The sequence below is a fragment of the Podarcis erhardii genome (assembly GCF_964252035.2).
Source record: "Podarcis erhardii genome assembly, chromosome: 14".
Taxonomy (NCBI): domain Eukaryota; kingdom Metazoa; phylum Chordata; class Lepidosauria; order Squamata; family Lacertidae; genus Podarcis; species Podarcis erhardii.
Genome location: NC_138503.1, coordinates 10,170,389 through 10,230,887, shown reverse-complemented (window position 1 = coordinate 10,230,887; position 60,499 = coordinate 10,170,389). Strand labels below are relative to the sequence as shown.

The 60,499-nt window shown below is 43.1% G+C and overlaps 1 protein-coding gene and 1 long non-coding RNA gene across 17 annotated transcripts; one reads left to right on the top strand and one right to left on the bottom strand.

Moving 5' to 3' along the window:
• The first annotated feature begins 889 nt into the window (after window positions 1–889).
• On the top strand, window positions 890–58,615 carry CSNK1G1 (casein kinase 1 gamma 1). 10 transcript variants are annotated; one of them, XM_081839115.1, is made up of 13 exons: window positions 890–1,019; window positions 16,612–17,003; window positions 20,004–20,044; window positions 20,707–20,776; window positions 23,326–23,477; window positions 25,970–26,204; window positions 27,818–27,903; window positions 29,855–29,939; window positions 32,246–32,394; window positions 33,367–33,468; window positions 34,196–34,303; window positions 36,169–36,275; window positions 53,046–58,615. In XM_081839115.1, the coding sequence occupies exons 2-13, from the start codon at window positions 16,826–16,828 to the stop codon at window positions 53,098–53,100; spliced, it is 1,368 nt and encodes a 455-aa protein (XP_081695241.1). In that variant the 5' UTR covers window positions 890–1,019; window positions 16,612–16,825; the 3' UTR covers window positions 53,101–58,615. The 10 variants fall into 10 exon arrangements, with proteins under 10 accessions (XP_081695241.1, XP_081695239.1, XP_081695237.1 ...); XM_081839113.1 differs by having other exon boundaries at window positions 1,005–1,090; XM_081839111.1 differs by lacking the exon at window positions 890–1,019 and adding an exon at window positions 12,679–12,802.
• On the bottom strand, window positions 2,971–12,657 carry LOC309328939. 7 transcript variants are annotated; one of them, XR_014150919.1, is made up of 5 exons: window positions 12,541–12,657; window positions 10,414–10,975; window positions 10,056–10,137; window positions 4,701–4,782; window positions 2,971–3,156 (listed from the first exon to the last, which is right to left on the bottom strand). It is a non-coding gene; the product is annotated as an uncharacterized lncRNA (long non-coding RNA). The 7 variants fall into 7 exon arrangements; XR_014150924.1 differs by lacking the exon at window positions 12,541–12,657 and adding an exon at window positions 9,688–9,851 and having other exon boundaries at window positions 10,414–11,024; XR_014150920.1 differs by lacking the exon at window positions 10,414–10,975 and having other exon boundaries at window positions 10,046–10,137; window positions 12,541–12,643.
• Window positions 58,616–60,499: the final 1,884 nt, after the last annotated feature.

The following is a 60,499-nucleotide window of genomic DNA, read 5'->3' as shown; positions in this document are numbered from 1 at the left end:
GGTCCCGCTGGAGTACAGGGTCAGATTTAAGGTGCTGGTTTTGATCTTTAAAGCCCTTCACGGCCTAGGACCCTCACGGGACGCCTCTCCCGGTATGCCCCACAGAGAGCCTCAAGGTCCATAAATAGCAACATCCTAGAGGTCCTGGGCCGTAAGGAAGTTAGATTAGCCTCAACCAGAGCCAGGGCCTTTTCAACACTGGCTCCGGCCTGGTGGAACGCTCTGTCTCATGAGACCAGGGCCCTGCAGGATCTGATTTCTTTCTGCAGGGCCTGTAAGACAGAGTTGTTCCATGGTCTTTGGCTTGGAGTCAATTTGATTCCCTCCCCCTCTTTCTTTTTTCTCCTCCTGTGATGAGGCTGCATTTTAATGTTTTAATGTGTTTTAATCTTGTTTTTAAGTTGTATTCATTCAACCTGTTTTTATTATTGCTTGTTAGCCCCCCTGAGCCTGGCCTTGGCTGGGGAGGGTGGCGTATAAATAAATTATTATTATTATTATTATTATTGGCTGCAAGCCTACTTTCCCAAGAGCAGGCCAGGGAACTGAACTGAATGGGGGCTTGTACTAGAGTAGACATAGCAGTTCCCTCTCCCCACCCAACCCTTTTGTTGGAAACATTAACTCGGCTACTTCTCTGGAACGAATGCGTCGCTTTCACCCCTCCGGTTCCTTTTAATCCACGTGTTTCCACATCCTCACAATCAGCGGCTGCTCCGCGGGGGGGGGGGGCAGGGCGGCGGCAACTCCTCCCCCCCTCTGAGTCACGTGACCCCCCCCTCTCGCCATAAAATCCCCTCCAGCTTCCGCTTGGTAACCGAACGCGGTTGCTAAGGCGCGTCCGCGGAGCCCGCGACCCGGAAGCAGTTTTTGTGACGGCGCCTCGGGCCGGCTGGCTTCCCTCCGATAGGGCGCCGGCTGGGCGTAGGGCGTGAGCCCGCAGCAAGAGCTTCCGGGGTGTCCCGCTCTCCCCCCCCCTCCTGAGAGTGCTTCAACGAAGGAGGGGGCAGTGGCTCGGGGTACGCGCCCCCTCCCGCGCCCCCCCTACCCCCACCCCCCACCCCGGGAGAAGCGGCCTTTCCTCAGGACGGTAGGAGGTCAGGGCGGGTACCGCTCGTTTGCGGCGTTGACTTTTCCCTCAGCGCAGAGGCGCCTCAGGCTGCTGCTTTTACCTCCGAGGAGGGCGGCGCGGGGGGCGTCTCTCTGTGCCATTAACGGCGGTCGACGGGGCCTGCCGTTGCGAGGCAGGGCGAGAGGAAGGGGGGATTTGGGGAGGGGGGGCGCTCCCTCGGCTCAGGCCTGTTCTGACTTGCCCAGGCCTCGCCTCCCTGATAACACTTGGCGCGCCTGGCTTGCGAAGCGCATACGCTGAGGTTGCCCAACGTGGAGGCTGCGTGTGCCCCGCTTTTTGGGGGGGTGTGGGGGTGGGGGGTGGGATGCCTGGAGCCGAGTTTCGCCTTTCTCCCTCCATGCTGAAGAACGGAGCCTTTTCAGCCATGCAGGAGCTTTTGCGCAGGTGTTTCCAGGGTTCTTTGTGTGTGTGTGTGTTGCTTTTCCGCTGCAACCTGTTTCCAGAATAATAATAATAATGGTGATGATTGTATTTGCCCTAACTCGATGTACTCTAGCAAAATGCTGAGCTGCTGCTCACCACGAAGGACTGGCTCCTAAGGGGTATTTGATCAAAAAGTTCGCGCGTGTTTGAGAGAAAGCCTCCCAGTTTCGTAGCTTCCAGGTTTTGCCCTCCCACCAGCTCTGCCTTTGGAGAAGACAATAGTGCTGCTGCTATGATGCTTCCTACCGTCAAAGGAGACCAAATTGCTATTAGGGGTTCAGGCCAGTGGTCTGTCTAGGTCAGCCTTTTGTCTACAAGATTTGGTCATATTAGGGCGGTATATTGGTAAATTAAGGAGCACTATACAAAATAATGCTGCCAAAGATGAGGAAATCGTATGTTTGGTTGTCAGTCTTTTTTAAAAGGATACTTCTGATACAGGGTTGTGACGCACAAATCCCGTGAAACACACTTCCACTGGCTAGCTGCACATGGTGTGGAAAACATGGTTTGTCTTTTTTTCTTTAAACCTGTTGGGGGTCACACATAGTGTTTATGAGTAAAGTTTCTGGCCATTTTGAAATGCTCTGTAGCTGTTGAATACTTCATATCCTTCATATCCGGAGCATGCAGCCTTTTGCTCCTCTTTGTAGGAAGCCAAGCTAAACAATTTAGGAAGAGTAAGGATGTGACTCCATTAAAGGAACTTGGAAGTTTTTCTGCTTTCTTTCTGCTATGGGCCTGTTGAGCATATTGTTTTTCTTCTCTAAGCCCTGATGATTCCATAGACAAAATGCAGCAGTTTATTGTTATTAGCCTTTATGTAGAGATCTAAACTAATGCTGATCTGTTGCTGTGCTTCTTAATATGCCTTGTTTCTGCATTTTACTAGTTGTGGGGCTGAAAGAGGTTTGTTCGTATGAAGAAAAATCATTTGCTGTTAGGCTTGTATTAGTTTGTAATTTTTTAAAAAATAGTTTATTTGGTGTTTGTCCAGATGATACTACCATGTGTGCAAGATTCATATGGTGTGCAAGGATGCCGAGATGTGTGCTAAAATTATACTAGTGTATCTCTGTGTTTGTTAAAAATATGCAGCTGAAAACCAGAGGTAATCTTAAACATAGTTACTTGAAACTAGGTCTTGTTAAATCAATCTTTCAAGTCATGCTTAAAGTTTGGCTGTCTTATTGTAGTGCAGATGGAATGCCTGCATATGCTTCTGCACTACATTATTTATTAAATACAACTTGTTTATTTCGGGGGGGGGAGCAGCAAGTTTGTTTAATTCTTTGTTAGGACCTGAGTGAATCTTATAGGTGGTATATGAAGTATATTACCAGAAGATGTTTCGATCTCCAAAACTGTGGGTGACCTGTCACTGCACCTACAGGAAACTCCCAATTTATGCAGGGTTTCGTTCCAAGGCACCACACATTGTGTATATTTGAAACACCATTGAAAAAGCCTGCAAATGCCCCAACCTGTTCCACCTCTTTTTGTAATGTTTTTGGGTCACTTCCGGGTTTGATGCAATGCGCGTGTGAGCAGCTACAAACATTGGGCGCTCCTAAAATGGTCACTGTCTGTATTGTATGTTGCTTCTTCCTGTTAGAAAGCTGTAGAATAGATTTTAAAAAAAAATGTTACTAAAACTGAAGGCTGCATGATTCAGAAATAGAGCAAATTTCACAGACACAAGCAAAAATAAAATTTTAGCAATTTTTATTCTGGTAGCCTGACATTTAAGTACACATCTAGGAGTAAGCATCATTGATATTATTTTTAAATATCTTGGTATCACTTTCCAAGCCACATCTAGCTGGCTTGCCCACTTCAAGACTGTAGCACTTCTAACACGTAGGACAACTGGTGCTCTGCTCAGTTTCTTTTATTCGAGGGGAGGGCAACTGGTGATCCCGGCACTAAAAATTTTTGTTGGAAAAGTGATTCCACAGATGTTATACGGAGTAGAACTCTGGGGTTGGAATCAGAAGCTGTTAGAACGGCTTGAAATCTTCCAAAATTTTTATCTCAGAAGAATTCTAGGCCTCCCTCAGAGTACTCCGGCAGCTCTCCTAAGAGTGGAAGTAGGATTACCTTCTGTGTCTGCCAGGGCCCACTTAAGATTCCTGCGCTTTTTCACCAACCTCATAGATGCCCCGAACACCTTATTGGCTAAACAAGCCTTTATATCATTACAAAATAATACCACTTGGCATAAAAGCCTACTAGACATTCTATCCAGATACAACCTACCTGAGTTTAATACTCTCAAATTGTGGAGCCCTGATAAAGTTCGGGAATGGATCTTTGAAAAAGATGCCTTTTTGGGCTCCACCAAGATAAAAAACTCAGGGTTTTCCTACTGGTTCCCCCGAGTAAAAGCAGTCAAAATCTGTGCCAACTACTTGGTGGATATCACCGATCCCATCCTTCGGAGAGCTTTCACTATGGCACGGTTTCAAACATTGCCAACTGCCTACCTGACCGGTAGATACACAAAACCCCCAGTAGAACATCGTTTATGTCCTTGCCATATGAAAATTAAAGAGGATCTTACACATTACTTCCTCTATTGCCCCATTTACTCGGGCTTTAGAGACGCATTGCTGCAAATTATACCCAACTCTATAACCAGTCCTGAAGATAGAGTAAAATTTTTGTTAGTTGATGCAAACCCACGCATTACCCATGTGGTAGCGGTCTTTGTGATGAAGGCCATGAAAGCCAGGGAAAGATTTATAGACGACAATGTAAAGACCCCTTCATCGTCTGTTTAACTCGCTGCTTGTTTTCCCTCCTTTTCTATCTTGTGGGAAGAAGGTTTTGTTGGCATAGTATGTAATGAATTTTAATATTTTTAACTACTGTAGTGTTGATTTTTGTGCACAGGCATGGTCCTCACAATAAACGGATTTGATTTGATTTGATATTACAGTGGTACCTTGGTTTACAACCATAATCCGTTCTGGAGGTCTGGTTGTAAACCAAAATAGGTTGTAACCCAATGCGCGTTTTCAGCAATGGGGCCTCCCCCCCAAAAATTGGTTGTAATCTAAAAAAAAGGGACACACACTTCTGTTAGGCTCAGAAATTACTGGAGCCCTGGCTAATTTATGGGATTGGTGTCGCTTAGACTTACCTGCTCTACTAGTGCAATAAGGGTGTTCTTCCCATGTGATTTGCAAACTTCCAAACTTCTGCCTGCAGTATACACCTGGTAGCTGAAAATGACAGATTTTTACACTTAAATTAGCAGTCAGTTTCCTGCAAGAGAGAGGTAGCAGAGTTATATCTTTAGGCACTAGGGAGTTGTCTTTAATAGAATCCAGCACATTTCAGAAAGGTGATTTTGTTGTTCATTATCTATATGGAGGCACTGGGGATTTAGAATTCAGTAACTCACTTAAGTTCAATTTGTCATTTTTAAAGTACAAGTTAGAATAGTGGTGCCAGTTCTGAACTAATGCCTGGTAGCTATTTTTGAGGGGATAGTGAAAACGAATCCAGCAGTGACAGAGGTGTTGGGGTGTGGGTGCAGAATATGTGCCACGTAGAGGTTTCTTTGTACTGAATCTTGAATCTTTCTTATCTTTGTAACACTATGTGTGCAATAGTCTTTATTCATTGTGCAATTTATAGGATTGACTGCTACATTGTTGTTAACGTAGAGTTACTATTGAAAATGGTTTGGAACAGGCATAGGCAAACTCGGCCCTCCAGATGTTTTGGGATCCCCATCATCCCTGACCACTAGTCCTGTTAGCTAGGGATAATGGGAGTTGTAGTCCCAAAACATCTGGAGGGCTGAGTTTGCCTGTGCGTGGTTTGGAACATCTGGTGCAAAATGCTGCATCCTGCCCTACCTAACTGATACTGGGAAGAGGAAATTGGTCCTACCAGTGTTGCAGCATTACATTAGTTCCATATTAACTTCTGGGACTAGTTCAAAGTGACTGTGTTTGTTTTTATAAAGCTGTTTATGGCACAGACCTTGCAAATGTAAACTCAACTGTACCTTGAACAGCTACCAACCTACATGCAGATCGAGAAAATGTTAGGGAACTGCAGTGGGAGCCTCCTTTCAAGGTGGTCATCTGCTCATAATAATAAATTATTGTTATTATTATGTAAAGGGAAGCTTTTAAAAGTTTTATTATGTTTTGGTATACTTTGGAAGCCTCCCAGAGTGTCTGGAGCAACCCAGTCAGATGGACGGGGTACAAATATATTATTATTATTATTATTATTATTATTATTCATTGGAATGGATAGGGCAGTGTTTCCCAACCTTTTTTGGGCAAAGGCACACTTGTTTCATGAAAAAAATCTCGAGGCACACCACCATTAGAAAATGTTTAAAAAATTAACTCTGTGCCTATATTGACTATATATAAAGTAACTCTCTTTAATAGGCATCAAATAAACACAAAGAAAGTACTGTATTTTTCGCCCCATAGGACGCACTTTTTCCCCTCCAAAAATAAAGGGGAAATGTGTGTGCGTCCTATGGGGCGAATGCAGGCTTTCGCTGAAGCCTGGAGAGCAAGAGGCATCGGTGCGCACTGACCCCTCTTGCTCTCCAGGCTTCAGGAAGCTGTCCGCAAGCCTTGCGCGCCCGGCAGGAGCTCCCGCCCAGCGGCAAGGCTTGGGGCGGCAGCCTGTTGCCCGAAGCACAGGGAGCCCTCCGGAGGGCTCCCCGTGCTTCGGGCGAGTGTCTGCAAGGCTTGCGCGCCCGGCGGGAGCTCCCGCCAGGCGCGCAAGGCTTGGGGCGGCAGCCTGTTGCCCGAAGCACAGGGAGCCCTCCGGAGGGCTCCCCGTGCTTCGGGCGAGTGTCTGCAAGCCTTGCGCGCCCGGCACGAGCTCCCGCCAGGCGCGCAAGGCTTGGGGCGGCAGCCTGTTGCCCGAAGCACAGGGAGCCCTCCGGAGGGCTCCCCGTGCTTCGGGCGAGTGTCTGCAAGGCTTGCGCGCCCGGCAGGAGCTCCCGCTGGGCGCGCGAGGCTTGGGGCGGCAGCCTGTTGCCCGAAGCACGCGGAGCCCTCCGGAGGGCTCCCCGTGCTTCGGGCGAGTGTTTGCAAGCCTTGCGCGCCCGGCAGGAGCTCCCGCTGGGCGCGCAAGGCTTGAGGCGGCAGCCTGTTGCCCGAAGCACAGGGAGCCCTCCGGAGGGCTCCCCGTGCTTCGGGCGAGTGTCTGCAAGCCTTGTGCGCCCGGCAGGAGCTCCCGCTGGGCGCGCGAGGCTTGGGGCGGCAGCCTGTTGCCCGAAGCACGCGGAGCCCTCCGGAGGGCTCCCCGTGCTTCGGGCGAGTGTCTGCAAGCCTTGCGCGCCCGGCAGGAGCTCCCGCCAGGCGCGCAAGGCTTGGGGCGGCAGCCTGTTGCCCGAAGCACGCGGAGCCCTCCGGAGGGTGCCCCGTGCTTCGGCGAGTGTCTGCAAGCCTTGCGCGCCCGGCAGGAGCTCCCGCCAGGCGCGCAAGGCTTGGGGCGGCAGCCTGTTGCCCGAAGCACAGGGAGCCCTCCGGAGGGCTCCCCGTGCTTCGGGTGAGTGTCTGCAAGCCTTGCGCGCCCGGCAGGAGCTCCCGCTGGGCGCGCGAGGCTTGGGGCGGCAGCCTGTTGCCCGAAGCACGCGGAGCCCTCCGGAGGGCTGCCCGTGCTTCGGGCGAGTGTCTGCAAGCCTTGCGCGCCCGGCAGGAGCTCCCGCCAGGCGCGCAAGGCTTGGGGCGGCAGCCTGTTGCCCGAAGCACGCGGAGCCCTCCGGAGGGCTCCCCGTGCTTCGGGCGAGTGTCTGCAAGCCTTGCGCGCCCGGCGGGAGCTCCCGCCGGGCGCGCAAGGCTTGGGGCGGCAGCCTGTTGCCCGAAGCACAGGGAGCCCTCCGGAGGGCTCCCCGTGCTTCGGGCGAGTGTCTGCAAGCCTTGCGCGCCCGGCGGGAGCTCCCGCTGGGCGCGTGAGGCTTGGGGCGGCAGCCTGTTGCCCGAAGCACAGGGAGCCCTCCGGAGGGCTCCCCGTGCTTCGGGCGAGTGTCTGCAAGCCTTGCGCGCCCGGCAGGAGCTCCCGCTGGGCGCGCAAGGCTTGGGGCGGCGGCACGGGGCGGCCGGCCGAAGTGAGCGGCGATGGGATTTGGGAGAGAGCTCGCTCTCCGCCCCGCGTGTGCTCGCCGCCTCCGCCGCCCCGCCTCTCGCCGCCGGACTCGCCCGCCTCCCTCCCACGGCACACCAGGCAACGTCTTGCGGCACACTAGTGTGCCGCGGAACACCGGTTGGGAAACACTGGGATAGGGAACCCAGGGAAATGCTTTGAACTCAATCTAGAGGCTGTGTAACATTTCTGTTAGGCACGCTTTTAGATATGTTAGTAGCCTTGGTTTGGATTACAGTACAGATGAGTATGTATTAGGTTTCCATATACTGTATGTGGGGTCTAAGACCAGTTAAAATAGTTGAAGCTTTTGTTTCATGTTAAAAAACAGAAAGCTTCATTTGGTGCTGTCTTCTGAACACTTTTATGATAAATAGGTGGGCAAGGCCTTGGTTACCATTTTACCTAGTTATTATATACAGCTTATTGTAGGTGCTTTATAAACACAAAATGACTGAGCAATGATGCCTGCCATGGTAGAACGTCTGTGTGGCATTTGCTATTACGCTGCTTTTCATTACTGGGAAACTTATGTAACCTGGAGAGAGCATAAATATTAAGATAATTTATTCTAACCTATGATTTATGGGTGCAGTGGAACTTATTGCTGCAGAAAAAATCCAGCCTCTTTGCGCTATCAGGGTTCAGATATCCTGTAGCCACCTACTTGTTCAGTTTCTCAGCACTGATGCGTGGGTACAACTGTGAACTGCATCCATGGTAACCACTTTTAGCTGTTGACTGAACTACAAATAAGTGGCTAAACTATGCAGATTTATTCAAAATGTTTATAGACATTGATATACAGTGGTACCTCGGGTTACAGATGCTTCAGGTTACAGACGCTTCAGGTTACTGACTCCTCTAACCCAGAAATAGTACCTCAGGTTAAGAACTTTGCTTCAGGATGAGAACAGAGATTGGGCGTCGGTGGTGTGGCAGCAGTGGGAGGCCCCATTAGCTAAAGTGGTACCTCAGGTTAAGAACAGTTTCAGGTTAAGAACGGACCTTCAGAACGAATTAAGTTCTTAACCTGAGGTACCACTGTATATGGTGGGTTGGTAAATTTAGATCATGGCATTTGCTTGCCTGTCCAGAGAAGTGGAACTCATCTTGGCTTGTTCATTTTCAGAGCAAGACTCCAAACCCCAGTCAAATTCTAAACTCTGCTTCTGCTTTGTTCTTCTGGTTTAGAGTGTTGGGGATGACGGTGAGTTTGCACAAGTGGAGCATTGCTCTCCCAATAATTCCAGAACTCTTAAAGCCAGAAGAACGAAGTCTCTGTTATTCTCCCTGCAACACACACTCATTAATCCATCTCTCAAGGGGGATTTCACTTTAGATTATGATGATTGCCCCCATCAGAGCTCCACTCTTTGCCCCCACCCGGCCTTCACCAAATTACTCTCTCAATCTCTCTGGACTCCATTCTCAGTCTTCCTCTGAAGGCCAGGCAGCTACAAGCCTCAGCATGCATGCATCCATTGTGTTGCTAGGTCTCACCCCTGTTTGCTGTGGTGGGGACAATTCCCCCCATATCAGCTCTTTCCTTCATACACAGAAAAACACAGAAAGGGTGGTCCCAATCAATGCCTCCAACCAATCCAGTTTGCAGCATTTCCCAATCTTTATCTTTTATTCATTCAGAGAGCAGAGGAGCTACATTAAGAGTGTGAGTGTGGCAGGCTATAGCTTGCCTTTATAATATTTTTATTGCTTTGCCTGAAAGGTTTGTGAGTTGAGAGAGAGGGGTAGGCTTGGTGGACTTGAAGATGAAGTGCTGCCAAACATCAGAAAGATCATGTAAGTGAGTGTGTTTATCAAATTAATTTTTGAAAACTGAGCAGAGGACAACATGGAAGGGGAAGGTTGGTTACCATCACCAGCTTGTCCCCCAAATAATATATTTTGTTGCCCCCTTGTTCTGTTGTCAGAAATAGCAGCTGGTGAGGACATTTGGAAGAAAGAGGGGAGATTATGCAAGCTTCTGTTCCTCCCACCTCCATTGCCTACTTTCCTTCTTTAAGAATTTGGGCTTGACTCTCCTTTCATTATAGAAGTTGTAATGTTTCTTCTTTCCCTCAGGATTAGTAAAATAAGACTTCAGTCCTTGAGAGTAAGTCCTCTAGAGCCCAGAGAGGATTACTTCTGAGGAGACAGAGGCCTGTTATAAATGTTGGAAGACTGTTAATATTAGTATTACCCCAAAATTTATCAGGTGCTTATTGTAAACAGTGAAATCAGAGGGAAATGAAATGTGGAAAATCTGGATTTAGTTTTTCCATTTAATCTCACTGTTTACACTCCACCTACCTAACATGTGTATATGTCTGTATACAAATATACCATGCCACGCACATTTACTTACGACCTGGGATAAAAACTTCATGCATCTGGATTGAACAGTGGTCCATGAAAGCTCCTGCCATGATACATTTGTTATTTGTTTTCTGAAAAAGAAAGACTTATGATAATTATTGTTTTATATTTTGAGTGTACCAGTGCCACTTAGCCCCCTAACTTTAGCACTATACAGTGCTGCTTACTGAAATCAGAGTTCATTCAGTATGGATACAGAGAGGAAAAGGTGGAAGTATTTCATCGTACTCCATACCACAGGACTCAGCTCCCAATTATTTTACCTCCCCAGTATAGATAAATTTACAATGCAATCCTATACATGCCTACTCAAGCTAATCCCATTGAATTCATTGAAGCTTATTTACAGATAAGTGGACTGAGGATGGCAGTCTTAGTTGATTTTAAAATATATGTGTGAAGTTTTCCATAGGGTTGCTGCCTAAATTCTAAAGAAAGAATGTTGCCATCTGTTGTTGAGTCAAGCTTGCACATGCTAGGGTTTTGCCCCAGTAGGAATCATGGAACTTTGCTGAAAATTACCACAGCAACAAAAACAACAACTATAATAATAGTAACATATGTGTTAGAGTTCTAATCTGAGCAGTGCAAGCTGGTAGACAATTGAGCTGGATGTTGATCATGTACACCAGAGGTTTTCAACCTTTCTGAGTCCACTGCTCCCTTGACCAACCATTCTTTCTGCAGCTCCCCTGTTGCCTGCAGGCAGCCCCTCACCTCTTTTTGAACACCCTCCCTTGTGAAGTGTTCCCTCGGCCTCCTCTTCTCTCCTCTCTCCTTGGGAGTCCACTGGACAACAGCCACCACCGCCCCGGTCTCTGAGCTTACATGCCACAAGAAATGTGGCATCCCAAGTACCCAAAACCTTTTAGGTAACAAGATTCTGAAGACTCAGCTGTACAGGCAGTCCTGCAAAACACGTTATCTTGCGAATGGAGTATTCATAAACATGCTATTATAGAGGTACTGCTGAAAAATAATGAATTAGGTTGTGATCCCAATCCCATTTGCCTGAGAGCAGGCTCTTTTGAATTCAGTAGCATCTATTTCTGTGTTGAAATGTTTAGGATTCTGCGGTTAGGCCTGTTCTTCCAAGAATTCTGATATAACAAACATATTTAACTGTGACTGCAGTACTTGATGAACCTGCGACTTAATATATTTGGTTAAGAGTATCTATGTACATACCCGTATTTATAAATATTAATTGTTCAAATGACTTATGATTGTCCACTACTGCTGAGGCTAACCCCCATTAATGTTTCTGGTGGTCCGTTAATAATTGCCATGAAAAATGTGATATTAAAAATGAGTCATTGATGTGAATTGTATATTAGTTCACTTGTTTTGAATTTTTTTTTACCGTAATTGTTAAAATGTGTGACTGAATTGTAAAATATATTAACATTGACAATATACACAATCTCCCCCCCCCTTCCCGGTGGTGACTAGACATTCTGTTGTTGCGCCCATAGTCTAGGTTTAAGGAGCCATTTAGTGAATAGCTTACATATCTGAGTTTCTAACACGGTATTGAGTACCTCTGGTGAAGACTTGCTTGTCATTGCTGAAACTTTTGGAATATTGCTCTGGTCCCAGCTTTTTATGCAGCTATAGATAAAGCATGGCTCCAAATACCTCTCCAGCCCCAGTAGACATACTTCTCATTCATTCTTGACACCAAGTGATTAAACTGTTTTATTCTGGGCTAAACATTAATAGTTTTGTGTTCTGTCTTTTCATGCTTGAATATGAGCAGAAAGATATCTGTTTCTACAGACCAGAAAGAGGAGCTGTTGGTTGGTTGGTCATATACACAAAGTAGACATATGAAATATTAGGGTTATTCTTCCTTCACAGAGCTCTTTTAAGTGCTAAAGAACTTGCAGAAAGAGAATAATTCCAGTATGTATTGATTTATAAATCTTGTTGGACAGAGTCAGTGCTGTGCATAATAGAATTGTACAGTGGTGCCTCGCAAGACGAAATTAATCCCTTCCGTGAGGCTCTTCGTATAGCGGTTTTTTCGTCTTGCGAAGCAAGCCCATTGACAGCTTAGCAGATTAGTGCTATTAGCAGTTTAGCGGCTTTTAGCGGATCAGCTGATAAGCGGCTTAGCGGCTTAGGAAAAGGGGGGGGGGGAACCGCAGGAACTTGCAAGACATTTCGTCTTGCGAAGCAAGCCCATAGGGAAATTCGTTTTGTGAAGCGCCTCCAAAACGGAAAACCCTTTCGTCTAGCGGGTTTTCCGTCTTGCGAGGCGTTCGTCTTGCGGGACACCCTGTATCCAATTTTAGTCATGCTCACTACTAAAATTAATGGATGTGACTAATATAGAGATCTTAATTTCAGTGTGTCTACTCAGGGTAGAACTTAGCTGGATACAACCCATAGTTTTTAAAGTGCTCAGTAAATTCTAAGTGTAATACACACGACTTCAAAATAATACACGTGACTTTTCGATTATTACTTACTATTTTTAAACGGCAAAATATTATTCAAAGTGAGGACTCCTTGCCTTCCTAACGGTTGTGATTATACTCGCTGAATAACACTTGAACAGCATTATGTTATCACAGCCACCTAAGTTCTATGAGTCTCTCACATTCTAGGGTGATGCAGCTTCTCAACATCAACCGGCCAATTGGGTTTTACAGAAGACATGTAACTTGGAACATAAAGATATTTCTTGGGTTAAACGACAAAATGCTATTGTACCTATCCTTTCTGAGCCAGGTATGTCAAAATAATTAGGTTAATGGGGAGTCTAAGAGGATAGTAGTTAGAAAAATAGCCTATTATAGCAGCCATTAAAAATATACGGAAAATTAGATATTGCCTTAAATTTTCACAAAATCAGATCATACAGTTTTTCAAACATATCTGCATTACAGTACTACATCTGACATTACCTTTTTCCTAGACAGAAATGAAGCAAATTGGAATTCTGTTTCTTTTGTATTTTCTACTTGGGCTTTTTATCTTTTGCTTTTGCAGCCGGGTATACATAATTTACATAGGAAGCCGCCTTATACCAGGTCAGACAGTTGATCCATCTTGTGAAGTATTGTCTACTCTGACTGGCAGTGGCCTCTCAGTTCCATCCAAATGAGATCACAAAGCCACCTTACACTTCGTATGGTGCAATACCCACATATGGACTGGACAGTAAAATGCCAACTGATTGGTGAGCTTGAATGGCCATTAACCAATATTTTAAGCTAGTTTGTCTTGCATATTTTGAACTTGTGGAGGCATCTTAAGTTATCTGAGCTGCTGTCACTACCACTGCCTTGCCCAGCAACAACTACTATCTTTTAGTGGGTGAGCGTGAGGAGATTCTCATGTGCAGTGACATATCTAGTGGCTGTGTACAAAAATCTATTAATTGGAATGAATGTATATGGAAGTTTGTTCTAGCAAAAGTGCTGTTCCCTCAACAGATGTGGAATTTTCTTGTGGGGAAAACAGTAGGCTTTCTCATCGTAACAGAAATAGCTTTGAGTTGTACATGTCTGCAGTGTACAGAGTCAGAGGCTGGCTTTGGTCATATGGTGCCCTAAGCAAGGGTTAAACCACAGAGCCTAGGACTTGCCGATCAGAAGTTCAGCGGTCCGAATCCCCGTGATGGGGTGAGCTCCCGTTGCTCGGTCCCTGCTCCTGCCAACCTAGCAGTTCGAAAGCACGTCAAAGTGCAAGTAGATAAATAGATACTGCTCCGGCGGGAAGTTAAACGGCGTTTCCGTGTGCTGCTCTGGTTCGCCAGAAGCTGCTTAGTCCTGCTGGCCATATGACCCGGAAGCTGTACGCCGGCTCCCTCGGCCAATAAAGCGAGATGGGCACCGCAACCCCAGAGTCTGTCACAACTGGACCTAATGGTCAGGGTTCCCTTTACCTTTAAGCAAGGACAAAATGTGATGCCCTCCTTAAGTTTGAGTAGGTACTCGTGTAAATATAGGTGGTGGTTGTTGTTGTTGTTATTATGCACCCCTTCGGCTTGGCACCTTTTTGGGGGGAACTGTCTAAACTTCCCTAAATCTGATGCTGAGAATGGTAATTGCCTAATACTGTTAGAGTGTTACAAAGGTATTACATTATTTTTGATTGAATAAAGTACTGTTAAAACGATACTTTAAAACTCTTTATTAAAAAGCATTTCACAAATTATTTATTCTAAAAGAGAAAATGGTTCATATGGGTTCTCCCCCAGTTCTTCTCCCCCCCCCCCCCGTCCCGCTGTTGGAAGGCTAAATGCTTTGCATGAATCAGTATCAGTTCAGTATCAGTTTTTAGCTTTGGGGTAGTAGAGCTGGGGAAAACTGTTGGTCAGAGCAGACAAGGCTAGGCAAGATGGACCAATATTTGGACTTGGTATATGACAGCTTCTTTTGTTCATATAACATAGTTTATCCTTTAGTGAAAATGTCGGGTACCAGACTTAAAACGCCCCATCTCTACCTGTTTTTAAGCAAGTTAAAGAGTGACTGAACTAAGTAAAGGTTTCAGGAGCTCTGAAAATACATTCTAGGGTTGTCAAACAGCAGAATATGGCAAGTAAAAAGTTAGGATAACAGAATACAATATTAGTAACTATTTCTATTTCATTTTTTAAATATGCATTTGGATATGGCTATTGTTTGAGATTGTTTTAGAGCAGAACTGTTCCCATGCGGTAATGTTAGTTTAGTACATGGACACTAGGTTGTCTTGTCTTTATTATGCAGCCTCAGTTTATTTGTATCTTAAAAGTTTCTGACAATCTTCAGGACTGTATTACAGAAGAGGCGCTGTGATGAGCAGAAAAGTACATATAATTAGGAATACAAGTTAATGCAATCAGAGTAATTTGAGTCAAACTGAATGTACAGCTTTAATACACAAGAAGGATTAGGGAATTTTATAATAGGGAAGCAATCCAAACTCATGGTAATAGGCTGTTATCAGGCCCCTAGGAAGATAAAACCTTGTCATTTCTAATGTTTTGTTTTATAAATTGACTTATATGAAATAAGCTGCACAACTTCAATGAAGTCTGATTCCTATGGTGTATTCAAATTAAGTCAACAAGGCTCTGTCTTTCTTTGAATGTGCATATTAATGTCAAAGTGCAAGTATAATTGGTCAGTCTAAAGATAAAAGTATCCCAGCCTGTTAAGGAACTTTAATTATTTTTTTTTACTTTTTCTGTTATAAATCTTCCTCAAAGGAAGTATTTTATATCAAGCAGACAACAATTCTTAAATGTTAGGCAATAGTGATACAGAGAACTTGATAGGTGGCTGAAAAATTTAAAAGTACATGGATATGAACTATTTCTTAGTGAGATACATTTACCGAGAATGTTTACAACTATCTCTAGAGCTGGCAGTAATAGACATTATGTTTTGGGTCTGTGATGTCTCCAGAATCTGAGGACTTAGTTTTTGTGTTCTTGGCTGGGGATTGGGCAAGTAACCATCGGTAATGACAGACTTTAAATTTGTTTCATGATTAGTGGGGCTAAGTGTGAAGGGTACACTGTTAGGCAAAGAAGTATTGCCTCTCTTATGCCAGTTTGATGAATAAGGCATTTAAAAGTGTTGGAGTGTGTGTGTGAGTAAAATTGACTTTCCTTCTAACATTTAAAAACTGAAGCTGTGACAATGCTTAATATAATCAGCATTAGGTTGAAGAATTTTATCATGTCTGCTTTTGAAACCAACTTTATGTTAAACATTTCATACCCCATCTTCAGTTTGAAAACTTCTAGGGCTGCTTATAATATAGAATTTAAAGTCTTTTAAATCTGTTTTAATGCAGAAGCAATTGCTGCTATGTTTTGTAGCATTTTAAATTATATCTATACGTACTTTGTTTTAAATACTATTTAAAATGCTACAAAACATAGCAGCAACCACTTCTGCATTAAGACAGATTTAACAAACTTTAAGAGAACTCTGGGGTTTGACTGAGATTGCCTTGTAGAATTCTACATAGCACATATAATGTTTAAAATTCGTAATCTTAATTTTGTAAAATATAATGTTGAAATTGTATTCATAATGCAGAAATGCAAAAGCCTTCCATATAACAAACCTAAAAATTAAACTCTGGCTACCCTTACTTTACCCAAAGCATTAGCTGACAGTGTGATTTGTATGATGTACGAATGCATTTGTGTTCTTGGGCGTTATTTCTGTCAAGCGTTATTTGTCCCTTTGTACATCTAGACTCATGAACATTGTTCATAAGTGTAGCCAGATCCACTTCTTTGTTACCTGATATAAAGCTAAGATATTCTTCTAATATCTTAGATTGAAAAGTGTGAGACTTTTGGAATGGAGGAAAACTGCCGTTTCCATAGCTGGGAATGGCTATGGGTAGTGTCCATCTCTATTCAAGTTTATATTTTCCACAGTGAGAAACAACAAATGGTTACACTGACACTGGCAACCTGATGAAAATGCTGATTCCAAAATAGCTATCATTGAATTCTATTTTAGTGAACAGCTTGTTCTTTTATAAATAGGGTTTTGATCTTACAATTGCCCTTTTTTCTGTTGTAGGTTATATAAGATTCTCCCCTACCTTGCGGAGGACTCTGGAGTTGCCCATCGAATGTTCGGTGGAAGAACACAAATAACCTGGATATGGTGCCAAAAGATCTCCAAATGATTTTATAGTTTGACCCAATGATTCTTCTGGATATATATTTCTCTCTTCAAGAATAAGTGCAAAGTCCAAATCCTGCTCACTGGAAGATATTTTTATTTTAAGATCATGGACCATCTTACTAGGGAGAAAGATGAAAGGCGAACCGGAAAAGGAAATCCAGCAAGAAGTTCACACAGTTCCCGAGCATCGAGTTCCACTTCAGCCTCTGGTGTTCTTATGGTTGGGCCCAATTTCAGAGTTGGCAAGAAGATAGGCAGTGGAAATTTCGGAGAGCTCAGGCTAGGTAAGAGCATATAACTTTCACAGGTTGTAAACAGGGCTACACTATTTAGTTAAAATCTTTTGATCAGCTAAAAAGGTGTCCCTAATTGTGCAATTGGGGGACGCGGGTGGCGCTGTGGGTAAAACCTCAGCGCCTAGGGCTTGCTGATCGCATGGGCGGCGGTTCGAATCCCCGTGGCGGGGTGAGCTCCCGTTGCTCGGTCCCTGCTCCTGCCCACCTAGCAGTTCAAAAGCACCCCTAAGTGCAAGTAGATAAATAGGTACCGCTTAATAGCGGGAAGGTAAACGGCGTTTCCATGTGCTGCGCTGGTGCCGGCTCACCAGAGCAGCTTCGTCACACTGGCCACGTGACCTGGAAGTGTCTTCGGACAGCGCTGGCCCCCGGCCTCTTAAGTGAGAAAGGCGCACAACCCTAGAGTCGGACACGACTGGCCCGTACGGGCAGGGGTACCTTTACCTTTACCTTAATTGTGCAATTAATGTACAGTACATGTCAAAACTTCAGATAGCAGGTGTCACCTTAGGAAAGGCATTTCCCTGTCTCCTGTGTAAGGGGGATGCCCTTTCTAAGGCAGTTTTTGCTGCAGTATATACATACTTCATCCAAAATGTATGTTTTTCATATTGTTTCATATGAAAGTTATAATTAACGCTTCTTTACTTGGGTGACATCTTTCTTCCCCCCCTTTTTTCTGCTCAGGAAGTTTTAATATGCTATTTTTTACTATACATAACTTGGTTTAGCTGAATAATTTCCATATATACAGAAAATGATGAAGTTTATATAAATTTATAAACAATGCTTAATGCAGTTCTTTCTTGAGCGGCTGTTTTTCAGAATTCTACAGTATATAATTTTCTGTTCCATAATACTGCTAAATGAAATTTTCCCATATAAACAAGCAATTATTTTGCTTTTATTTTTTAGAGCAGATAAAATAATTAAAGCCCAGTATAATACCCACCAGTTTGTACTGGTTTAACTGGTTGCTGCAGAATGCTGTTTCTTAAAATGAGATGATGATATCCATTATTTCCTATGGTAACATTTCTAGCCTGTGCTACCTCCCTCCACTCTGCCTGAAACTGCAGCAGCCAATCAGCTAAAGGCAAACAAAGGAAAAACTGATTTGTCTGATCTCTCTCCCTCCCCCTCCCCCACTTGGTTTTTGCCTAAAATTGCTTCCTCCAACCAGCAAAACACAAACAAGTAAGAAGGTAGGCAAACTCCAGTTGTTCGGATATCTGAGCCAGCCTTATGTAGTGAAGTTTGCGTATAATACTTTGTGTTCAGATAACAGATTTCAGATAACAAGTGTTTTGATAGCGGGATCCGTGTGTACAATATTATTCCTAAACTTTCTTGCTTCTGGGTAAAACCACCAGCTAAGGACAAAGTCAGCCTTCCACACCAACAGCACATGCTACTCACCATATAAAACATCTCACCATATAAAACTCACCATATAAAACATCTGAGGTAGCTGTAATGCATGCAGATACTATTTCATCCACAATTCTCTGAAATTCTCAATGCTAATCAGGCAGTTTAGCTATTCAGGTTTGTCCAGCCATAATCCCATACATTCTCTGTTTTCTCACACATAAAAGAAATGCTAAGGTTTCTGCTATGACACATGTGCATCATCTAAAAATAAATGAATTGTGCTTCTTCTGATATACTTTTACCCATATGCAAATCTAATCAAGAACTTGTTTGATTTGCACATCTAATCAGTGGTTTGCTTGTTCAGTCAACTTAAATCTTATATTCTGAATTCAAGACACATGCCTATATTTTCCTCCTCTGTCCAGGACCCTTAATTTTTTTCCTGCCCCAAACACCGAAGGGCAGGTAGGCAGCTCCTAATTTTGACTGTTGCTTCCTCGTAACATGAATGCTCTTTCTTCACCTTTCTCCCCTCGCCCCAATGAGGTTGGACTTTGTGTTTACTCTGTAGCTGATACACTACTTGGGAAAGACTTTACAGCAAGTTTTAGTTGGGGAGTAAAATAAACCTCACTAGGGTTTCATTTATCGTGATTTTATTTGAGCCTCAAAAGAATGAGGAATTTTATTTAAACTCAAATTTCAGTTATGCTTCTGAAGAAAAGTATAAGCATGAGGTAGTTCATATAAAAGTTGGATATAAATTATATTTTAATTGACTGTCATGCATACACTTTAAACTAGCAATAGTATATAAATGAAGTAGGCAATCTAGCTGACAGTTTCAAGACCTTTGTGCTTATGTGAAACTTGGGTTTGTTTAAGTTTGTTTAGGCTCATTTTCTTTAAAAAAATTTTTTTAAACATTTTTGTTTGGTTCCCTCCCCTCCTAAATAGGGACATTCTTGGCCATACTTTTCTCTGAATAGTTTTGTATTATTAAATGTATATAAAAGAAACATTAAATCATTGAAGAATTTATGTTCTAAAACAATGGGTGATAAAGAATAGGTGAATTGCACATTATCCCCTCTAATATTGTATATAATTATTTTTGGCACATAAACAACATTCTCATAATAACATACAGTCACATCTTGGTTTTTGAACAGCTTAGTTCCCAAATGTTTTGGCTCCCAAACATCACAAATCCAGAAGCGAGTGTCCCAGTCTGTGAACTATTTTTGGAAGCCGAATGTCCAATGGGGCTTCTGCGGCTTCTGATTGGCTGCAGGAGCTTCCTGCAGCCAATCAGAAGCCGCAATTTGTTTTTCAAACATTTTGGAAGTTGAACGGACTTCTGGAACGGATTCCATTTGACTTCCAAAATACGACTGTAGTCAGATTTAATTGATTCAGTTATACAGCAGACTAGATGTTTTGAACTACATATTGACTGGGTCTGATGGTACTTGTAGCCCTAATATCTGGAGAGACCAGGTTGGTGAAGACTGGAGTAAACCTCTTTTCATTCTGGAAACCTGAAAAACTGGCAATACTGACTTACCTGTCACCATTGTGATGTTTATCGTGTCTCTGTTTCCATTGCAGGCAAAAATCTTTATACAAATGAATACGTAGCAATCAAACTGGTGAGTAGATGTACAATTTTTAAACATTTCTGAAATTCTGAGTGTTAAGCAAACTAGGAGTTTAGATTATTCTCCCGTTGATCTAGACTATGTTTTCCTGGACATCTCAGTAAACTGTTGTCTTTTAAATTCTTGATGGAACACTTCCCTGTTGTAAACACACTCATGAAATGCTTCCATAAAGAGATTTGGAAAACTGTTTTGTTACTAACCTGCCATGTATCTTAATAATATTTTTAGTGAATGGTCACTTCTTTCTAACTTATTTATTTATTTAACTTATATCCTTCCCTTCATCCACAGATCTTAAGGCAGGTAACATACATACATAAACACATACATATATGAAATATCATGTATGTAATTCAGATTAATGACCCAAATTAAGTTCTTTGACAGATGCTTAATATTAGGCTCCTTCCTATCTGACAATGTGACCATGTAGCTGCTTATCTTCAGTTTTTGCCTACATTGAAGTTGGCCTCTCATGAATTCACACCTGATATTTTGTGTTGGAAATTCAAAGGGCAAGGATTTAATAGCAGTTCTTCAAAGCCAGTCAAATTAAATCCTGGTCCTAGGTGGTTTTCCAAGTTTGAGAGATGCTAAGGCTGCCATAGAGTTCCATTTAATTTGACTATTTTTTCATTCTGTTTTTGTAGGAGCCATTAAAATCTCGTGCCCCACAGCTGCATTTAGAGTATAGGTTTTATAAACACATTGGCTGCACAGGTAAGTAATCTCATCGCTAGAAATGATAATAAAAGGAGAGTATTTAACTTGTAGTCGATGTACCGTATTTTTCGCTCTATAAGATGCACCAGACCATAAGACACACCTAGTTTTCGAAGAAGGAAAACAAGAAAAAAAATTCTGAATCCCAGAAGCCAGAACAGCAAGAGGGATCGCTGCGCAGCAAAAGCAGTGATCCCTCTTGCTGTTCTGGCTTCTGGGATAGCTGCGCAGCCTGTATTTGCTCCATAAGACACACAAACATTTCCCCTTACTTTTTAGGAGGGAAAAAGTGAGTTATAGAGCAAAAAATACGGTATTTGAAACCCCATTAATATCATTCCTGGAAGACCACTGTTTGTCCTTGGCTGATCTGACAATTGCAATTTTGATGCACTACCACAGTCCTCAAGATTTGTTTACCTTTGTATCCCAAGCATAAAGGGAACTCTTTTTTTCTGTTAGTAGGTAACTTTGAGAAAATATATGTAGAAGGCACATATAATAGATCTGACTTAAGGGTTGTAGCTGGTATACTGGAAAACAGATGTGACTGCCATAACACATGTGTGATACACGATACACCCATAACAGCCCTGCTGGATCAGAACATCTCTAGTCCAACACCTGGTTTCTAAATGTGGTCAACCAGATGGCTTCCTAGAAGCAGGATATTATACTGCCTCTGATCCTGGAGGGTAGCATAGAGCCACTATGACTAGTAGCCATCGATAGTGCTATGCTTCATGAGGTTGCCCAGCCCTCTTTTTAAAGCCATCTAAGCCAATGGACGCCAGTGCATCTTGCTGCATAAATTCCTTTGTTTGACCAGGCATGCTCTTTGAAGACATAAGATGTCTGTTATGTAGGGTAGGGTAGGCATCAAAATAAAGAAAATGCTACTTGATCTTCACAGCCCAGCCAAAGAACAGAGCAGTAGATACTAAATTTACGTGTGGCATTGACTTCCAGGACTGGAAACCTATTGTCTGGAAGCTTTGCTTGGGGATAGTATTTTATGGCTGAGAATTGGTCCATGAAACAGAACTTGGGTTGCTTTGAAATGGGCTAGATAAATTCTTGGAGGATAAGGTATCAGCCAACCGCTGTTAACCATGACTATGTTCTACCTCCAGGATTAGAGAGAGCTTGTCTCTGAATACCAGTCACTGAGAAACAACAGTGAGCAAGTACACCGTATTTTTTGCTCTATAGGACGCACTTTTTCCCCTCCAAAAATTAAGGGGAAATGTGTGTGCGTCCTATAGAGCAAATGCAGGCTGCGCGGCTAAGCCCAAAGCCAGAACAGGGAGACGGAGTGCTGCGGAGCGCTCGGTATCGCTGTTCTAGCTTGGGGATGGCTGCGCACAAAGCCTCTGCAAGGCAGCGAGGTGCCTTCACCCCACTGCCCCGCAGAGGCTAGAAAGGCTGTCCCCGAAGGCAGAACAGTGAGACGGAGGGCTCCGTCTCACTCTTCTAGCTTGGGGATGGCTGCGCACAAAGCCTCTGCAGGGCCTGAAGCCTCCAGAGGGCAGCGGGAACTCCCGCTGCGCTCCGGAGGCTTTGAGTGAATGCACCTTGAATGCACCTTGTTTTAGAGGGGGAGAACAAGAAAAATCCCCCCCCCCCGTTCTCCCCCTCCTATGGTGCGGTGCGTCCTATGGGCTGGTGCATCCTATAGAGCGAAAAATACGGTACTATTGTCCTCATGTCCTGAGGACATGTGGGCTTCCAGCAGGCATCTGATAAACCACTGTGGGATACAGGATGCTGGAATAGTTGGGCTTTGGTCTGATCCAGCGTGACTCTTTTGTTCTTGTAACAGAGATACAGTAGTACCTTGGTTCTGTAATACCCCAGAACTCGTATGTTTCGGCTCCCAAATGAAACCGGGAGTGTTCTGGTTTTCAAATGTTTTTCGGAAGCCGAACATCCAATTTGGCTTCCACGGCTTCTGATTGAAAATGTCTTGGTTTTCAAACAGTTCTGGAACTTGAACGGACTCCTGGAACGCATTCTGTTCGAGAACCAAGATATGACTGTACTAGTTAGGATCAGTCAGTTCTGTATGCCCAAGGGAGCTTTAAACTTTTGATGTCTCAGATAGCATCTTCCCATGCTCTGTGAGCCATTTCTGAAAGTGAAATTTGTGGGGGAGTTTGAAAAACAGTTTTGTGACGTCATATAGTTTGCTTAAATAAAAAAGGGTAAAATATCCTGGTCAGCATGAAGAAACCGTTGCACCCATCCAAGTAGCTCTTAGATACCAGCTGTAAAGTTTGATGGATTGTGATTATTACTGTCCTAGTGCAGACCAGCTCTACAAAAAAGCAACACACAACCACCACCACCTCTTCACAAATTAATTGAAAGGGTTTCATGTGGTGTGGTGGGGAGAACAATTGATAGATAAATTTCAGAACCATTTTTGTGACAGAATTTGACTGGCATAAGTAAAATCTGTTGGCTTTGGTAGTTTTCATACAATAGTAATGATGCTACTGCAGTCATCTGGATGTATTCCAAAAGTATGTTTTGTATACTTTCAGTTGAAGGCTTCCCCCAGGTGTTTTACTATGGGCCGTGTGGAAAGTACAATGCCATGGTACTTGAGCTCCTTGGTCCAAGTTTGGAGGACTTATTTGACCTTTGTGATAGAACATTCACTCTGAAGACAGTTTTAATGATAGCAATCCAGCTGGTGAGTAAAAGAATAGTTTCTGCTGATTTTGCAGTCTTTGGTTTACAATTTTACATGATTTCCTAATATTAACAAATGGTTCAGGAAACTACATATTAACCCTTACATGGGGAGTAGCCAACAGAGTGTCTCCAGATGTTGTTGGATTCTAGCTCCCATCATCCCTGACCATTAGCTGTGCTGACTTGGGCTGATGGGAACGGGCTTCCCTTGCACTATGCTAACTTTCAGTTTTCAAGAAAAGTAAGTGTTTGTGTCTGATTTATTTGTTTAGTTCATTGGGTTTTTTCTTGCTGCTTGTACTTAATTGAGTTAATCTTCAGTAACTCAGTAAGTATAAATGGTTTGTTTACTACGCTTTGTTCACTTTAGACAGCAATATTTGAACATATCAAGAACTGCATGTCCTTGACCTCTTGAATGGAATGATTTATGTTCTTGTTGATGTTTAGAAAGGATTATTGATTGCATATGTTGGTCTGGTGAACCTGTGGCCCTTCGTATGTCATTGGTCTCCAGATCCCATCAACCCCAGCCAGCATATCCAGTGGTTGTGAAAAAATCAGTGGTTTACAACAGTATATACAAAAAGACAATTAAAAATATAAAAATTAGAAATCAACTATGTATTATGGAAAGATATATTCATAATCGTCTATTTCAGCTTGACAGAATAGAAAAGTTTTCAACAGGTGTTCAAAAGTTGAAATGAAAGGGGCCTGCTGAGTCTATTGGCAGAGTATTCCACAAGACTGGGCTGGTGATAGTTACTAAAGCAGGGGTCAGCAAACTTTTTCTGTAGGGGGCCGGTCCACTGTCCCTCAGACTTTGTGGAGGGCTGGGCTATATATGCACACTGCGAGGGGGGCCAGTAGTCCTCCTCCCCACCCCTGCCCCAGCCACCTTCTTGGTTTGCCGCCTGCTTCATTTGCTGAAGGGATGGCAGCAGTGGCGTGAAATGGGCTTTCTCCCTGCCCAGAGAAATAAGGCTCTGTGCTTACCTTCCCAGGAGCTGCCGCCACCACCTGCTGCTGCTGCGTCTGTATCTTGTGAAGCGGGTAGGCAGAGTGAGCTCGTCCTCACAGCTCTCTGGCTCACAGGAGCACCAGGGCGGCGACGGGAGAAGAAGCCAAGCGGCAGCAGCTCTGCCAATCAAACACCATACCTGGTTTACCTCAGCGTGGCACAGGGACGTCTCTGTCAGTGAAATGCCGCTGAGGTAAACCAGGTGCGGTGTTTGATTGGCAGAGATGTCGCTGCACTGAAGTAAACCAAGCATAGCATTTGATTGGCAGAGCTGCCGCTGCTCGGCCTCTTCCTCCTGTCATCATCACTAGGAGACTCGGCTTCACAGCGGGTTCCAGCTTTGCAGCGTGGGCCGGATTTAGGACCCAGGTGGGCCTGATCCGGCCCAGGGGCTGTAGTTTGCCGACCCCTGTATTAACGGCTTGGTTTCTTATTGCAGTCAAATGAGCCTCACAAACTTGGGGAATGACCAACAACTCTTCTTCATGTGTCAGTGATTGAGCTGGGATGTAAGGGATCAGGCAGTCCCAAAGATACCTTGGAATTAAATAGTTAAGAGCTTTGTAAACTAATACATGGGCCTTTAGCCTGGCTCAGTAGTAATGGGCAGCCAGTGTAGAGGTTTTAGTAATGGTGCCACATGTTGTTTGTCGGGTGCTTATCTGTAGTCCTATTGCCACATTCTGCACCAGTTGGAGCTTCTGAGCCAGGCCTAAGGGAGCTCCACATAAGAGTGCATTGCAGTATTCCAGCTTTGAGGTTACAACCGCATGGACTACAGTTATATTAGCAGGCCTTGTTGTTGGTGACAGACAAGGAAATGCAAGTTAGCTGGTTCTGTGTGTAAGGTTCAGTTCCCAAAATAGAGTTTGGGTGGTACATGTGTCAAGCTGGTCAGATTGATTACAAGTGCATCATCTTAAATGTGTACAAGTTGAAGAGTAGGTTGCGCTAGACAACTTCTAGTTTTCAAGAGTCTGATGATGATGGAAAGCAGAACATGGATTAGAGAAGTGGCATTCAAACTTGTATGGAACTCTGGGATGTCTTGAAGCTTATAAGAGGTGTTATCAGTGAGATGAGTAATGATGAACAAGGATCCCAGAAGTTGGCTTGCTACCAATTGCTGTCAAGCTTCCTCTTCCTCGGGATGTGGAGGATGTTCTGCGCTGCCTGTCTGTTCATGTGGGGTAACAATGACAACAGGCGTGCTCAGAGCCATTCATGAACTGATTCTCTTATGTAGATCATACTTCAGAATCTTCTGGAACACCTTGAGGGTTCCTTGGCAGATGGGTTTCTTCTATAAAAAACACTGCATTATTTCTTTTCTATTAAGGTATTTTAATGTCTGGGAATGATGTTAACTTACACTTTAATGTACACTAGCTCTTGAATAATTGACAAACACTTGACAGTTTTGTAATTAAAGGCATTTAAATACCATCTTGTCTCTCCTCTTACAGATCTCTCGAATGGAATTTGTGCACTCAAAGAATCTCATTTATCGAGATGTCAAGCCAGAAAACTTCCTTATTGGACGACAAGGAAATAAGAAAGAACACATCATCCACATAATAGACTTTGGACTGGCCAAGGAGTACATTGATCCTGAAACCCAAAAACACATACCTTACAGGGAACACAAGAGTCTAACTGGAACAGCAAGATATATGTCCATCAACACCCATCTTGGCAAAGGTTTGTTACGATACCTTTGTATCTTACTTCATCTGTATTATGTATTACTTCATCTGTATTAGCGGAAGAGCTCAGGCTCTTTTCTACAGAACTTATGCCATTAAAACATTTTCAGATGTTATAAAAAATGAGACATTTGAATGCTCTTTGTGTGTTTTCAAAGCATTTTAATCCTGCTCTTAAGTGGAGGAAGACTCTGTCCTCAGGCTTACAATTTAAAAGACATATTGTTGCTACTGTTGCATAATTTTGCATGCCTACCTGTCAGTAGCACCTTTTTATACAAATATATTTAAATTTCATTGTTAAGAATATTAATAAATACTGTCTGTTTCAGTGTATAAGATGCCTCCGTGTATAAGACACCCGCTATTTTTGGGGACTCAAAATTAAGAAAATGCACTATGCACTATCCATGTATAAGACAACCCCTTATTTTAAACTTCAAAAATTTAGGAAAAAATATAATCTTATACACAGAAAAATACGGTATGTTGATTACAAATAATATACATAAAATAGCCTTTACCAGACCAAATGAAAACCTACCAACAGCAGTAGCTTTTCATTTTGTCCATTAATGGCTTTCATCTGACTAGCTCTTCAATAGTTTCCTTGCACTTTTTTAGTTCCATTTGGATTTTGCTCTTGCCCATATACACACAGTTTTGTCTTTAGCTGTTTTGGTATTGATAGCTTTTTGAAACTCTGAAATAGATTTTTAGCAAATCAGTGTTTGTGTAGTTTTATGTCAACCTGTAAGCCAGCTCTAGCAGAAAACACCCAAAGCATTATTTAGCTTCCAGAGTGCTTCTTGTTTGGCTACTTATGTAAATGCCTTAGTTGCATTTGTGTGATCCACATGGGCTTCTTTGGAGCTTTTACTGTTTTACTGTCCTTGCCATCTTGACTTCTTATTCCCTGTAATTCTTTGTCCTCACACTAGTAGAGTGCACTGTACTCTGTTGAATATCCTGGAAGCTTCACAGCATAGCCTATGTCATACTTGAAAGGACACATTTATCCATCTTGTAGAGGTTGCATAAGCAACCCTATACAGTGGTACATCAGATTACATACGCTTCAGGTTACATACGCTTCAGGTTACAGACTCTGCCAGAAATAGTACCTCAGGTTAAGAACTTTGCTTCAGGATGAGAACAGAAATCGTGCTCCAGCGGCGTGGCAGCAGCAGGAGGCCCCATTAGCTACAGTGGTGCTTCAGGTTAAGAATAGTTTCAGGTTAAGAACGGACCTCCGGAACGAATTAAGTACTTAACCCGAGGTACCACTGTAAATCCTATTTTTACCATAGTGCTGGGGTTTTTATTCCTGACTTGCAATAAGCTAAAGACCACTTTAATGAAATAGCTGTATCTAGATTTGGAGCCAGTACATCCATAGAGCATGAAGCAGGGATGTCTTTTTGTAAATAGAGAATAAATCTACACTAAGACTTCATGGCCAATCAGGAGTCTTTGACAAATATCCCCTTCTGTGCTCCCTGATGCCTACAAATGTTTTCTGCATTGTGCCAGAGCTAGGAATGTAATTTAGTAGGCATTTCTGATAGAGCGGATAAAGCAGTGGTGCATTTTCTTACATCTTTTCAGAGCAAAGTCGTCGAGATGACTTGGAAGCCCTTGGACATATGTTCATGTATTTCCTTCGAGGCAGTTTGCCCTGGCAAGGCCTTAAGGTATTTGCTAAAGTGTGTTGCTCAATATAATAGCTGCCGGCAGATACTTCCTGTTTGACGTAGAGCTTTACTCTTTTCTCTGAGGATTCAGATTTACTTGTACAGTGGTACCTTGGAAGTTGAATGGAATCCGTTCTGGAAATCCGTTCGACTTCCAAAACATTCAGAAACCAAGGCGCAGCTTCCAATTGGCTGTAGCTAACCACGTTGAATGTTCAGGTTCCATAGAACGTTAGCAAACTGGAACACTCACTTCTGAGTTTGCAGTTTGCTAACGTTCTTTGGAACCTGAACATCCAACACGGCTCTTCCTGTTTCACCACCTGAGGCAAAATAGGATTTCCCACCTCCTGTCTTCACTCCTCACCCTGCAACACTACTTCTTCTGCGCCTTGGATTTCACTGGGCACTCCTCAAAGTGTTGACATTTGGCTTCTCCTCCCGCCCCCCGCCCATTGGGGAGGTGGGAGCCAAGTGGCAGCATGTCACACAGAAATGTCTTTGATCTTTCCAAGCTTGGCAGGAACCAGGGCGCCCCTCAAAGCATTATCGCTTGGCTTCTCCCTCCCCAGGTGCAGGGAAGATGAGATGCAATGTTTGGATGCTAGAACGTCTCCCTTATGGCAGCGGAAGTGGTGGGGCAGGTGGGGTGCCACCTCATGCATTTCTGCCACCTGAGACAGGCACTTCACCCATCTTCATGGGCAAGCTGGCCCTTACTGGTTCATTGCCCAAGCTCCACTCACTATGATACTCTTCAGTTTGCTAGTCAACTTTGAATTTAATCCTGATAGTCAGCCAGGGGAAGTTGCATGTCTTGCCCTTTTATTTTTAATTGCTGACATATTCCTTACTGAGCAGCTAAATATGACTGCAAGACATGCGACTCCTGCTGCATCTCTTATCCTTCATTTTGCCCCTGTGCAGATGAACTGCATTTTCAAAACAAAATAAAAAAAATCCTTCCAGTAGCACCTTAGAGACCAAATATTCTTCAGATATCTGAAGAAGTGTGCATGCACATGAAAGCTCATACCAATAAAAAACTTAGTTGGTCTCTAAGGTGCTACTAGAAGGAATTTTCTTTATTTTGTTTCGACTATGGCAGACCAACACTGCTACTTACCTGCATTTTCAAGCTTCCCTTTAGTTCCCGTTTTCATTTTGCCTGATTTTTCTCTGTATAATCCTTCTTCATCTGCCTAGCCCCTCCTGTCCACTTCACAGCTGGAGTCCCTCACATCCAATTTGTCAGCCCACAAGGGGGAGGCCTCCCACACAGAGGTTTAGCATCAACTCCCCTTGTTTTGTTCTTGGAACTTCATTAAGGAACAGTAACAAAAAAGAGGTCTAGTGTGCAAATAAAGGAGAAAAATCTGGAATAGGCTTTTATTGGGTGGGAAGGATCAGACTCCCATCCTTTTTAGATCTTCTGTTGTAAACAGATGCTTGATGAGCTGTGCTGTGGTGCAGATGGAAGTCCTTTGTCAGGATGAATACAGCAAAGGGTTAGAGAGTTAATGGGTGAAGGAGATAATTAGTTTAGTAGAGTCGCTCTCAACTTGCTGATTATCATGCATTATAGATAGTAAGGGTCTTAGAATAAATGTTCTTGTAAAGAGCACGTTTCAGAATAACTTCAAACACCCCTTTTCTGGGCTGTGTAGAAAGAGGAGCTTTGGAGAGGGTGCAGACTGGCTGTAATGGGTCAAGGAGCTGGCAGGAAAGCCATGTTGTGGGAGCTTGCACATGCAGATCTGTTCATGCAATAGTAGTAACAAGTAATGTGTATATGGTACTTTATAGTGCTCAAACGGCTTTACATAATCTTAGTTTGCAAGGTAGGTCAATATTATCCCCATGTTGCATATGGGAGGCAGAGGGGGAAGAGAGTGGCTTGCCTTACTGCGTAGCCTAACCCTCTTAAAATATATATATTTGCCTTACACAGGCTGATACATTAAAAGAGAGATACCAGAAGATTGGGGACACAAAGAGGAACACTCCAATTGATGTTCTCTGTGAGAACTTCCCAGGTAAGTTTCATACTGGGTGGTGTATCTTCTGTGCAAGGTGCCTTCTGAAAATAGGAACCAGGCTCTTGTTAAAGCAGCATTTCCTGAGCTCAAGTGTTGGAACAAATGTGTTCCTACTGGTATGCTTGGATTATTTGTTCAATGTATGGCTAACATCAGAGTTGGCTGTAAATTTCAGTGATACTTGTGTTTAACCTGTGACTCTCCAAGTGTTGTTGGGTAACTATTTTCATCATTCCTGACCATTGACCATAATGGCCGTGACTTCTGGGAGTTGGAGCCCATCAACATCCAGAGAGCCACAGGTTACCCTTCCCTGGTTTTAAATGATTGCTTGCAGCCACCTGGCTAATGATAAGTGCCAGTCCTAGCACAGAGTAAATCAGTCTGGTCAAGTTCACAACAACTCTGCTATGTACTAGAGAGCCTGCTTTCTTTTGTAGCCTGCATATGGCTACAGTCCTCCATGCGCTTCTTTGGAATTGATTGTTTTTGATAGGTAGGGCCCTAGAATGGTGATGTGAGTAGCTGAGTGACAAGTTGACCCATTTCAAGGATAGAAAGTGCCTTGATTGCTGGAAAATGAATTGGGAGGAATGTTTTTCTTCACTGTTTCTTCTAGAACTCTCAGTGGTAATATCCAATATCATGGACTGGGGCTGGGGTCCATCTGGGACATCTTCCAATGTGGACTTCATAGGCATTGCCTTTGGTGGTTCCAGTCCTCCTTGGGTTCTTAGTGTGTGTGGTGTTGTCAGCACACTAGCACCCAACTCTGTCTCGTTTTCACTGAATCCAACGGGGTCAGTAGAGGCTCTGAATAGGCTTCTTAAGTCAGTGAGTCATTGGATAAGTGTGATGAACCTGAAAATACTCTATTTTAGACTTATGTGGACTTCAAACAATCTGATTGCTATTGATTTCATCGGGGAGGGTCGGGGAGAGAATTATCTGCACCCACTCTTTCTTTTAGTCAAGCATGCAAGTGCAACTTAATTAACAATGGGAAGAAATACCTCTTTGCTGTTTGTTAGCTGTCATATTGCTCATCATTATACATATGTAGCACAGCAGAGGTGCTGTACCTCAAAGAACATTCAAGACTAGCAGGTTGTGACTGATTTAAATCAAGTAGCCCTTTAAACTTCTGAGCAGCATACCATATTTTTCTGTGTATAACATGCCCCCGTGTATAACAAGACCCCCATTTTTTGGGACTCCAAATAAAGAATTCCCCCATATGCACTATCTGTGTGTAAGACAACCCCCAATTTTAAACTTGAAAAAATAGGGGGGAAATAGCATCTTATACACAAAAGAATATGGTATGTTGAGCTAGTGTTTGAAACATTTGTGGCCTTGTTTGGATTATTACTGACTCTAGATTAGCAGTGTAGGCTCTGTTCCCTGCATCTGATTATAGCACACTGACCTCAACAGAACGTTGCGGCAAGGACTCAAATAGCTCTTAAAATGCAGCTATTCTTCATTATTTTCATTTGCTTTTATCTCTCTTTGTAAGTTGGCTTGTGGGCCCTTGTTTTGAAGACAGGAGCCCATCTATTTAATATAAACATGCCTTAACCTACCCTGAACTGTTGAGGTAGTACACTTGAAAAAATGTGTATTTTTATGTTGATGTCCACTGAGAGAATTGGGAGGTCTGGTGTAAATGCTTCCTCCTCTCTAAACTGCTCTCCATTATATATTTTTGCTACCTGAAAGTTTGCCTTTTCATATGTCTAAATGGCCTCAAGTGTACTCAGGAGAACCATTTGGACGCGGGTGGCGCTGTGGGTAAAACCTCAGCGCCTAGGGCTTGCCGATCGCATGGTCGGCGGTTTGAATCCCCGCGGCGGGGTGAGCTCCCGTCTTCAGTCCCAGCTCCTGCCCACCTAGCAGTTCAAAAGCACCCCTAAGTGCAAGTAGATAAATAGGTACCGCTTTATAGCGGGAAGGTAAATGGCGTTTCCGTGTGCTGTGCTGGTGCCGGCTCGCCAGAGCAGCTTCGTCACGCTGGCCACGTGACCCGGAAGTGTCTCCGGACAGCGCTGGCCCCCAGCCTCTTAAGTGAGATGGGCGCACAACCCTAGAGTTGGACACGACTGGCCCGTACGGGCAGGGGTACCTTTACCTTTACCTATCATCCTACCAGTGGCACAGGTTTGTTGACCCCCTCATCTACTTTTGTAGGTTTATATCTTAGGGGATTAATCCGAGCAGTAGGTAATGTTGAAATGTATTCTGCTTCTACTTCTTTCTGAACAGATTATCTGATGTTGCTTCTTCCTAATTCCCTTTAACAGAGGAGATGGCAGCTTATCTTCGTTATGTCAGACGATTAGACTTCTTCGAGAGACCAGACTATGATTATCTACGAACAATCTTCACAGAGTTATTTGAAAAGAGAGGATTCACCTTTGATTACGCCTACGACTGGGTTGGCAGGCCAATTGTATGTTGGAGCTGAGTGACATATTCCTTTTTTTCTTGACTGTTGCTCTTTCTATAATGTCCCTTTTAAATGCCAGTTGCATTGCAAGTAATCACTTCATGATGAACTGAGAACACAATATGACCTTTTTGCTGTACATTGAAAACTTTACTGCAAAGGCTCCAAACATTTTTCTTTGTTCAAGTTGCTAAACGTCTCTTTCCGGACAAGTAGTATTGTAATGTAGGTGCAATTGGTCTCTTGCATTGTGACTGGAGGGATGACAGAATGCATATTTTCTTGGCTCTCCTCAAGAACCGTAGATTGTCAGATATGACCGATTGTAACTGTTTGTGCTCATTTCTACTTCTTTATTAGTATGACTTAGTTGCCTTTTCTCCTTTCCCTTATCAACTAAATTCGTCAAAAGATTATTTTCATGTTACATATCTGTTCCCTGCCTTCAGCCGTGTGTAGCAGCATTGAGGAACTTTTCCAGCCTGCAGGCAGATTGTTATCTCCCCACCCTTTAGAGGGTCAAACGTGACCAGTGGGTGAGGGTGGGTGAATCAGTCTGACTGCCAAACTCTCCTCTCAGACCAAGAGGGGGTCAAAGAGCAAATCTCAGATGTTCTGAAGAGACATTTGTCCATCATTATCTGGGGAAGATTAAACCTCCAGGAAGGTAGGGGAGTGTCCAGAACAAGGAGAAGTTCAGAACAGCATTGTGCCATCTACCACATTCATGTAGATGTTAAATATGTGCATTTTTGTGGCCATCTGGATAGCATGAGATTTCAGGTGTGGCTCTTTGTCTTAAAGAAGCTGTAGGCTCCTGGCTGAAAGCAGCAAGTTCATTAATTGAAGATAGGGGGGCAGCATCTGTTTGGTTTCTACTCAAAAATTATCTGCTCTAGTTGTTAAGTCAACGGATTGTTTGAGAGCCACCTGGTGGGTCAATTCTGTTTGTGTGTGTGTGTGTTTCTTTTCCAGCCCACTCCAGTGGGGCCCATGCATGTGGAGTCTGGACCATCTGTAACAAGAGACATCCATGCACATAGGGATCGATCATCGATGCAGCCTCTCCGAAATCAGGTTTGTTAGCATAACATTGTTTCAACTATAACTTTCCATTCAAATCTTTACTGAAACTTTAATTTATAAAGAGGGACATACAGAGAAAAGACTGTTAATTCTGTTTCTTGGGTGGTTGGGGTGGTAGGAAGGCTGATTAATTAATATTATTCTGTATTTAGGAATCTTTCCTGTTAATCTGCTTTACTGTATATTTGAAATGAGTGATATATAATGGTGAATGTCAGGCTTTGAAGAAAGGAGAGACTCTTTTTGCAAGATAGGACTTTATTCCCCATTGCAGTATTAGGATGGCTTTAAATCTCTTTACACATCGCTGTAATGCAATGATCTGCATTTCCACTGCAGCACTGGGCTGAGAAGAGAGGTTTATACTTGGACCTATGATGCGTGTGTATATATCTATAAAGTATGTACACATGTGTGAGAGATTGTGTGACTGCCAGTAGGCTTGGCTAACCTTTAAAATGTTTGATAACAGAGACTTGCCCTGGATCCCCCCCCCCCCGCCATAGGAAGTCCACTTTGGTATTTACTGCTTTTGGCTTCTGTGCAAACGGTTGGGAGTAGACTTGTCAGAATTAATACTTCTTCATTGCTTTGCTTCTCGGCGCCCACCCTACAGTGAGCTGACAATGTGCTTTTTAAAATAAAGCATTGCTTTGCTCTGGTTTACCTTTGCCTTCCCTCCTCTCTTTTTGCTCTGTGCTTGCAAATGCCTATGCAGTCTGCATCAGAACGTCGCGGAGAATGGGAAATGGCACCAATGCGACAAGCCAATGCTTTGTTTCTGCAATCTCACTTAACTTCAGATCGGCATGGGGGATCAGTACAGGTATTGTCCTTCTCTGTTCCACACATGTTTTCTACCGCAGTCACTTTCTTGTAAGGTTCATATGCCCCACATTCTGGTGCATATTTGGTTAACTTGATGCTTCAGCTAAAATGTGTGAATTGCCTGTCACAAGGTATGAGGCAGCACAGTATTGAGAACTTTGTCTGTACTCAGAATATCTCCGGGACACAGATTTCCTCAGTTTGGTGTTGTATGAGAGTGTTTGGTAGGCAAGTGTGATGTCACCATTTGTCTATGTTGATTCTTTAGACAGAGTTTGTTTCTTTTTTCCAGATTTTGTTTTAGTGTCTTCCAGATACTTTTATTTTGTAACTGATGTTACCATGCTTATGGTATTTCCACAGTGTCTTAGAAACAGATGCCATAAATAAATGTATTGGATAGAACAACATTATAAATAGGGTGTACTTACCATTAAAGCAATAAAAATAAAATAATTTATGTAGCTAGAAAGGGGGAGAAAGAGGAAAGTAGAAGTTTAGAACTATTTATAAAGCTATTACCTTTATTTTCTTAAGAGTTAAATTTCACCCAATAGCACAATATGATTTACTCTTTCTTGTATTCTATTATTCTGTACCAGGAACTTTATTTATTGTTGACTGTTCATTTATTGTTGACAACTTCATTGGTTGATTCCTAGTGTTCATCTCATTCACTTTCTCCATGCCATGCATGATTTCATACAACTTTGTGATTTCCCCACCCACTTACTCACTTTTTAAAAAGTAAACTAAAAAGCCTCAAACCTTGGGAGCAAAAAGTTTCAGACCAGAGGACCCAGAAGGCAGTTGTTCTGAGATTTCAGTGGAATTGCATGACAACCTCCCTGCAATAAATACATACATGAGTATGCAAAGTCTGTTTTAGAACTGAGAGACAAGAAATCTGAAAGTGGTCAGGATAATAGAAGCAAGTTGAAATAGGCAATAAGGAAATAGATGAGAATTTGTGGGGAGTATACAAGGAGGCTGCTGCTGTCTGGTATCTGGCTACAGCTACCCTGATAACTGCTTCCTCCCCTCACCAATCAGGATTGCTTGAACATTTGGTAAAGAGAAATCAATGCTTCCAAGGTAGTGTTGAAAATAAGCAAACAAAACTAATAGCCCACAGATTCTTAGTAGTTCATTTACCTTCATACATGTGAAAAAAGCAAAGCAAAGCAAAGCAAAGCAAAGCAAAGCAAAGCAAAGCAAAGCAAAGCAAAGCAAAGCAAAGCAAAGCAAAGCAAAGCAAAGCAAAGCAAAGCAAAACCCTTAAAAAAAAAACCTCTCTCTAAGCAGAGCAAAACTTGTGGACAGACCATGTGCTTCACATGTAGGTCCCAGCTTCAATCGTTATTACACTCTGTAGTTGGAGTGTGTATGTTATACATAGTAGAGAGGGAGAGACAAGCCATCACTCCTCAGACAGTTTTATACAGGCAAACTTTGGTCATGTACACTATATGTATATTTTGACCACTTGCACTGCTTTCTTTCTTTTTGATGATGCTTCCACTGATTATTTCAGAGCACTGTGGATCTTCTCTGTCATTGGAACCCTCTTGATCCCAAATTAGGCTAGAGGTGTAAAAATTAATGCCTTAAGATTCATAAACTAGTAGTCTGCAGAATTCATTCTATGTCTCACACATTTTTTAAGTATATCCTAATCCGAAAAAAAACCAAAAACTGCTGGGATGTTTGCAGAGAACTTACAACCCAGGTCACAGAATGAACTTCCTTACTGACCACCAAGTTTCATTTTCACTTAATTTAATTTAATGTGCCAATGCGTGTGACACAAACTGGGGCTATGTTTTCATATTAATGTCAGGGCTTTGTTTCTATTTTTTTAAGGTGGTAAGCTCGACCAATGGTGAGTTGAACATCGATGAACCAACAGGAGCACCTTCCAATGTACAAATTGCAGCACGTACTGAGGTGGAAGTAGTGGAGGAAGCTAAGTATGTTTGCCGTGAAAGCAGTTTCCCCCCCGCATCATTTGTGTGTCAGATCAGTTTGTGTGTTCTTGTGTTTGATGCCTATATCCATAACCTGCTATCAGATGCTTTGTTTTTGCATGATAACCTCAGTGCTGCTGCTGATGGTACAGCTTCTTTTCACTTGCACTGCCCAGGTAATGTTGCTGTTGGCCAGAGCATGCATTGCAAATTAGTATTTCAGAAGAATTTGCAAATGGCATGTATAGTAAATGTCCTCTGAGTTAGGGCTGTAGTTTCTGTTTGTCAAACTGTATGCGCATAACTAGCGCTGGGGATGCAGAAGCCAAAGTCCCTCTTTATCCCTCATTCTTGAAGTCTGAGCCTATGCAATTTTAGGTTAACCTGTCAGACTGTGAGTAACTTTTTTTGCTATGGAAACACGTAAGGTAACTTTATAAGCTGCCTGCTGGGTGTTGCAAGGTATTTTGTTGAGGGAATAATGCCTTGGCTGTTTTTCCATCTCCACCATCCGGTGGCACTTTGCATGATCTTCTACCATTACATGAACCATAATGTGGAGTCTTCTCTAGGTAATCAGCAGTCCTCTTTTCTTCAGCACACACCTAATGCATTATGGGAAGGAGGTTCCACAAAGGCTTCATAGAGCAAGGCATAGCAGATTGAGTGACTTGCCTTGTGGCTACTGAATGTCTCAGCAATCATAGGCTTCTTGGCAAGCATTGTGATTCTTTAATTCCTAGGCTGGAAATAGCCTGAAATTGCTTGTGAGAAAAGCAAGTGTATGCAATACCTCTAATTGTGCTTCAGGTGTGAATCTTCAGCTGAGAAGTAATCGCCTAGCACTCCATTACCCAAGAAATGTGTTATCGTTCTGCAAACATTTCTGTCTTCAGCCGTAAGGAGAGCTTCATAGCTGCAAGAAATGCAGGATTTGAATGTATTTAAATAAAATTGAGAGGTCCTTGGGGCAAACCTAATAATTGTGTGTTGCATTCCCAGCTGAGCCTATGTTCCTCTGCAGGGGAACAATATATTTCAGCAGATGGGGGTGGGATGAGATATTAATTACTTTGGATATTTATTGTTATATGATCCAGAACTTTCTGCCCGAGTTTCTTTTGACAGCAGACTAGCTTCCACCAAGTGCTGCTCAAGTGAACTGGGCTTCAGTACTTGTAGTTCGCTTTGGATGCTAGCTTTTAATAAATTGTTCAGCTTGTTGCTCTATGCAAGGCCGCCTTTGCTTTGGTGCTGCAGCATCAGCTTAGTTAAGTTAGGCCATGTCCATGGAGCCTAAAAATTAAGACTCCAGAATGTCCCCAAGGACATACTCTCCTGTGGTGGACTTGTTGCTGCAGCTTTGACAACAGCAATATCTCTGCATGTTAACTTGAAAATAAATCAGTTACATTCATTCAGTTTTTTTACTCCCTAGTAAGCATGCTTAGGATTGCCTCCTTAGTGGGAGATGCTAATAAAATACCATTACTGACTTTGATTTTACAGCTGAGCTATGTGAAGAATTGTTTTCTTCTGCAGTAAATAAGAAAGTTAGGGACATTTAATGTTGACTGTAGAATTGGGGAAGGTCCTGTGGTTACAACACGGTGTACCATATCTCCTCTGCGCTTGACCTTTCCATGGAAATTGCACATTCAAGCTTTACCCACAATTTCCTGGGTATGCTAAAAGTTTCCAAGACATTTGAATTCACACAGACTTCTGGTCAACATGATACTTCAGTTGAAAAGTACAGCTATACAAAGGAAATGACTGTTGTTACCACAGTCTTATTAATTTCATAGGGCTTAGGGGCAATTAATTATGTATAGAACTGATGGGTGAGGTTGTGTGTGTGTGTGTGTGTGTGTGTGTGTGTGTGTTTAACTTGTATAGTAAAATTTGAAAAGCTGAAAAAGGTGTTTCAGTTTTACTTTCCTCTAGACAAGATGCGTTCTCTTCTCTTTCCTCACTCTGCCTTTTACTCTTCCTTTCTGCCTGTTCATCTCCCAGCCATGGATGATCTTTATTTACTTATTAAGCCATCAACTCCTAACAGACCATTCAAATGTTGTCTACCTCAAGCTGTGTGACTTCGTCATTTTTTAAGCCTGCTGTGTCTGTGTGTCTCCAGACTTATGTGTCTCCAGGCTAGTGAAGCCTTTCTGTCTGCTCTTTTTTTTTTCCTTGCTGTGAATCTCCTGCTCGAAGAATATAAGATCTCTTTGTGAATTTCTATCCAGACCTTTTTCTATTTCCCTCCATATGCAGATTTCCCTAGTTTTGTCATTCATCAGTTTCTCTATCCTTCAAATATATATGAAAGATGCTCACTGCCTTCAATCATGCAACCTGATCTCTTGATCCATCCTTTCCTACCTCTGATTTCTCTCTCTAGCTATCTTCATTTGTTCTGTGCTGCCTAGTTCCTTATTGTGGGCTTTCAGACATACAAATATTTCTCAGTCCTTATTTCCTCCTTATATTCATCCTTCCCCCACTTTCAGCTGTCATCCAGTACCTTTCAGTGCAGAATTTGTTGAGCATTTCATATGATCCTGTTTACCGTTTGACCTCCAACTCCTTCCTTTACTCTTTTCAATCTGATTTTTGCTAGATTAACTTCACTGAAACTGCTTTTACCAAAGTTTTCAATACCTTCTTCTGGCCAAACCTTAGAGTAGCTTGCATTCTAATTAAACAATCTGGTACCTTCAATCATGTCAACTTTCCCTTAAATATATTGTTTTTGCCGTACATGATCCTCTTTAACTTCTTTTTTCCTTTTCCTTTATCTCATTCCTTGGCTCAAAATATGCTCTACTTCCATTCAAAACGTAACCACTTGCCTCTGGTTGCTTGCATTTATCTCTCATTGCTTGTGCTTACTACACTTATACAGATAAAAATTCTCTCTTTTAAAAACTCTGATTATCAACTTCTAATGAATTCTTATACAGTGGTGCCCCGCAAAACGAATGCCTCGCTAAACGAAAAACCCGCAAGACGAAAGGGTTTTCCGATTTTTTAGCGGCTTCGCAAGACGAATTTCCCTATGGGCTTGCTTCGCAAGACGAAAGCCCATAGGGAAATCTCCGGGACAGCGGGGAACCCTCCTCCCACCGCAAGCCCCGGGAAGAGAGGAGAAGCTGCGCGCCTTCCCCTCTGTTCCCGGACCTGTCCTGAAGGCTTGCGGTGGGAGGAGGTCCGGGAACAGAGGAGAAGGCGCACAGCTTGCGGTGGGAGGAGGGTTTTTCCTCCCCACCGCCAACATTCAGAAGGCTGTTCTGAAGGCTGGCGGTGGGAAGAAAAGCCCTTCTCCTGCCTCCAGCCTTCAGAAGAGTTCCCCGCAGGGCTCCCCAAGCTGTGAATGTCTGCCGCGCGCGAAGGGGCGCTCTGCTTAAGAGCGCCACTCGGGCGGGGCAGCAGGCTGCTACCCGCAGCTTGGAGAGCCCTGTGGGGAAGTCCGGCAGGGCTCCCCAAGCTGCAGATGTCTGCCCCACCCGAGGGGCGCTCTGCTTAAGAGCGCCCCTAGTGCGGGGCAGCAGGCTGCTGCCCGCAGCTTGGAGAGCCCTGTGGAGAAGTCCGGCAGGGCTCCCCAAGCTGCAGATGTCTGCCCCGCCCGAGGGGCGCTCTGCTTAAGAGCGCCCCTCGTGCGGGGCAGCAGGCTGCTATCCGCAGCTTGGAGAGCCCTGTGGGGAAGTCTGGCAGGGCTCCCCAAGCTGCAGATGTCTGCCCCGCCCGAGGGGCGCTCTGCTTAAGAGCGCCCCTCGTGCGGGGCAGCAGGCTGCTGCCCGCAGCTTGGAGAGCCCTGTGGGGAAGTCCGGCAGGGCTCCCCAAGCTGCAGATGTCTGCCCCGTCCGAGGGGCGCTCTGCTTCAGAGCGTCCCTCGCACCGGGCAGCAGGCTGCTATTCGCAGCCTAGGCAGCCCTGCAGGAACTCTTCTGAAGGCTGGCGGCGGGAGAAGGGCTTTTCTTCCCACCGCCAGCCTTCAGAAGGCTGTTCTGAAGCCTGGCGGTGGGGAGAAAAGTCCTCCCCCCCCACCAGCCTCCAGAAGAGGTCTGAAGGCCGTCTCCCTAGGAACGCATTAATTGATTTTCAATGCATTCCTATGGGAAACCGTGCTTCGCAAGAAGAAAAACTCGCAAGATGAAAAAACTTGCGGAACGAATTAATTTCGTCTTGCGAGGCACCACTGTACTCTGATTGCATTGCTAACAACTCCTGTATCCCAAACTAAACAACATGGTAAGAATTCAGATATCAATCTTAAGAACCTAAGAAGAGCCCTATTGGATCAAAACAAAGACCTACCTATACAGTCTAGCATCCAGTTTCTCATAGTAGCCAATGAGATGTTTATGGGAACCCCACAAGTAGGACCTGCGGGCAATAGTCTTTCCCTGCTGTTGTTTTTCAACAGCTAGTATTCAGAGGTATGTTGCCCCTGATTCTCAGAGGTAGGATCTTTTCACTCAGATACTTCCTCTCCTGACTACCTGTCCCTACTTCTGTTGCTGGCAGAAATTTGATATTTTCCCAATCTCCCAAGACTGCAAACTTGCGGACATGGAATGCTTCCCTTTCTTGTTGTCTTAATACTGCTACTGTTTCCACCTCTAAAACTGTTTTAAACCACCATCCATGGTATTGCATCCTCTTTCTGCTGGCTACCGTAGCTGAAAGTCACCCATTGTCTTAAATCTCTTCTCCAGCTTCCTTTGTCACTTTCCACACCAGCTTTGTCTTTTGTAGCCTTTAGATTTAAAGGCTCTCCATTATTTTGCTCCAGACCATAAGCTCATTTGATGTTGTCCCATCTATTTTGGTTTCTCTTCCACATTTTCCACTGTCCCCTATGTTCTGCCTAAGTTAGACTGTAAATCCTTTGTGCCAGAAGTGTTACTTCTGCTTTCTCCAGCACATGCTGAAACTTAAATAACACAGTAGCGATGGTGGTAATAATTTATTTCCAAGGCGTGTAGGGAGACTAACTCCTTCTCAAAATGATAAATGAAGTTAAGGAAATGTAGGGGTATTGTTTTGATCAGTTGCCATGTTCCATCAAAGCACTTAAGGTATTTGCATTTGAGCCTTTTTAGCCAGCTATCTCTAGAGTTTCCTTGCAACTTAAAAGGTCCAGAAACCTCCTTGCTGCTCCTATCTGCCAAAGTCCTCTAGAGCACATTCCCGTCAATGATGATTTTCTGATGCTCTAACATAGTTGTCCTAGACAGTTGTGAAAACTTTGTCTCAAAGCAACAATCCCTTGTGCTAGCTCTTTCCTGGTTAGTTGCAGAAGGTTCAGGTGGAACCAGGTTTGACAAGGCAGGTAGACGTCGTGTGTATCACAGATCTGCACTGCATGTTTGCATGACTTGCCATGACATGCTTCCATCTCGCCTCTGAACTAATGTCTCCCTACCTTTCTGTGTTTTTATTTGTCTTTCTTTCTTTCTCCTCACACTGTCTATTGTAGCTGCCTGAAAATGCTCAACTTGTGGTGAGTCACTCTCTCTGGTTCACATACAAGGGGGCGTGAACCAGACTAGGCCATGATTGGCCAAATCAAAATGAAATTAACGAAAGGGGTGGGTGAGCTGCTCAGAGTCCTTGGACCGTCATCCTAACACACCAAACACTTGTCTTTTAAGTTTTATTTGGGTGAACAAATAGTTGAAGTTAGGAAGTGCTTGGAGCTAGAGGCAATAAATTTCCTATGCAATTTTCTCTCTACTTGCACACTTTTGTCAGTTGTCAATTTTTTTGTGGCAGAGGCACAACTGTCCTGAAAAGCATTGCACTTGCTACAGAGCTAGAGTTATGCTGTTTTCAATCCTGATTTCTGTCAGCAACTTCGTGGTAAAAATGTGGCTTGGGTGGGTGTCGCCCTTTGCTTGGTATTTCCAGAGCTAGGCTCCTACAGTAAGAAAATAGTATTTATTCTGGACTGGGAACCAATAAACTATTTTCTGAATTACATCTAGGCTGCTTATACCAGGCACAGATCAAGGTACTTGACTTCCTGTGGCTTCCTGCAGTTTGTGGGGAAGAGTTAGTTTATAGCCTTCAGCTTGTAAAATGGTGCCCTCCAGGTGTTTTGAACTCAGATGTCTGTCGGCCAATGGTCATACTGTATTCTGAAACATCTGGAGGGCACCAGGCTGCAGAAGGTGGGTTAGAGCTTCATATTTTGTTGTAGAGGGTGAGGAGGCAACCTATGTGATGAGGGTTGTTTGCAAGTTGGAAAAAAGCTACTACTCTCACCATTGTGATTATCGCTGATACTTGTTTTTATGTGTGCCCCAAACTGCAGCTGTTCTCTCAAACAGTGTGTGTGAACAAAAGGCATCCATAATGTTTCATGCCAGAGTATAACCTTGAATGCACATGAGTCCACTCCCTTACTGAAGCTAAGCAGGTCTGGGTCTGGTCAGTTCCTGTATGGATGACCACCTGGGATTCTCATGTGTGTGACCATGTGTTGTTCACCAACAGAGGAAAGGCAAGCTAGGGTACAAACATTTTTAAAATTCTGTCTTACACCTATTTTGAGCCCTGATGGGGCCAGAATAAGCAAGAGTTTCCATGTCTGAGCTGCAGAAATCAAGAGTCACAGCTGAATGGCTATGGAGATAGGTTTACTTGCTTTCTGGCTAGTTTTGAGGGTCACTTACACACGGCAACACGGCAACAAGGGGCAAGACCTCCCTCACCTGTCCTGATGCACCAAGCTTACCAACTTCGCTCCTCTTCCATTCTAGCTGGGCTCTCATAGTTGTAAAACACTACATGCTCCTTTCTGTGTAAGAGGTGTCACCCTCATACATTTTAACCTGCACTCTCTCATGAAGAAATGATAACTTTAAAATTTTATTGCAGTGAGGTCTTTAACGTTACTGCAAATGGCTAAACAAATTGTTACCTTTCTGAGCAGTGATGTGTGATTTGGGGCAAGGGTCTCTTATTGTGTGGGATATGGAGAAAGTAGGAGTCCTGCTCTTTCTTTTCTGCTTCTCGGCCTTTTGGCTAAGATCAAGTGTAGTAAGTGTAGAAAACTGCAGTGGAGAGGAATCTGTGTGGTGTTGGGTGTCCTGCTCACCAAATGGGCAGGGGACACTCCAAGAGGATGACTTCTAGATGCTCTTTGGAAGAAATGGTAACATAAATTAGTGCCTCTCTCTTTCCTGGGGCTTTGTAGAGGAAGGGATGCATTTTTTATGAAATGGGAATGTTTTTCCTGACAACTGGACTCTTTAAAAGCAGGTGAGAAGCTTGTGATGTCTGAAACGTGTGGAAAGCGGAGTGTTTTTAAGGAACCAGCTGCCCTTGAGGATTCTGTATTGAGTCCCTCATAGGGTCTACTGCAGCCCTTGAGTTTCTTCCTCCTCTGGCTATATAGTGGTACCACGGGTTAAGAACTCAAATCGTTCTGGAGGTCCGTTCTTAACCTGAAACTGTTCTTAACCTGAAGCACCACTTTAGCTAATGGGGCCTCCCTCTGCTGCTGCGCCACCGGAGCACGATTTCTGTTCTCATCCTGAAGCAAAGTTCTTAACCAGAGGTACTATTTCTGGGTTAGCAGAGTCTGTAACCTGAAGTGTCTGTAACCTGAGGTACCACTGTATATGGAACGAAATCAGCCAAAGGAAGATGGCTAATTCAGTCTGTAGCGCATGCAACTCTTAATCACAGAGCTGTGGGTTCAAGCCCCACTTTGGACAAAAAGATTCCTGCATTGCCGGGGGTTGGACTACTAGATGATCCTTGTGGTCCCTTCCAACTCTATGATTCTATGATATTGTCAAAATAAACTATATAGGTTATTGCATAGAACATCAAATTCAAAGTTAAAAAGTCAAGGTTAATGAGGCACTTCCACCGGGGAAGAAATTACTGTTCTAACCAATGAAATCTAAAGCCCTGAGAATATCTAGAGCCCAAAGAATACCTGTGCTTCTGAACATGTATTCAGTGCAAGAGGCAAATGTTACTAATGTAGCTTACTGTATTTTTCGCTCCATAAGACACACTTTCCCCCTCTTAAAATCTAAGGGAAATGTCTGTGCGTCTTTTGGAGCGAATGTGTAGTCCCTGGGCTGGGGGGACGGGACCCGGGCTTCCCCCACCAGCCCCGACAAGCTCTGGGAGCAGTGGGAAGGCTGCCCGCAGCCTTTCCGCTGCTCCCTGACCTGCTCTTTGGGGCTGGTGGTGGGGGGAAGCTGGGCTTCCCCCGCCAGCCCCACAAGCTCGTGAACAGCTCTGGGGTAGCCCGCGAAGCCTCCGCAGGGCAGCGGGGAGCCTTCATCCCGCTGCCCTGGGGAGGCTTCGCGCGACTATCCCTGGCTTTTGCAGGAGGTGGGGGAAGGGACAGAGTGAGGCTCTCTCACTTCCCCCACCTCCCACAAAAGCCCCCAAAAAACGCATATTTTTTTTCTTGAATCCCCCCCCAATGTAGGTGTGCCTTATGGTCAGGTGCGCCTTACGGAGCGAAAAATGCGGTACATTCTGCAATAATGGATTGCTTGTCTCCGGCTGCTACTGGTAATGATTCCTCCTCCCACAACAAAATAAGTTAATTATTGGAGTGTGTGAAAGAACAACAGAACTCTCACAACCCAACATTCAGTCCTGTGTGTGTTCTGTCCTGGAGAACAAATGTCATTCTTGAGTTTGGACTGTTGAGTGTTAAAATGGTCCTCTTTCAGACTTTTCTAGTACAGTCATACCTTGGTTATCGAACGCCCTGGAACTTGGATGTTTTGGCTCCTGAATGCCGCAAACCCAGAAGTGATTGTCCCGGTTTGCGAACGTTATTGTGGAACCTGAACATCCAACGGTGCTTACGCGGCTTCTCATCAGAAGCCATGATTTGGTTTTTGAACGTTTTGGAAGTCAAACAGACTTCCAGAACGGATTCTGTTTGACTTCCAAGGTACAACTGTAATTGGGGCATCTGTATGCATACCAAATTTCTACTTCTAGGTGGTATGCAAGTACTTTTAACTATTTTGGGCTATGTTTAATGGCCTCTATTCTTAGAGAGTTTCACAAGTGTCCCCACTTTAGGACCTAGACTGTCTTGAACTGAAGGCATAGCAAATCTTAGCTTTCTATGTAACATCCAATACCACAGCACTCTGAGCCCATGAGTTTCAGGCACAAATGTATGGTCTGATTCAGGCATAATTATCCCAGCCTAGCAAACAAAATTGTTTGTCCCTGTCCAATAGGACTGGTATCATTATGTCTGTGGAGCGTCTTCCTACAAAAGACTAGAGAATTCAATTTATGTGGTGGGGCATTTATATTTATTCCTGTAAGGCTTTTATGAAGGAACCATGGAGCTTGCAGAGCTTAATGTTATTTTTTCTGAGGTTTTGCTGAGTTCTAAGTTGGGAGTGTTTACCCCCCATTTTATGTGATATACCAGTCTTGTTTCTGCTTGTTTGTATTTCTGTGGAGGCTGCAGAGGAAAGTACCGGTATATGGAAACACAGTGAGCTAGCAAGAGAGGGATGGAGTATTCAGTCCCTTCTCTACCAGGTGCACACTTACTCACTCTGTAAAATTCATTATCGCAGGCAAATTCTTAAATATACGGCTAGGATAAACAGGCTAGGATAAACATGCCTAGTGAATTTACTACTAGGCATGAATTTTCCAGTAATTGGGTTGTTTTAGGCTGTGTGTGTTTTACTTTACCTTTTCATGGGTATATTCCTTGTGTACTGTTGCCCCTTCTTGAAGTTATTTTCAGACCTGGTCTATATATATGCCAAATGTTTACTCTGTCATCAATGTGGCAGTAGTTTGACCAAATAGTCATATTTGGACTATGATTGTGGATTAGGCCATTATTGAAGTCTTGTTGGGCCGAATGGAACATGGATAGTTTGGAGATGCTGATGCTTATATTTTTCCTTCCTGATCTGACTATTGCTGAGGGCTGCAGATTAAACTGTAGGCTTTCTTATCCATGCATATTCATTCATTTCTGTCTGTAGCTACCTTTTTGTTTTAAATATAAACTGTACAAACAAGTGGGCTCATAAAATACAATAGTCTATATCCAGTGTTCTCTGTTTGCTAGCGCAAGGATGAGTTTTAATGTTGCACAACAGGTGAATCCCATACAACAATTGCACACGTGGAAATTCATTGCACAACATATTGTGCTGTCTGACACGCAACGAAGTTACCAAAGGCCTGTGTATGCATTCTCTGCTTCAACAACATTCTGCTGGTGCAAAACATTTCACCAGCAGGGCAAGTATCCTGCTTAGTGACTTTAACTTGGCACTGCATTGCATACAACCCAGTGTGTGTATATATATATTTTCCCTAAAGAGGTATAGCTAGCAATAGATGTGCACCATAAGGTGTCCCATAAAGTTCATGGTTATCAGCAGTTCTGTAGTCTTAAGACATACTTGGCCATACCTGATTCTTTAGGAGGGTGTGTGTGTGTGTGTGTGTGTGTGTGTGTGTGTGTATGTGTGTGTTTTAAGAGTTCAGAGTTCCTGAGTATGTATCTGCAGTCTTTTGAGCCACATCATGTGCTGTTGCTTTTGGAATAACTCCCTACTGCAGCTGTAGGAAGGGCACTTTATTTATTTCTTATTTGCCTACTGCTTCAAACCGAAGTATCGTAAGCGGTTTACACACAAAAATTAAAATATCATAAATACTCTGTGTGTGCTTCAGAGGGGTCTTCCCTTCTAAACATAAGCTGCCTGGGGGAACTTCTCTTAACCCTGTAGCAGGACAGGGTGTGTGACGTTGGAGATTTCAGCAGGAGTGCATCTCCTACACTTGTGAGAATATCTCGGATTAGGGCCAACCTGCATTCCCTACAAACTTAAGTAGCTTCCTCCCCTGGCTTTGTTTGCTGAGTTCTTGCTGGGGTCAGAGTATATGATTCTGTCCATTTGTTTCTGGGCAGTGGAGAACTTGACACTTGGCAATGGTGGATCACTAGTCTCACTGTCCCAGGGAATTTTACCCACAGTTCAAGAATTTAGTCTTAGATCATCCTTTTGTAACATTGTCTGATCCTTTAAAAGAGAGAAAACTATGTTAGATATCTGTTTGCTACCAAACCAAACGTGTGCACCTGTTTTGGACTACAACTCCCATTTGGCTGGGGCTGGTGGGAGTTAGTTCAAAGCAACTGCAAGACCCCAAGTTGGGAAATGCTGCAATAGGCTATGGAACTAAAAATCCAAGGCTATCCTGTTGGTGGTGTCCCCTACTGCCCTACCTTATTTTGTAGGTTATATCCCTTGGAGGCATTTGACCCTCCTCTCATATTTGGGCAGCATTTAAAATGCTAAAATACCTTAACAAGCAATCTGTCTGCCAGCTTGTATTTACTGTCTTCAAAATATTATCCTCTACTTCTGTTACTGTTTAGGAACAAGTTGGCTTTCAAAACTAAAAAATAAATTCAAATGAAAACACACACAAAAACACAGTGTAACTTAAGCAGTTGGGCATCTGGGAGCCCCTATAATTAAACCCATTCCAAAGTTTTGCTGAATAACAATTTTCACCTAGCCATTAAAAGTCCTAGGCTGTTTAGGTCTTGATAGGGTAAAACCAGCACTTTAAATTTTGCTCAGACCAAACCAGAGAAGTTAGTGAAGTTTTTTGCTGGCAGCAATTTGCAGAATATTTGTGCTGTCTGGCAGCATTGCAACATCATTATCTATCTGGGGAGTAGTGTGTGTGTTTAGAAATATGCAAATGGCTTTGCATTATGATGCTGGCCTTCTAGCATAATTGGTGCATTTTATTCAACTTCTGTGTGTTTTTGTATATACCATGCTCAGTCATAATATTTTCGTTGGACAGGACAAGCTGCATATTTCAAAAGTGTAAATCTTCCATTGACATGAGTGGTAGGCCATTGTTATTTATTAGCATTTATGGAATCATTTGCATTGCATTAAGAGCTGATACACACACCCATTTTCTTAAGTGGGAAAGTCAGAACTGGGGCGAATCTCCTTGTATTATTTCTGAAAAACCATGTTCAGGACATGGTTAGCCAGAAATTATACAGTATAGTGAATTTCACAAGACACTTTTGCTATGTGACTATTGGGAGGGGAAATCATTTTATGGCAACTCTTCCACCTTAGAAATTTGAGGTGATGGGAACATTAGAAATAATTGCTAGCATATCTACTTCTGCCACTTGTTTGTATAGATGGAAACAATGAATGTGGGAAATGGGTGTTTTTAAGGAATATATCACGTATTCCATCAGTCTTTGTGACTCTCTCTCTCTGTCTCTGCTTCATTTCATAGTGAATTAATTTCATAGGTGAAGGCCACCCAGTGTCCACTCCAGGCTTCTCATAAGAGACTGGTTTGTCTGGTTCTGCCAACCATCCAGCCTGTGTCATCTGTAATGGAAGCCATCTGTGCAGCATAAGTCACCCTAGCTTCATGCATGCCTCTCAGGTTTTACAGATCAACTTCCTTCACTTATGTTGTTCATTTTATCATTGATTAAAATACACCATGTCAAAACCTAGATATGTCACCTTCCTGTTTTATTATAGAGTTGTCTTTCTCTCTGAGGTTTTATCCACTAATGAGATCACATGCCTCATATGGGGCTACCTATGCAAAGTAAATCAAATTGTGTAATCAAGGTTTCAGATTTTACACCTAAAATTAATTATGGAAAATAAGCAACTCTCTATAGCAAGTTAAGTTAGTTTGATCTCTCAAGATGCAGATTTTCTGTGAATAATAATTTTCTAGTGAGGTCTGTATTACAGAAATTTCAGTTAGGTAAACAGTTATTATTTGTGGAGTGGAAGTTTATGCAAGAACCAGTTGTACCTCTAAGGACTGCCTTGCCCTCTCTTCTTTGCTCCAAGCAAGGTTGGTGCTATGGGGTTCTTTTCATCCATGAGATGGAGCATAGGAGGCTCTGCAGGGATTGCCAGCGCCCAAGGAGGAGATCAAGCTTTGTCCACTCCCTGCAATGTCTCCAATTGCAGCTGCTTTGATTACTATTGTAGAAGGTAGTGGAATCCGTAACGCTAAATATTGTTAGTGGAAAACCCATTCACTTCTCTGGAAAGGGAAGGATACATACAGTCCATTTGTACTGATGAGCATTTTGCCAGCATGCAATATTCTCCCAAATTGGTTGAGTCTCCTTTAAAAACACACACATTGTACAATAGATTGTAATTGATCCAGAAACTGAGAGTGGGAGAAACATAGTTGTGCTGATGCTAGCAGTGCCTGTAGCTCTGTTCTAATGCGGCAGGCCATGCACTATAGGCATTTGATATTGCAGTGGGTGACCAGATGCTAATGTTAACTTTGATTGTAGCTCAGTACAACACAGTGAGTTCTCCGCCTTTTCTTTTCCTCCCCCTTCTTCCCCATCATTCACAGCTCTGTGAGACCAACACAATGGCTTATTGCTTTGCATGGGCTATTCATTGTGGTGTCTTTCTCCAAACTATGGAGAGCTCCTCATGGTCACATGTGGGCAAAGTTTCCTCTCTCATCCTTGTTTCGAGGATGAAAATGGGCAACATTCAAAAGTCATCTGTCCTTGTTCTGCTTCATTATGCTTGGATGACTAATAGTTTTCTCCTTGAGTTATTGAAAGAGGGAGTACAAGGGTGATAAGACGCATGTTGAAAGCTGCTTCTGTCTAGTAAACTTTGTCAGGCAAGTCCAGGTGGCTCAGGTAAGAAGGCAAGCAACATGCTACAAGGAAGGAGGAAAAACTCCTGGAGGATAATCTAATTTGTGAGAAGGCAATGGGTGATTCCTTTTTGACCACAAAGGGCAGGAGACCTATCAGGGAAGGGCTTCTAGGCCATAAATTGCTAACACAGCAATTTTTTGAAAAAAAATATTATTTCTACTAAGTATTATGTAAGCAATTATTCCACAATAATTCCACAATAATTATACATTACAGTACACATAAATAACAAATGAAGACAAAAATATTAATTAAATCTAATGACAATAAATCATGATCTATTAAAGCAAGTATTAACTTGCTTTTAATTAGCTAATTCAGATATTCATCTGTTGGTCAACTTATTCCCAGAATGTAGTGGGATTGAAAAGTTCAATCTTTCATAGACTTCATTATTCCAGTATTGAGGGGTGAGGGAACCTTCAATCTTTCAATAAATTACTTTGCTGCTTTCCTCCCCTGTTACCTCGTTTGTGAGTTTAATTGAATAAGCCATGCCCATACCCTCAAGCACCAGGGGTCAATAGAGGGCAAGTTAATTTTCTTTCATTTATGACTAATACCCAGTTGTGTTGCTGTTAATAAATCTGTAATCTTGAGATCCTAGGAAGATGACCAATCAGTTCATTGACTAACTGCCGCCTATGTGGTTTTTTTTGTTTTTGTTTTTAAAAAACCACCCCAGCTATGATAGAGATTCAATCATTTATTATTTTGGGGTATAACTGAAAGAGTTGAGAAATCCATTGGAGTTACCCTACAATACTCATTTTGTGTTTGAGCATAAGTTTGAGTGCCAGTTACTGCTCAAATACAGTTGATATAAAACTGTTCACAATTTGTATACATGGAGTGGGCTCTATTATCTGTAAAAAAAAAAAATCATTAAATCATCTTTCCATGTTTGTTATCTGAGAGAAATGTCCTGTTGAATGCAAATTTGCCACCATGCTATAAATTTAACTTAAAGTTTAAGTTATTGGAGATCAGAATTTCAGATCTTGTACACCCTCTTTGTGAACTGTGTTTTACTATTAATTTTGTAATTATATAATTAACTTCCTAGCCACTGAAGTATGGGAATGCCTTGCCTCCCTTCTTGTGTCTTTATTGGTCTCTCAAGATATTTGTAAAAATAATCTCCTAAAATCTTGTAGGGTGGTGTTGGGAAGAAGGTTGATTGCAAGGATTTCTGATTCCCAACTGTTTAACCATTCTAACAACAAAATGACACTCTCTTGATCTAGATTATGTAGTTGAAATGATAACCTGGAGTGGGCTTTTTATATTGAATGACTTATATACTTCATTTCATTCTGGTACTCAAAAAGAAAGAAAAAACACACGCAAATGTCTGGCCTCATAATTTTTTTTATTCTATGTTTCTGTCTTTGGCACCTGGCTCTGGTTAGGAGATCTTGGGGTTCTGGTAAAGAACCACATAACCTCACAAGTCATGAAGCCTGTCCACCTTTACTGCAGATCATGCTTAGCCAAGCCTAGGTTTTATCCAGCTTTCATGCATATGCCAGATACATTTTACTTCAGAGCAAAAATATCTACTCTAAGCGTGTTGTTAAATCCACCTGCTTTATCTTTGTTGCCTTATCAATTATAAACTGTGCTTTAAAAAATAATTGATTCTACCTTGGCTTTTGATCGATTAAATTTCCATATTACCAAAATTTGGGGGTATGTATTGGTGGTGGTGATTTTGGCAGAAAGACACTGTGCCTCTTCAACATGAGACAGCAAATAACAGATAAAACCTATCTCTCATTTCTAAAGTGGCGAAAAACATCTTTATTTGTATCATTTTGAGAGTTAGGATTACAGGATATTATGGACAATCACACCAGAATAAAAATGGCTTCAAGATTTGAACAGTTTCAGACCCCACCAGCATTTAAGATAATACAGAATTTAAAAGACTTACTTGCATTGAATCCAACCATAAGTTTCAGTTTCCTGTGGTTTTTAATGCTAGAAGGAAATCTGTGGTGTAAGGCAAACTATACCTGCTAACCTTGGGAGAAAATGTACCTTTTCCCATCAAGCTAGACACAGAGAAGAGGAAGCACACAAATCTGGGTACCCTGTATAACTGATATTTTTTTTAATTGATAAAATTATCTTCTACAAATCGTCATGACTACAACTTTAATTTCTGATTAATCATAGATTAAATTGATTGCTTGAAATCCACTTCCCTATAAAGCATGTTTTTTCCATCTGTTTTTATAGCAAGGGTGATTTCTTGTTCAAGTCACTGTTCTAGAATTCTACTTCAAGTGTTTTGGAAACTTCAGATCAGGACCACTTTGTGTTTAGCAGTTGAATTCCAACCCGTGTTGTTTAAGTAATTCTTCCACACTTCTTTTCAATCCCTCTTGTATTTTTAGGCAACAGAGGTGGATTTTCTCATCTTATACTACATAGGTCCATCTGTGTCAGCAGCATCCCATGCCAGGGTTCTTCATGTCTCAGAATTATCTTAGGAGTTGTTAGCCACAGTTCCACTCTAAAAGCATCCTGTTTGTTCATAGTTTCTTGTATAGTAAATGTATCATCTGTGTTGGTGAAAGCAACTTGGTTAAAAGTGTGTGTTCTTGCAGCTTTCTGCCGGCGGTGGGGGTGGCAATTCTGAGTTGTGTGCCTTTCAGACGGAATCGGCCATGTTCACATTCCCCGTTAGTTGCAAATGATGTTGGTTTGGAAAATAATGCCAAAGCTAGAGGCTAGAACTGGTCATGGTAACCCTCAAGTTATTACAGCCCTTGAAAAATCACATGGGTCCCCAGAGCATGGTGGCGATTCCTGGTGGTGATTATTGGACTACTTTGATGCTTTGAATGTCTTGAGTTTATCTGTTGTTGCAGGAGAGGGTGGGTGTTGGGAGCATGTGTGTTGTGTGTTTCTGAGAGTGAAGAAGTTGGCCACGTCACATGCATTGTGTTGGAAGGAGAGGGCTTGCTGGAGGTCCCGGTACTCTCTATTGATTTGCTGTGTTCTTTGTGCTCCAGGTGCTGCTGCTTCTATAAGAGGAAAAGGAAGAAGTCTTCCCAACGCCAGAAATGACAGGCGTCTCCTTGAGGTCTTTGGGGGACTTTGTTTACCTGCTGTTCCTGCCACGTCTTATTGAATGGGGCTTCTCTTGGGGAGAGGACAAGAAACACGGGACATATAAACCAAAAAGAGAGGAAGGGGGGAAAATTCCAAAATAAACATTCAGGTGGATTCCCTAAATGGTCTCGCTTGCTCACTCCACGCTTGAAGCTCCTTTTGGAATCAGGATTGCATCCTTTCCAGCACTCGTTGCCCTTGTTGGAAGGTTGGCTGGCTACCTTCCTGTCTGTATAGCAGTTCAGCAAAGAGGGCGTTCCTGGTGGATGTGCTTTTGTTCCCGCTCCCTTTCTCTTTTGTTCTCGACATGCTTTCCCCCCCACCAACAGCGGGGGGCTTTATGAACTGCGGGGTCAAGATGGTGGTGAAGAGAGGATGCTCTCAAGAGGACCCAGCTTCTCTTGCTGCGAACGGCTTAGTTTTGACTACACTGGCAGCTTAGACCTGATCCTTCTTAATCGCACTCCAACGAATTCCATGATAGTAAGCCAATGGCGAGAGAACTGCAATCTACATTTCCAGTTGCCTTGATTTACTGGTTTCTGTGGCATCTCCCTTCTCAGAATGGTTACAGAGAAGTGTCAGTTGTTCTAAAGGAACTTACGTTGTTGCACTTTTAATTATTTTTAGCATTATGTATGCGTATGCTGTACTTGCGTGTCCCCCCCCCCCTTGTGGGTGTGAATGATGCCAGCACACATGTTCAGCTTGTATTTGAGTGCAAAGCCTCCCTTTGACTTAGTCTGTCCACCACATTTGGAATCCCCTGGGACTATTCAGGGGTTTTCATACCCCACTGTTGGTTGTGCACTGAAGCTTACTTGAATTTTCAGCTGCCCTTTCCAGCTGTCAGTGAACACCCCTCTTGTGGTTTTTCTCCATGGTGCCTGACATAACCTGCTTGGAATTGGAAGTCTTTCTGCTGGCAGGAAGGAGAAAAGTCAGCTGGGCTGAATTCTGGGCAGGTCACAGAAATGCAAATGCAGACTACTGTAACCGAAAGTGGAAAGGATGAGGCAGTTTGGCCATTTAAAGGGAGCAAAGCTATTTCATCAGCGAGAGGACACTGCCACTGCCTTAGATGACATATTTTATCAGGCCTTTTAGAAGTTCAAGGCCATCTATACAGACTAGAATAGCATGTGGCTTCCAGCAGAGCAGTCTGAGTATTACCTATGATTCTTTCTGTTATGCAGTCAGGGCTCCTTATTAACATGCCCCAGGCAATTGGATAACTTTGTTTTATTCTGACTTTCCAAATGGGATTGGCCGCTCTGCATTCAGTGTGCTCCAAGGCAGAGATTGTGAACTCCAGCAGATCTTCTGTGGATATGGCTTGAGACAAATAATTGGAAATTTGAGGGAGTTGGCCCCAAAGGCCAGGACATACCATGTGGCCTCTGCCTACTGCCTTGAAGTGAACTGAAAATGTTTCCTTTTCAGAAATTTGATACCTGAAATCTTGTGTCTCATCTTCCCTAATAGGTGGCACCACAATGCTGTAGTTCAGACAGTAATCCTTGGGGAGGGAGTTATCTCATGACCATAACCCTCTTAACTTGTTGGGGAAAACTCTGGGAGCTCCTTGCCTACAGACAGAAGAAACCTGCTCAGGGAGAAGAAGCAACTCTCTCTGCAGAAACTCCTTTGGTTCCCGTCAATTTCTTGAGTATTCTTCTTAATCTAAAAGCCTCATTTTTAGCTTTGCTTGGCTGAGCTTTGGACTGCCTTCCTCTCCCTGGATCCCCCAACACTACTTCAACCCTTGAGCCAAATGGTAGACTTGTTTTTCTCATGAGCTGTCCATCCTAGAAAGTTGTGCATCCATTTTCTGAGTGTGGCCAATTGCCTTTTTATTGCATTTAAAATGCAGATAAGAGGAGTGAATTCTTCACCATCAGTCATTGATTAGAAGGGTTTGCTTTTTTTAGAAGACCTTTTAAACTTCTCAGCCCATTCCTCCTGACTACTAACACTCTCTTTAAATGTTTCTAAGGCCACCTGCTAAAATGAGCCTTGTTTCCCGCTCTTGGCATGGGAAATATCAAATATGAGATGTAAGATTTCATGAAAACTTGACCTTTGTGCTCCCAGCTGCACCACACGCATCTGTCCTTTTGCAGTCTAGTTCTCTTCCACTGAGGAGCATCTTAGAATTTGCAAATGGAGGAAGCTACACAATAAACAGTCTCCCCCCCCCCAATTGTTTTTCTTTAGAAGTCTTCATTATTTTTAATGTCTGATGGTTGAAATCGATCTTGCTTTTGCTTCTCTGCTCCATTGCTCAGGAGATCTAGCTTTCTTCTGAATGAAAATATTTGTATGCATATAGGGAACATGTGCTCTTGAAGCAGGTTATTATCCAAACCAAACTGTAAGAAATGTCTCACAGTAGGGATACTTGAGTAAAAGTCTGGATTTAGTGGACTCATGGTAAGGAGCAAGAGAAACTAACTTGATCTGGATTACTTGTAGGACCCTCTTCTACTGCAAGTGAACATTTCAGTTGTTAAGCATCTATATGGGAGAATGTATGCAAAGTGCTGGCCCATTTTATCAAAACAGTCTCCCAGTTTCCCAGTGCTTCCATACAGTGTCTTCATATCAGGGCTGTTTCTGCAGCCTCCCATTTTCAATGAAGCAACATGGAGCCGAAGCCGTCTTCAAGTATTCTTCTCCATTTCTGAAATGTGCTAATTTTTCCCAGAGAAGAGTCAGTGGTAAAAATGACTTTCTCCCCCTTCATTCTTAACTATTCAATCTTAGCTGTTTTGAAGAGAATACTATGATCATCAATAATACTACAGCTAATTACTTTTGCTTCCAGTTCTAAATCAGCGCCATCCTTTGCAAAACAAAGCTGATGGTATTTGATTATTTTGAAAGAAACGTTCAGAAGCTAGTGAATAGGAATGAGTAAGATTATATAGGTCTCCTTTCCCTCTCATCACTGGATGTGTGTCTTTCCAAAGGCCAAATCTGCTTAATTGTGAGGATTGCCTTGCTTCAGGACCTGACTAGCTGGCCTCTAATGTTCTCTGGGTCTCGGAGAATAACATGTCAGCACATATTCTTTAAAAAAGACATGGATAGTTCTTCCAAGTGCTCATTCAAAATCTACCTTCAGTTTTGTCGCTTGGAAAGGCAGGTGTCTGTAAAATGGACTGGTAATCCTTTGTAGACCCCTCCACCCTCTTGAATTTTAAATAGTCATGATCATGACTTTGCTACCAAACAGTTGCCTTTCTTTTTAGGGTGGAAGAAATTAAAATAGCTAATCTGCATTAGTCTCTATAAAAGCAGCTTTCTTGTGATGTAATGAGTATATCACTCTGAAAATTGCCAGTGGCAGAATTAGAAAATTCTTTTCCTTGGGGCTGGTTTGAATTTCTTTCTCCCTTTCAATTTTCAGGCCTTAATCTTATATTTTAAAACACACGCCATGAACTTATCTTCAAAAACTATTGCTTCCTGGGACGCTTGTTCGTCAAAATGACCTGCCCAGTGCCCCTGTAGTCCAAAACAGGCATGCATGACTTAAATCTTTCCACATCCGTGGTTTATAATGGCTTGCAGGATGGAGGAACAAAATGTATATTGCTCCTTGACGAATGGAACTTGTAAGCTCTCCCAAGAGCTTTTATGAATGATGCTTTGTGGAAGGTAAACTGCCATGGTGAGCATTTCTTTGTATGTAGTCTGAAGATGGTGTTGTATTGCTGGGTGTGAACAGCCAAATATGCACCTCCCTATAAATACAAAGCCATAAGCCCCGTTTTCTCAAAATACTAAAGATGGGGGAAGAGGGAAAATATGCTTTCTGCATTGCTTATCAGGCCTTAAAGGAAGTACCCATTGTTCGGCTTGGAAGGCTAGTTTTTCCCATTGGTTTTGAGCCTCACTGATTGAGCTTCCTTTTCTTTTTGCAGGTCTTGATGTTGGCATGATGTGTAGCAGTTAAAGGGCCTAAGAATGCCAGGCTACTTTGCTTGCCTTGGCAGTTCTCAGTGCCGTGTTTGTATTATGCATATCCCAGTAAGTGACTGGAAGGGAACTGATTTCTCAAGCCTCCCTTAATAGTTTTACTGCAGGTCTCGGGTGGGGTAGCTCTAGCCCTCTAGATGTTTTTGGACTACAACTCCCATAATCCCTAATCACTGACCATGCTGGCGGGGACCAACGGAAGCTGGAATCCAACAACATCTGGAGGGCCACAGGCTTCCTATCTGTGCTGTAGATGAACCACTATAGGAATTACTCTCTGCTGTGTGAATGCCTGGAGGGGGTGCAGATCTTTACTTCAGTATTTGTTATGCAGCAGGCCTTGGGTCTGAGGATGAGCTGCAGCTTAGTCTGCATGCTTTATTACCAAACTTCTTAATTGCGAGGAAACCTCAGTCTCTGACCAGGATGCCCTTGCCTCAGCTTAGTGATGTAGTAGTAGGAACCTCCACTTCAGCACCTCATGGGGATTTAGTTCTGGAGTTGTTGCCTCAGAATACTGCTCCTATGGAGGGTGTGGTTTCTGAGAGGGACTGGGACACTCTTACATTGAGCACCTGGTTCCAGTGCCTGCTCTGAGTTCAGTATCCTCCCCCCCCCCCCCCAAATGACAGGTGCATGCCAATCAAACACAGGCAGGAAAATGGCTTTAAATAGCTTCTCTCATCCTCTTAAGACTGTCTCAGGAAAATGATCACTTTTTTCTAAGAAATGCTTTTCCAAACCGCATAACTGCTGCATAACTGTATAGGCTACCTTGTGGAACTTGGGAACAGGTTAATCTTCTCCAGTTAGAAAAGCAACTTGATAGTGATAAGTCTGTCTTTGCAATTACCAAGCAGAGAAGAGAATTATCATTTGGGGGCAGGTGGACCATACCAAATATTGTATCTTCCCCAAACAGGGAAACCACAGTTAAGTGGCTTGTTCCCATTGGAAATTTTGTGATGTATAATTTATTACGTCTGTTTCTTTAATGTAGGCCTTTTGTGCTTTTAAAAATGGGATGATTGGGATAATGAGTGCAACTCTTGTTACTGTAAAGAAAAATCAGCTGTGAAAAATCTTTTTTAAAGTATTGTGTGCACATGTCTGATTCTTGTTGAAATGCCTTTTGATTTTTAATCTTTTGATTTTAAATGTGTAATGCAATGTTTTATTCATATAATCCTGGCACTGCTCTTGGAACTTGGCAGTGAACATGAAGCGTAGTATTTTTTAACATGAATGTCAATTTCAAATGCATTTGAAACGGTTCAGGATAAGGGCTCACAAACACGATGTGCAGGAGGCTCCTCTGGCGCTAGTTGGATTTCAATTTGCCAGGAATTGGGTCCTGCTACTGATCTTTTCTGATGTGCCTGTTTTTAATGGGACATTGCAAGAAATGTTGTGTACCTTAAATACCCCCCTTTCCCCTATTTGCACCCTTTTAATGTAAAATAAAACATCAAATTTGCTCTGTTCACATCTGTGTAGTCCTTTTTATTTTCTCTTGGGTGCTGTCAGGGAACTGACATCAGAACGAGAGGTGGAGGCAAGGCTCCACAGCGATGCCGGAGAGGGGACCAGCAGGGGGGAAGGAATTCAGCGTAACACCGGTAGAGAAGGGAGGGAAATGGAGGATTCGGAGAGAGGTCTCCAAGACCCTTCACCCGAGACTAGTGGGGAGAGCGCGGACACGCCTCTGCCTTCCCCTTACTTGCGCAGACGAGTTCCGCGCAGGGAAAGTAGGAGGAGACTTGGTGTCAAACAGCTCTTATGCTGGAAGAAGTTCAAGAAACGCCCACTGACGGATTCTGCAAGTGACTGACCGGCCACGGAGTGTGAGTTGTCAGCCAAAGCATGGTTGGCCAGGCAATCTAACCAAAACTGAAGGCAACTTACGCACAAGTAACCCCTTACAACCATTACAGGTGCCATGTCCCATCACATTTAGCATCTTGAAAACAAAGAGGATTCTACTCCTGTGATGAGACACTGCATTTCCAACCAGTAACCACAAAATATGCTAATACTGTATTGTCTAAGAGAAAACTGGAGATGTTTGCAACGTAGATTATATTTGCAAAAGAAGCATAAACACAGCTTGCATGTGCTTTTGTGCTTCCATGGTCTCACCAACAAAGGAAGCATTCATGTTCAATTCTGTCACCTTGGTTTTGAATTGAGACCATGCACTGTGTTAGTTTACTAATGCCTGGCTGTTTGTCATCATCAGGCAGAAGTTATGAAAGACTACTCTCTGTCTTGATGCTGTAGTGAATATGTTGTGTACTATGTGCACACTGAACACAGTATTTTACATTCACTTGCATGCTATCCTCTGCAGTCAGAGTCAGTGGCCAGGTAGCCAAGTGCTGTCATGTTATTTGGGATAGTGAACAATTCTGAAATGCTCCTGTTAGGGTGGTTGGGCAACGGAATGAGAAATAAGGTTTAAGTAAACATAAGAGCCTGCTGGATCAAGCCAGTGTGGGAAACCTGCAAATAGGACCCAAGCACAACAGCACTCCCCCTTCCTGTGTTTTCCAGCAACTGACATTAAGAAGAAAGGGTTAGTAATGGTGATTAGCCTTAATTCAGAATGAATTTAACTTTTAGAACCTTCCATTGGTGACCATTGCTCATGGGGGGATCAAATTCCATAGTTTTGCACTGTGTGAAGATGTAATTTGATTCTTCTAACCTTCTACAAGTGCTACTATTATGAGAGAGGGAGAGATACATTTCTCTGTCTGCTCTCTCCACACCATGCATAATTTTATATCCCTCTGTTGTGTAAATTGCACACTTTGTTGTTGTTTAGTCATTTAGTTGTGTCCGACTCTTCGTGACCCCATGGACCAGAGCACGCCAGGCACTCCTGTCTTCCACTGCCTCCTGCAGTTTGGTCAAACTCATGTTGGTTTGCACACTACACAATGCTATTTTAGAGAACACTTCAAAGGAAGCGGCTGTAGCTTGGTGGTAGAGCTGTGGATCACTCCTGAGGATCAATCCTGCCTGAAACCCTGGAGAGCTGCTGTCAGTCAGGTAACGCTGAGCTAGATAAATCATTGGTCTGGCTCAGTATATACAAGGCAGCTTCCTATATGCTCAGTACTGTACAGTGGACGCCTGGGTTGCGAACGTGATCTGTGCAGGAAGCACGTCCGCAGAGTCCGCAACCCACAGCACCGTGTCTGCGCGCGCCGTGGTTGCAATTCGGCGCTTCTGCGCATGCGCAAGGCGCGATTTAGCGCTTCTGCACACATGCAAGCACTGAAACCCGGAAGTAACCTGTTCCGGTACTTCTAGGGTTGGTGCGGTGCGCAACCCGAAATCATGCGACCCGAAGCGTCTGTAACCC

Bases quoted from the DNA above. Each gene is read 5' to 3' on its own strand.
- CSNK1G1 (XM_081839115.1), top strand. From the start codon at position 16,826: ATGGACCATCTTACTAGGGAGAAAGATGAAAGGCGAACCGGAAAAGGA. The intron at 20,045-20,706 runs GTGAGTAGATGT...CTGTTTTTGTAG, and splicing joins AATACGTAGCAATCAAACTG to GAGCCATTAAAATCTCGTGC. The intron at 23,478-25,969 runs GTGAGTAAAAGA...CTCCTCTTACAG, and splicing joins TAATGATAGCAATCCAGCTG to ATCTCTCGAATGGAATTTGT.